Source organism: Cibotium barometz, chromosome 47 (assembly GCF_041138505.1).
Source record: "Cibotium barometz isolate CiBa-2024 chromosome 47, ASM4113850v1, whole genome shotgun sequence".
Classification (NCBI taxonomy): Eukaryota; Viridiplantae; Streptophyta; class Polypodiopsida; order Cyatheales; family Cibotiaceae; genus Cibotium; species Cibotium barometz.
In genome coordinates, this window is record NC_141092.1 from 16255591 (window position 1) to 16327679 (window position 72089).

The 72089-nt window shown below is 39.9% G+C and overlaps 1 protein-coding gene and 1 pseudogene across 5 annotated transcripts; both read right to left on the minus strand.

The window, feature by feature from the left end:
* Nucleotides 1-16403: 16403 nt before the first annotated feature.
* On the minus strand, nucleotides 16404-33049 carry LOC147611415 (ethylene-responsive transcription factor-like protein At4g13040). 5 transcript variants are annotated; one of them, XM_086784512.1, is made up of 8 exons: nucleotides 32820-33049; nucleotides 31847-32042; nucleotides 31686-31740; nucleotides 26804-26943; nucleotides 24279-24354; nucleotides 17428-17608; nucleotides 17199-17320; nucleotides 16404-16907 (listed from the first exon to the last, which is right to left on the minus strand). In XM_086784512.1, the coding sequence occupies exons 3-8, from the start codon at nucleotides 31723-31725 to the stop codon at nucleotides 16831-16833; spliced, it is 636 nt and encodes a 211-aa protein (XP_086640638.1). In that variant the 5' UTR covers nucleotides 31726-31740; nucleotides 31847-32042; nucleotides 32820-33049; the 3' UTR covers nucleotides 16404-16830. The 5 variants fall into 5 exon arrangements, with proteins under 5 accessions (XP_086640638.1, XP_086640636.1, XP_086640633.1 ...); XM_086784510.1 differs by having other exon boundaries at nucleotides 31686-31752; nucleotides 31847-32003; nucleotides 32820-33046; XM_086784507.1 differs by having other exon boundaries at nucleotides 31686-31752; nucleotides 32820-33046.
* A 5555-nt stretch (nucleotides 33050-38604) lies between these two features.
* On the minus strand, nucleotides 38605-39380 carry LOC147611416 (uncharacterized; annotated as a pseudogene).
* Between the last annotated feature and the right edge of the window lie 32709 nt (nucleotides 39381-72089).

A 72089-nucleotide genomic window follows, 5' to 3' on the forward strand; every position in this document is an offset into this window, starting at 1 on the left:
GCTGCACTTTACCAAGTGCGTATTTAATGAGGCACGAGTGACCTAGTTGCGCAAGACGTTAGAGTGTGAGCATATGAATGGGGGAGAATTAATGGATGAGTTTCTCATAAGGATCAAAGATCTCAGAGAGCAACTTGCATATAATAATTAAGGCTTATTTCAAATATCTACTGTTCTCACATCTTTTACCAGATTCACACCAAAGATTTGTATCCACACTTTTTTTTATGATCAAGGGTAACCCCACCATTCCCTTATGTTTGATGAGTTGATTGCAATGATTTTGAAATAAGATAAATCCCAACAAAACCAAACTGGTATCCGTGTGGGAGATCACACATTTGCTACCAGAGCGACTACAAGAAGGCCCATTAAAAAAGGTAAAGGTAAAGCCTTTTCTCAGGGCGGCTATAAGCCAAAGTCAAAATCCCATTCTTCTAGCAAGGATGCCAAAAATGGGAGTGATGATAAGACTAAGAAGAAATGCAAATGCAACTATTGTTGGAAGCCAAGACATTATATCAATGAATGTAGAAAGGCTAAAGAAGGAGAATAAGAAAGAGTCAGGCATTGCTGTGGTGGTTGATGCATTAGCACCAAGTGCTGAAAAGGAGGAGTCAGTGAACTATGCATAAGATGATTGGGGATTCTTTGTGCACTGTTATGAGCTTTTTTTCCATGATGTATGCATCTCAGTAGTGACAGATCATCATGTCTAGGATTTTAATGGTGGTGCTAGAAATTCTCTCTTAGCGTGATTTGTTTTCCTCCCTTGAGTCTATTGTGCTAGCTGAGGCACATTCACATGTGCAAAAAACTCCTTATATCCAATGAAAGGAGTTGGAAAGATTGTGCTCGTCGCTACTACAAATGGTGGAACAATTATTCCCTCAAAAGTCTTACTTATTTCAGGCATTAAAAAGAACTTCCAATTAGTCTCTCTACCATTGCTAGGGAAGGCCTAGTGGTCATCAGGTTTGTTGATAACACATGTAGAGTTCAAGACTGAAGTGATGGAGACATCATAGTGGTATCCAGTACTCTAATCCATGGACTTTACATGCTTGACAGGTGTGAGAGAAAATCACATAATATTTGTTCAATTATTGCCACGTGTGCTATGAGTGACATGAAACTATGGCATGCCCACTTTGGTCACTTGAATTTTGGCAGTTTATTATGCCTAAAAAGACAAGAGATGGTGTCATAGTTACCAAATATTGGGGCCCCTGTCAAACATATATGTGAGAGATGCATTTTGGGCAAAGATGCAATGGACATCATTTCTTAAAGATAGAGCAATAAGGGCTATCCATAAATTTCTACTTACACATAGTGATGTATGTGGTCCTATGTGAGGACACTACATCGATTGGGAGCTATCTCTACTTTTTCCTTTGTTTCCATGCTAAAAATGTGTACATGTAATGTTGGCACACTTCATATAGATCGAGGGAGGGGGGGACATATGTCAAACGAGTTTCATATATATATGGATGAAAGAGGCATAAAACATCAATGTATGGTACCTTACACAACCGCCCCGAGTGAAATGGTGTGGTAGAGAGGAAGAATAGATCTCTCATAGAGATGGCACGTTCCATGGATTTGCCACATGTTTTTTGGTTGGAGGTAGTTATGTGTGCCACTTATGTGCTAAATAGATGCCCACCAAAGTGTTGCAAACAATTACCCCTTATGAAGCTTGGATTGATAAGCAGCCCTTTGTGGCTCATTTTCATGTTCTGGGTTATCTTGCTTATGCCCTTGTGCCTGAGCAGTGACAACATAATAAGCTAGATGATAAGAAGGTAAAATGTATTTTTGTGGAGTATATCTAAGAAAAGAAAAGGATATAGACTTTGTCATTCGGCCACAAAGCAAAGGGTATAGACTTTGCCATTTGGCCACAAAGCAAATTTTGGTGAGTAGAGATGTTGTGTTTGTTGAGAACACAATTCAACCCATGCTTTTATGCAAAAAAACAAAAAATTATATGCTCACACATCTTTGATACACTCCTGTCTTTGCACACTTCTACCTTTGTGCAATGCATGATACACTCCTACCTTTTTACAATGCATGATAGCCACATGTGGAGAGAAAAAAAATCTTTGATACACTCCTATCCTTGCACACTCCTATCCTTGATACACTCCTATCCTTGCACACTCCTACCTTTGTACAATGCATGATAGCCATATGTGGAGGTGCTAAAAATCAGCCCATACCATTTGGAAATGATCTCAAATTTTAGCCCATAGATTGGCCTATTAATGTGGCAAAAATTATGAATATTGGAGTGGATGGCAACCATAAAGGCACCCCCAAGAGTAATGCAAAAATGGTTGGTGCAAACATTGTAGGATAGAAAATTAGCTACTCCTTTGTCTAGCAGGACACATGCATGTTCTCATCATGCATCTTATTCTTTCATGGATCGTGCTCTCATTGCCAGTATTTGCAATGAAGAGGAACCTATTTCCTTTGAGGAAGCACAAGAAGTAAATGAAAATGATCATTGGATATAAGCCATGTAGGATGACTTAATCCTAAAAAATGACACTTTTTTGTATTTGGCACAGATCTGTCTTAAGGTATAAGGGCCATTGGTATGAAGTGGGTTTATAATCTTAAGCATAAAGCTGATGTAAGGAAAGGCTTGTTTGCAAGGGGTTATGCTCATGTTAGAGGTATATATTTTATCATATTTTTTATGCTTAATAATCATAGAAAAATATGCTTGATTAATGTGTGTAGAAATCGGTTTAATGGAATGTGCAAATGTGCACAAGGTTATTATATGTGAATGTGCACAAGGTTATTATATGTGCAAATGTGCACAAGGTTATTGTATGTGCAAGTGTGGACAAAGTTATTTCATATGTAAAGCCCATTAGCATTTATATTTGGGCAAAGGTTTTGATATGTATAAACCTTAGGAACTTTCATATGGTTAGCTCCTTGGGCTATTTTTATTAGCTCCTTAGGCTATTTTTATGAATACAATGCTCTAAATACTCAAGTCGTGGAAGTGAAGCTACACGCTTGAGGGGGGAGATTGCACCCAATCTTATCTTGTGGGCTACCTTCTATCTCTATCTCTTGCTGTAAATTTATTTCATGTTTACCTTTACTCAATTTTTATTCAATCGAATCATGTGGTATTTGATGAGAGTTATTTGAATTAAATCAATTCTTACAAAGTTTCTTTTAGAACTCTATTTTCTTAGAAAATTAGATTTGTGAGAGTGGTATTAGAGCTAGACCTAGGAAGATGGAGACAAGAATTGAAAGATTAAAAGCTTAATTCAAAGGTTTTTGAAGAGTTGCATCTATTATCCAAGGGACAAGGACCAAAGGATAAGGGGGGCCCCCCAAGTGGCGAACCACTCTATAGAAAACCATGAAACTACCTTCTTCTTAAAAAGTCCTCTCTATGATCTACCCGTATGAATTGAATAAGCTTCTGAAGGGGTAATTAGCCTCATAATCCAATTGCTAAACCATTGCAACAGGAGGAAACCTATAATGGATGGTGCATAATCTCCCATAAATTAATTCTGGAGAGAGAAGCTTTAATCGCTTCTGCAGGCTCAATTTACTTTTGGGGATTTTAAAAAAAAGCTTCAATTCTTCTCCCTTTTCTCTTCCAATGGGGGCGGCAGCGCTAATTCCCTCTTCTTTCACTGTTGAGCGACTACTAATTTGTTGCTGCGAAGAGAGAAGAAGGCGTCGTTTTGCCTTAAAAGCTTTATAAGCTTTGCAAAGCTTAATAATAAACACACACACACATATTTCTCCTCTTCCAGGCAGTAGGTAGCACAATTTTGCTTTTTAATTTCTCTCTCCTTTTTTTCTTCCCCACACGATGGCAGCAGCACAATTCTTATCCTCCTTCACATAATGCTTTAAAGTAAAATAAGCTTGCAAAAGCTTATGTAATCTTTAAAATTTTACTTTATAAAAGCTTATCCTTAAAAACCCTTCAAGGACCTCAAGAGAGCAAAAAGGTTTGCACAAAGAGAAAATTTTGATTTTTTTTAACTGCAGAAAATTTCAAAAAAGATTCCAAAGAAAGAAAAGAGACTTTATAAGCTGATTATAATTATAAGATTATAAAAGTTTTCAACTCTCAAAACCTATTTATACATAAGTTTTTAAACCTTATAGCTTTTAGCTCAAGACCCCTCAACCTTGTCCTTAGTTTTATTAAATTGGTTGTTTTTTTCTTTATTTAGAAATCTTGACCCAAGTTATTTAGAGATTAAAGCATAGCATAAAATAAAGTTTGATTTAAATTTATATTTCTTGTTCAATCTCTTTGTGTGTTATGAAAACATTTAAGATAACTCTACCTAGAATTTTCGATATGATACTTTTGTTCACAAGGTTATTTGTCAAGAATTTGAGACAAGTTCTACTATCTTGGCCGGGAATCAATCTCGACAAATGGCCAATCAACCTTCGATCTGACCACTCCTCTTGGCCTTTAGAGAAACGTATGGACCGCACATCTACCTTCTAGTGGAGTAACTCATCGACCACAAGCCTCCTCCTTAGTCCTTCCTTGAGGGATGGACATCTATTACCCTATGGGCGCGTGGAATCATTTGGGATTTGACTACGAAAGTTGTGGAGTTTGACATCACGGTGGTGAACCATAACGCCTTTCCAGATGCTTTATCTAAATTGCACATTCTCTTTTCCTTTGACATGATATATCTGAAATTCGTATCCACATCCCTAGCTATTTTTGGTAGCACTTCCGATAATAGCTATTACTAACCTTATGAACAACTTTTCCCGTCATCTTTTTAGATTGTATGAGCAGGGCTCTTGGCACCCTTGGCCCTAGGTGAAATATGTAAACAAGTTTAAATTTATCTAACTTATTTTACAAATTCTAGAATATATCTTTTCATTTCTTCATCAATCCAAATTGTTAAAGTTGATGCTAGTTTTTCATTATAATCATGTTTATAATTGTGCTTAAATTTTGGAAGTATTGAAAGACTCAACTCTCTAAAAACCTAGAAAAATGAGACAAAAATTAGTTGTAAGACACCACACCATCTAAACTCACGAAGTTCTCATGTCAAAATTTTTATATTTATAGCATTATGACTCGACCATCACCTCACGATCCTTATCCGCCTTCGGAGCTCTTGCGACTCATGGTAGAATGTAGCCGTCTAGTGTATTTGTTCGAACGAAGTCGTGCTATATTTCAACATTTACTACGGATCTTTGCACACCGGCAACAAGATGAATGTTCAGAGATTTGGACGCATGATCATGAAGAGCGTTTTGTTTTCATACCCATTGGCAACACTACAGTTTTTACTCCAAACTTTTTACTCCAAACATACATTTTTGTCGCCTCCTCCTAGAACAGATCAACATCATTCGTGGTGGATATAGTATAGATGATGATTCATCTCAATATCTGATGAAGAGTTTATTGTTCGACTCCATTACCTAAGAACCAAATTACCCCCCGAGAAAATAATTGTACCCAACCACACCCACATCTTAGAGAATTGTAAAATTATTGTTCGACTTTTATATATATATTCATTTTCTTGTTATCCATCTCAAATTTTATTTTTGGTATCAAACAACTTTTCATCTTAGGGTTGGTATCCCCTTATCTTTAAACCCATAATCAATTTCTTATTCTTATGATGACTAGTGTTACTTCAATTGTTGTTTTTAATTATTAGTGCTACCTTTACTCCAATAATTTATTTTAACTTTATACTCTTTATGCATATAAAGGCATAAAAACTCACATGTTTTTGGAGTGTTAAATTTTCTAGACAATTTCAACAACATTAAAACAATAAGATATGTATTCTCTACCGATTTTTCTCATCAAATTTTTTTGTTATTTCTTTAGTTTCAACTATGGCAAATCTATCGTGCAACGTCCTAGAAATCATGAGTGATAAAAAAAGAAATAACAAAAGATAACAAAAATAGGACAATAGACAACCATAACTCATGACAGCGTTGGGATTAATTGATGTGTTCAATTAATTGTTTAACTAACATGGATTACGTCTATGAGTATAGCTACCCACACCATACGAGGGTACCAATTGAGGTGTCGTATGGTATGAGAAGTGCAAGGGTACCGAATGAGGTGCACACTATACGAGGGTTTTGATTGAGGTGTTGTATGGATGGTGGATTGAGCGGTGGCATGAAGATTAAGATCATTTTGTTAATCATGTATTAGAATTTTATGGCATTTTGTGTATATAATTTGTGATTTGATGATGAGTGCGAGGATCACCAATTTAGGTGTTGCATGACTTTTATTATTGCAGTCCATGTTCACCCGAGCCTCTGAGCCATGCTTGGTCAATGAACCTTTGAGTCTGTTTGTGGTATTCCATGTCCATATAAGAACCTCTAAGCCATGCCTAATCAACCTCTGAGCCATGTTCAAACCTCTGAGTTTACCTTGTAGTTTATGATATCAATAGTTACGAGCATGTTGTTGTTGTTGTAGCATCTTCTTCTACATAACTGAGGACAGTTGCTTCCTCAAACGGGAGGACTGTTTTACAGGTATATATATTTATCATATTTTTTATTCTTAATAATTATAGAAAAATATGCTTGATTTAATGTGTGCAGAAATCGGCTTAATGGAATGTGTGAATGTGCACAAGGTTATTAAATGTGCGAATGTGCACAAGGTTATTATATGTGTGAATGTGCACAAGGTTATTATATGTGCAAATGTGCACAAGGTTATTGTACGTGCAAGTGTGCACAAAGTTATTTCATGTGTAAAGGCCCATTAGCATTTATATTTGGGCAAAGGTTTTGATATGTATAAACCTTTTGAAACTTTCATATGGTTAATAATATGTAAAGCAATACCCAAAAGTGGGAAAAGCAAGCCAAAATTGTACGCACATCTATTATTAGCTCCTTGGGCTATGTTTATGAATACAATTCTCTAAATACTCAAGTCGTGGAAGTGGAGCTACACGCTTGAGGCGATTGCACCCAATCTTGTCTTGTGGGGTACGTTCTATCTCTATCTCTTGCTATAAATTTATTTCATGTTTACCTTTACTCAATTTTTATTCAATTGAATCATGTGGTATTTGATGGGTTATTTGAATTAAATCAATTCTTGCAAAGCTTCTTTAAAACTCTATTTTCTTAAAAAAGTAGATCCGTGAAACAGCTCAAGAGAAGGGCGTAAATTATGATAAGACCTTTGCCTCACCATCTTGTATGACTACAAGCCAATGTATAATTGCATTGGGAGAGTGCATCATGGATGGAATGTACATCAGTTAGATATCAAGATTGCCTTCTTGAATGAAGATTTGCATGAGGAGGTTTCTGCATCTCAACCGTGTGGTTTTGTTCATAAGGAACATGAGTCAAAAGTATGTAGATTAAGAAAAGATTTATTTGGACTCAAGTAGGCTTCCACATCATGTTATGATAAATACATACTTGGTTTTTGGAACAATCCACAACTGAGAGTACCCTCTATGTAAAGGGAGTAGTAAGAGTTGTTTTTTGTTCATTGTTTTATACGTTGATGACATGCTGCTCACAGGACCTAATGAGGAGAAGATCTGAGTCCTTAAGATTGAATTACAATTGTCATTTGAGATGACATATTTGGGCTTATTGCATCAGTAATTTGGGCATATAGTTTATGTAGCGTGATAATGGTATTGTGATGTTGCAATCAAAATAAATACAAAGACTGCTTACATAGTTTGGTCTTGAAGTCTGTAATCCCGTTGCTACACCAATAGACACCAATAGTAGAGATAGGTGCTAACCTCAGTCTTCAAGATGTAAGAGAATCATTTGATGCATCAGTTTATCAATAGGCTATTGTGTGCCTCATCCATCTATGCAATACGAGGCCAGGTATTTAGTTTGGGGTTTCCCAGTTGAACAAGTTTATGCATAGTCTTGGAAGTAAGCATCGGCAGGCTACCAACAAGCGAGTATTCCAATACTCATAGGGCACTTAGCTCCTTATGCTATTCTATGCTAAGGGGGGTGATATTCAATTGCCATCATGCTTTCAGTGATTTCGATTGGGCTGGATGTTATGACATGTGAATGTCCACTAGTGGTTTTTGCTTTTTTCTTGAGCTAGATGTTATGACATGCAAGTGTCCACTAATGGATTTGTCTCACCTTGAGCTGACGTGTAAGTGTTCAATGCCTTTTTCTTTCATCTTGGTGATTCATGTATATCATGGCTCAACAAGAAGTAGTCGACAGTGACCACTTCAAGCTATGAAGTTGAGTACACGGTAGCTTTTACATCAATGCAATTGTGGAGTGTATATGGCTCAAATGCCTTTTGGCAGATCTTGGTGTTGGAATAGTCCCCCACCTCCATCTTCATTGACAGCTAAAGCACATTGGTAGTTTGCAAAGGAACCCATTGCTTCATGCTCTCGCACAAAGCACATCAAGTACATTATGATTATGCCAAGGAGAGGCTCATTTGCAGGAGAGATTAGGGTGGCTTATGTCTTCACACACGACAATAATGTGGCAGATATGTTAATATATGTTCTCTCACGAGAGAGGCTCATTGCAGGAGAGATTAAGGTGGCTTATGTCTTCACACACGACAATAATGTGGCAGATATGTTAATATATGTTCTCTCACGAGAGAAGTCGAAGCTTTTCATAAGATTTGGGCTTATTACCATTTGGGGGATTAATTAGCCACATGATCCCTGTACATGTTCACATCATCACTAAATGGGAGATTTGGAGCCATTTATATGGTAGTGAAGTGTGGATGTAGGGTAATAATGGACCAAGGCACTTTTTTCCTCCTTCAAAGGTTTTTTTCCCTTGAGCTTGTGTACACACACTTATGAGCGCGCGTGTGTGTGTGTGTAAGTGACCTTATCAAGTCACTTTACTTGTACTTCACATATTCTTATCAAACTACTTTGAGTGTGTGTGTAAGTGAACTTATCATGTCACTTCATTTGTACTTCACTCATTCTTATCAAACTACTTTGAGTGTGTGTGTGTGTAAGTGAACTTATCATGTCACTTCATTTGTACTTCACTCATTCTCATCAAAGTACTTTGAGTGTTATGCTTCTCTCTGTATCTACTTCTTGCTTGCTACATCTATGTGTGTGTCGCTACCTTTGTCTCCACTCCAACATTAAATACGATAGAGTGGTTAGCAAAATAGTTTCCCAATCGTGCGTGTAAGGCCTTTAGAAGAGGATCAATGCGATGAACGTCTCTCTTCTCCATAATCCATCACCAAAGGTCTTTGATTCTTGCGTCTTGAAGGGATGCCCGCCAATGGTTTAACTATGTTCTCATTGGCAAGCTTGATCTCCACCACTCATTAGCAATTCAAGCAAGTCTGAATAGAATCAGATAGTGGAGACTACATAAATTACAAAAAATACAAGTTTTTTTTAGTTTGAGTTTATTAGTTTTTCATATGTTTCTTTCTTTTTGTTGGGGGACGAGGGTGGGTTGATTCACGTGTAGCTATATTCACACCTCTTGGACTCACGTCTAGTGGCTCACATGAATTTGGAGTACCTTGGCTCATGCAAATCTGTGGGCTCACGTGATTGATTTTTGTATGAAATGGTTCACATCTTACGTCTCATGTCTCACATCTAGTGACCTAGACTCACGGTTTCACGTTTCACGTCTCACGTCTCATGTTTCACGGCTAGCTACTATCACATCTCATGGCTAGCTAGGGTTACTGATTTTTTATGAAATGATTCAGGCAGGGCTAGTGTGAGCTAGACTCACATCTCACATCTCATGTCTCACATCTAGTGAGACTCGTGGTTCAAGGTTTACATCTCATGCCCCCACGACACGTCTAGCTAAACTCACAATTTTTTTATGAAATAGGTCCACAATTTATATATTTATTAAAATAGGTCCATAACCTATTTTTTATGAAATAGGTCCATAATTTATTTATTTATTAATAAAATACACACTTAGGCACATATCCCAAGTGGTGTGTGGGGCCCCATGCCTAATTCACGGTAAGGGAAGGAGTAATGCCCATTATTGAGAAGGATAAGGATGTTTAATGGAGTTCAATACTGGTACACATTATATGACACAAAAATATTAATAGGACATGGGTAGTGTGTCCTTACAAGTCTTCAAGGCAAGTTTAATTGGCTAGTACAATGTTAGGTTCAACAACCCTTAGACTCACGCTCACACCTCACAAGTTTAATTGGCTAGTATAGTGTGTTGGTACCCTTAGTTCTAGGTGGTGAGGCTCACGTCCCATATATTTTATAGCTCCTAGGTTTGTTATAACTCACAATTCACAGTGGCTCACGGGTCTTTTATAGTTCACATCATAGATTTGTTGCACGTGATTGTGGACTCACACCTCTTACACATGAGAGGTGTTTTTGCTTGTTTTTCAAGGTTTCTTAGACTTGTGTGTGGATGATTAAGGTTCTTAACCCTAATTAATGGTGTTTATGCAAGTGATTGAGTGTTTTTTTATTGAGTTTGGTTAATTTAAGATGCTTTAACGCTATCGATTTCAATAATGCACGAACAAAAAATATGAAATGTATAAACAAAAATCACAAATTCCACACTCTAATCTAATCCACATAATTGTGGCTTGTATCTTATGTTTTCAAAGTGGATTTTTTGAGTGTATTACACTCAAAAAATCACAATTGCTCAGATTTTTTGAGTGTATTACACTCCTAATCACAATTGCTCAGCTTTTTCTTGGCTTAATTGCAAACAATCTAAGCTTCTTGGGCTAAAATCTAATGCAAATCACCAATAAGATGAGGGTTTCCCTTCCAATCTTGCAAATAGAATATCTTACCTAATACAAAAGAAGATTTAAAAAAAACACAACAAATCTAACACTTCCAAAGCTCTTAAACTGAATGATCTCTTACTCAACACTAGTCGATATTGGGTAAAACCAATAGCCACAAATGGATGGAAATCAAAGCTTAAAGCCCTAGGATTTTCCCTATTTTGTTGATGGTGCCAATACAAGAGCTTACCTTAGCCTATGTTGAAACAAGTATCATTTAGTATTGTAGATCCACAAATACAACTTCCTTTATAATGGCATGTCGTTTGTAGCCTCTCTTTTTTGTCACACCAAGGAGACACCATATCTATGGGTGTGAAGGTAGAGCTCTCTTTGCCTAGCAGTGACTTCCCTATTTAGCATTGAGGAGAAGGGGTAAGGTTGCTTCATAAAGTCATGTGCCATCTTACAAAGCATAGGCTTCCGTTATTACGTGTGTAGGTAAGTACGTGATGCGGGTAAGATGGTAAAGCACTTATGGTAGGACACGCAAACATAACCATGTGAATCGATGAAATATTTTGTGGGGGAAAGCACAAGAGAGTAAATGAAATAGTTTAAGCTTTAATTTTTTTGAGTGATTTATTTGTATATAATTCTTGTGAAGATATGGGTGAATACCTTCTCTTATGGGAATTCTTGGGAATTCATGTGGGAGATTATTTTATATACAACATGAGGTTATTTTCTTTCATGGGAAAATATTGTTGTATCATTACAAAAAATAAATTGAAAAAATGTAGGTTTTTTTTTTCAATATTTTATTAATATGAAAACTAGATTGGAAAAAATACTATTATGTGGGAGAATATTGTGGAACATCATTTTTCTCAGTGGAAAATTTATGCATTATTTTTCCATGTGGGAGAGCATTGTGGAATATCAAATTTTCATGCACAAAAATTTTAGTTTACCATATTGAAAATCCATGTTGAAAATTATTATGCATATGGGTGTTAAATATTGGACACCTTTCCCTTGTGGGAAATTGTTCTTTTACCATATGGGAAACATATGTGGGAAAACAATTAATTATGGGAGAAAATTGTCCCATAATATTATTATTATTCCACATGATAACATTCTCTCTTATGGAAAATTGTTGCTTTACCATTGAAAAGCCATTATGTCAATGGAAAAACAATGAAAATGTATGTAGTTCATTTTTTCTTGTTAAAAATTATTATTTTACCATATAAGATAATTAAAAGTGAAAATAAATCTCATGTGGAGGAAATTGATGTTTTATTTGATGGAAAATGCATGTGATAAAACACTCGTATGTGGGAATTAAATGAGAAAAGCATGTAGGATAACACGCTCATGTGGAGTTAAATGTAGGAGAATAGTCTCCATAATATCCTTAGTCTCCATAATATCCTTTTGCATGAGAATATTATCTCTTGTGGAAAATTACACCTTTACAATATTGGAAAATCGTGTGAAAAAGTAGTATGTATATGTAACATATTATTTTTCCTTGTGAAAAAATATTGTTTTTAACATTTAAGAAATAATTAGTGAAAACACTCTCACATGGACATTAAAGTAGAGAGAAAATTCTCCCTATGAAAATTATGTTTTTATCCTATGGATTAAAAAACATGTGAAACTATTCTCATGTAAAAGTTAAATGCGGGATAACAAAATGGGAGATCACTTTAATCTCTCTTTAGGAATCAAAATTAGAGTAATTCTAGAACTACCACCACCCCAAGACTTGAAGGGATGTCAAAATTTTATGGACCATGTAGAATACTATTGTTAATTAATCTTAGCAATTGCAATGATCCATACGATTATATAGATTTGATTCCTAGTAGAGTCTTGAAGGAGTGTGAGGAGTCATTTGAAAAGCTAAAGAAATCCTTGGTGAATGCAACTATTTTGCAATCACCCAACTAAGAAATAGAATTCCAAATGTACATAGATGCCGCAAAGTATGTAATTGGATACATTCTTATACAAGCATTCATACATTATCAAGGGTGAGCATAATCTAGACTATCCTGTCTACTTCCATTCAAGGCAATTGAATAGTGTTGTGAGTAGAACTACTCTACCACAGATAGGGAGGAACTGGTAATGGTTATACATTGACGAAATTTTGACATTACTATCATTATATATTTCTTTATCTTCTACATGGATCCCCAAGCACTAGTTTACCTTGTGAATAAATCATATCCTAACAAAAGGATTTCAAGATGGATATTATTGCTCTAGGAGCATGATTTCAAGATTGTGATAAGAAAAGGCAAACACCACTATATAGCATACCATAGCTAAGCCCGCTACAAGAGTAAATAATGAGCTTATTGATGCACCTTTCTTCACAATCAACAAAAGGAAGCATAAAGACTCTCCCTCATACAAGCATAAAGAGTGTCACTCATACAAGCTTGATTGTGTGTTAGAATGAACAATTGATATCTAGAAAACATTTGGCCAATGAAATGTCTGGTCACAAGTCATCAACATGTCAATGCCACAAAGTTAATTCTAAAGGAAACTCCTTATGAATTAATTGTAATTAATTGCAAGCACTTAATACATCTATTGTAGAGAGATACAACACTCTAAGTTTTGTATGGAATGATGAGATAGAGCCATTATTAATGGCTATTCATTAGGGAACTACATGTAGACACTTTGCAACATAGGTCACATCATTAAAAGTGGTGCAAGAAATCTTATGGTGGCTCACTCTGATTAAGGATGCAAAATATACTATAAATCATAGAGATTATTTTCATGTGGGGTGGAAAAAGATGTTGCTTAAGCTAGTAACTACACAACCATTTCAAAAACAAGGAAAAGATTTTGTTGGTCCAATCAAACCAAAAGGTAAACAAGCAAGTATATCATAGGGCAAATCTGATAATGCAAGGGAAACATCTAGATTTCTTTATGAAATTGTGATATTCTAGTTTGGTTGTCCTTAATTTGAGCTTGAGTGGCAATGGTACACACTTTATCAAGAAGGTGATCAAAGAGTTGTTAACAAAGTTCATGGTAGTGCACCAAAAATCGACCCCTTACTATCTCCGAGGCAATGGATAAGCATAAGCAACAAATAAAACCTTACACAAGATCTTGACAGGCCAGTATATCAAATTCCATGCACAGACGCCATTCTATGTTATGGGCATATCACATTGTGGTGAAGATTGGTACAAGCCAAAAACTATTTAGGTTATTTTTTGTTTTTCACACAATTATATGCCAATTGAAATTTTTTTCTTAGCAAGAGGATTACAATACAAGAAAAAGTGGATGCTAGAAAATCTATAGCAAACAATCCGAAAACTTGGGGAAAGTCAAATGAAGCCTACATTACGGTTACTCGTGCAATGATGGTGGAGAAGGATAAAAGAAAGATAGTTTGATTGCAATTGACATAAGGATTTGAAAGAAGGAAACTTAGAATTGCTATACACCTCTCGCAAGCACGCACAAGGACAAGCTTTAAGTATAGAGGCTTAGGACCTCATCCAATTAAGCACATCAACCCTTTGGACACAATGGATGGAGAGGAGCTTCCAACTAACATCAATGGAAGCATCCTAAAAAGATAATATGCTCAAGAAGAGCTAGTCATCAAGGGATAGTGACAGTAGTAAATACACTATGCGCAAATCTTATCATGGTAGAATTAGAAGAGTGCCATATCTTCTCAAGAGCCAAGATTAGATCCAGTTCACCAAGACCCAACAATAGTGCATGTGTATGAAGTTGAATCTAGCTCAGAGACAATTTGAAGATTGACACGCCAATCGATCGGTTGCAAGTATCAATACACAATGTGCTGCCATAGGTTCCAAGGAATGAATTGAGGGGTTGCAATGGATCCAAATTTCAAACTCCAAATAAGTTAGTCCCAATGGGTTTCAACTACTGTACACTTCATAAAGGAAATCAAGACACCTGTTCAGAAAAGTATTGATACAAAACAAAAAGAAAGAGGAATTCGAAAGAGGTAACCCCAAAGGTCAAAAGGTCAAGCAACGATGGATATCAAATAGTTGTTAGATAGAAAGGCCAATTGATGGGTCAAAATGTTTCCAATCTTGGGTACCAATAGGAAAGAACGTTCCAAGTACTCAAACAAATGAAGCTCCAAGGCCACCTACTGACCCCAAAAAGGTAGGCAAATCAAAGAGCACAACATTACATAATGACTTGAGAACTCCAAGAGAAATGTGGGGTGGTGCAATTAAAGCAAAGGAAAGAGGTCCAAATGTCTTTCAAGAACACAAAATTCCAAGAGGACCACAAAATCTCAACCCCCTAAGTGTGGTGGAAACAAATGATCCATGCATCCCCAAACATAGTCCTCGAGATTAGTTGTTACCAAGGGTAACAACTAATGAAGGCATTATTAGATACAAGATCCAAGCTTACAAGATGTGCCACTAGAATTTTCACCATAAAGAAATGAAGGCGGTCCTTAAAGATAACGTATGGAGGTACCAAAAGGAAAGGGGACTCCAACTTTTACCTTGTTACTAGGTAGTACTCAAGGCACCCAAGGATCCTAGTGATAATCTTACCCAATATTCGAAACCCATTACCAATGTGTGATGAAAGGGGTTCTTGAGCATTGAGGTTGATCATAATGGCACATGAAGGCGTAGTAGGATTGACCCCTCTTGTAGGCAGGAAACAATCAAGCAGGTGGGCGAGCTACTAAGAAAAGGCACCAAGAGATGACTCCTCACTTGGTTCAGCCGCGCGGGAGCCGGGCCAAAAGGGAAAGGTTGTACCGATCCAGTTTACTGCAGCGTTCTGCATAGGGTTCCATAAAGGCATGCCTTGGTTAGGTATACCAATCACCACAAGGATGGATAAGATGCACTTAAAGAGAAGAAAGGACATGGGAAACATAAAGTTGATGAAGTCACACAAATCTCCTAACACCAAGGATCTTAAAAGACTGACATAGAGAAAAGGGGAGGCCAATAATCTCTCTGCAATACAAGTGACAAGACAAAGTTATGATTTTTGGGAAGAAATAGAGGAGATATAAGACAAGGAATGGAGTAAGTTGTGAACCTACCTTCTTAAATACACCCTCTCCTGCTTTTACATACAAAAGCAGACAGCAGGTGCCATCTTCACACTTAGGCCAGACATCCACCCACCTCCATTTTGTTGAGCTTCTATGGACAAGATGCTGCCCATCTGGTCTGGCACCCCCAACCCAGACAAGCAGATAGAAAGAGGTAAATGAGCCAACAGAGCCTCTCCCACTGCAACATTATTATCAACAGTGCCACCTTTGGCTGCTGTGTCAAGGCACAATGGGTAAACCTGTGTAAAGGCTACCCTGGCATAATACTACGCATACTAGCTTCGGTCCCCCCAATCCTCTCCAAGGCCCAGCATCTTGACCAATGATCTTGTGAGAATAGTCAAAAACATCAACCAAAAAAAAAAACTGCAACCGATGGAAACTCACAAATTCATTAATAAAAAATGTGAAAATTTTCACTCAGTCCAATGCTTGGGACCTGCATTACACAGCATCTCAAATTCTTAAGCTATATAATCAAATTAAGAGTTCACACAACTTCACAATTCTGAACTAAGAAAGGCTGGCCACCCTTCCTTACACAAATAATAAAAAAAACCCAATGATGTAAAAGAGAGAGAGAGAGAGAGATCCTGTCTTATCACACCCAAGGACATTCTGCCATTTATACAGCCTGCAGAGCAGCTACTTTACATGCTGTTTTTGAATCCCGGGCCACTGCACCCCTATGATCTTGGCAATCTTTTGTTGGCACAGAGGCTTCCCAAATCCATGGCTTACTTTTACCCAATCCCGGGCATCTCTACCAATAATTGAAATTAAATCTTTGATACAAGTTTACCTAATTTTGTGCATAGAAAACAGCTTCAGCAGCTCAATATTAAGAGAAAATTATGCCACCACCTCATTGCAGGCGAATGTGTCATGGCGACGGACTGCTGGCTCCAAAACCTGTTGCCTGCTTCCGTTTTATGCGTGTATCTATTTTCTTCTGCCTCTCTGCAGAAGCATTAATAGCCGTGTTTTACAATCCATATGGCATCTAAAACTCAACACTTTTCACCCAAAAAAAAAGGTGTTTTCAAATAAAGTTTGTAGGTAAGGGTGTTTGGTTTCCTGGCAAGATGTTGCAGCATTGTGCTAAGGCATCTTATAAATGATATAATATAAAAGTGTGTATGTGCATATTTCAAAGTGCACTTGCACTTCAAGTTTACGTTAAAAAATAGATTAGAAAATTGTGCCTTTTCAAAAAAATAATCCGCCGTTTTGAGCTCAAAATTTCCTTACTCTTATTTGCAATGGCACTTCTTGTCAAAGCCAGAAAATCCTCCCACTGTATTCCCTGCAACTCCAGCTTCTCTGCCTCAGAGAGCTCAAAGTTTGGCTCCCTTCCGCACATATATGCAGCACTATCATAACAAACTTGCATCAATAGAGATGTCCATTATACTAGAGCATCAACTGAAGAGTTTCCCCTCCTTTTACAGTTTACCATACATAAAAGAAAAGGGGTTACCGATCATAGAGATGCGCGGCTTCTTCCATGGAGGCAACAGTGCCCAAGTGTATTTGCTTCTTCTCCACCTTGATTGCAGCTTGCCACTTCATGTTCTTGAAGTATACACCACGCAACATGCACGCCTCTTGGTTTTCAAATTGCCTCCTCCTCTGCCTTTTCCTCCTTTTCAGTTCACGTTCTGCTAGGCAGATACTTTAATCCCCTCTCTCTCTCTCTCTCTCTCTCTCTCTCTCTCTCTGCCTGCCTGGGGGGGATGTGCGCGTGTGCGTGTGTGTTGTATGTATAAATAATAAAATAAAAAAGCATTCTGATGAAGCAGTGGCCAATATGTGCCAGCAACTCTGGGTCCTCACCCAGCAAAAAATGTCATGTGGCACACTGCCAAATAATTTAGTTGGGCTGAGCAACCAATAGAGAGAAGGTTATAGAAAACTTGGCTATTTCACATAGGACCATCATGCTGCAGCACTAGCCATGTGTCCCAAAACCTGTCCCAAGTTTCATAAATATCAGGGACATATTGGTTCTAAGGAATGGTTGAAGACTTGTTATGCTACTTGACACCTTATAAATGTCTTAAATTGGAAGACTTGTTATGCTACTTGACACCTTATAAATGTCTTAAATTGGAAGACAAGACAAGACAAGACACTCATCATCATCCTTAAGAGGGTTGTTTGGAGATGCCGAACAAGAAATGACAGCCAGCTTCTGCTTTCTTAAAGTTGGCCAGTAATAATGGCATTCCACACACAAACCACTTCGTATCTGCCCTTGCACTTGAACTACTGTCTAGACAAATTTTTTGTATTGCAAGGAGTGGTACTGAAATTACATGCCATCACTTCCCTCCCTAGGGAATGCATAGATACAAACCCAATGCCTCCTCATTGGAACCCAAGAGGCAGGCAAACTAGAGTTGGATTGTGCATGCTTGGTAACAGCAGCAATCCCATCACTATCATCAAGAACAGCATAAAATTTGTGACGTCCCCTTTATTTACCACATTACTTTAAGGACAAGTATGTAATAGGAATCAAGATGGATATAGCAATGATGAGGTGGCCAATCACTAGAAAATCACCAAGCAAGAGACCCTAGGTTAATTTGTATGCCCGAAGGTAAAGGCCCAAAAGCAAGTTTAACCTTAGAATTCAATTTGGCCACCTCACCCACCTTTATATTGGCCATTTCTCCTCTAATTGCCACCTCACCTGTTGAGATATCGAGCTCATCTAGTGAGGCGGTGGACACTGATGACCTGCCTGGGGGATAGGCCCCACACTTACACCACTGGCATGGTTGGTGAGATCATGGGTGATATGCGGCCAGTGGGATGACAGGCTGTGTAACAGCCATTCTAGAGACTAGCATAGTTATAGCGCTAGCTCATTTAGTTGGGTTCACACTATAGAGAACCCTAGTATGTATTTGGTTGAGTACCTTTTCATATTGTGTGTACTCTTATCTTTGTATATGGTGTGTTGAGTGTTGTGTGAAGAAGAAGAAGATTTTCAGCCTCTCACCTTGTGTGTTCTCTTTTAGGGTTTTGTGAGTGTGTGTGTGCTTGCAAGAGCTCAAGCTCTCTTCTCCCCTGCATCTTTTCATGGTATCAGAGCCTAGTTCATGCTAAGGGCTGAGCTGCAAGAAAGAGAAGCACAGGAAGCGGTACGAGGGTAAGAGCTTCATCTACTCTTCCCTATTTGTGTTGGCGACTACACCCTTGTCGGGAGCTCTACGGGAGGCACCGGCAAACGATCTCTAATTGAGGAGCTTTCTTCGTGAGAGTAAAGCTAAGGACAACTATACTGTCCTATTGGACAATATTTTACCGGTCGAAAACGCGTTTCGGACGTGCTACGACCTCCGTTTTTCAGAAAGCAGGCGATTTCGAGCACTACGGGTAAGTCATCGATTCTCTGCAGAACTCTGTTTTAAGAACTGCAAGAAGACAGATTGGTTGTGCAGACATTGTGTGTACTGCAAGGAGGTCAACAGTTGCCATTGGGTATATGTATGCACATTGAGGTCACTGGTTGTGACATTCGAGTGTAGTACAGTACCGCTGCAAGCAGGACAAAGCAGAGTGCTATTTCTGGTAAATTTGTGTATCTGACAAGATGTCAAATGATGGCATAAACCAGATTGTTGCTGAGAAGCTTGATAAGAACAACTTCCATGCTTGGAGGTTCAGGTTGATAAATTTCCTGATGGAAAAGGATTACTGGGACTATATAGAAGGTGAGCATGAAGAGGCACCGGAGATACCGGAGATCAATCCGACTGCTGCAGATGTGAAAGAGTTCAAGGATTGGAACCAAGGAGCTAGAAAAGTTATGTATTGGCTCTCTATCAGTATACAGGACACCATGATTGGGCACATACAGGATGCCAAGTCCCCCAAGGAGGCGTGGGACACCTTGGTAAAACTCTATGAAACGAATACCAAGGCAGGAAAGATACAGTTGAAGAATAAACTTCATACTGTGGAGAAACAGAGTATGTCTGTGAATGACTATGCATTGAAGATCAAGGGTATTGTGGAATCCCTTGCATCTATTGGCGTTTCAGTAGATGATGATGATAAGGTGGAAGTCTGTCTACGTGGTCTCGGGCCACAATACAAGGCGTTCAAGACGTCTATTCAGACTCGGGAAAACATTCCCAATTTCACAGATTTGGTATCTATGTTGATTATAGAAGAGAAGAGCTTGGGTGAAGACCAACAGTCTTCACAAAACAAAAACAGTTTAGAGCAACAGGCCTTCTACACAAGTTCAGGAAGATGACGAGGTAGAGGAGGCCGTGGACGCGGTCAAGGAGGTAGCCGAACAGGTAATCAGAATTATGGCCAGCAGCAACAACAACAACAGTCCCAGAATTCACAACAACAACAACACGCAGGTGGAAGAGGCCAATTCAGAGGCAAGGGGAGTCAAAGAGGTCGTGGAAATTGGTAAAGGTAGCATAATGATACACGTGGATGCTTTTATTACGGTAAGCCTGGCCATGTGCAAGCAGATTGTTATAAGAAGCAGGCTGACATGCAAAATGGGAAATTGCAGCAAAACAACTATGCATCCTCGAGCAGAAACAATGAGGATAATGAAAGGTTGTTTGTTATGCAGCATGTCATTAATGCCATGTCTGAAAATGTTGAAGCAGCACATAAAGATGATGTATGGTACGTTGATTCAGGTGCTTCGAACCACATGACAAGTCATGGGGAGTGATTCAAGGAGATAAAAAACCTTGAAAGACCAGGTTTTGTGGAAACAGGGGATGACACTGCTCATCCAATTGCCCATGTTGGAGATGTGCCATTGTCTATGCAGGATGGCAAAGTGAAGTACCTTGCAGATGTACTTCATGTTCCGAACATAATAAAGAATCTTGTTTTAGTTGGCCAGATGATTGAGCAGGGTTTGCAGGTTCGGTTTAATCCTGATGGTTGTTATGTTGAAGATTTTAAAGACAAGTGCAGGTTGGTTACAAAAGGCAACAGAGTGGGCAGAATGTTTACATTGAATGTAAACATGCCTGAAGTGAGTGCTGCGATGTTTGCAAATGGTTCAGGAATTGTTGCAGACACAGACATTTGGCATAAAAGAATTGGACATGTAAATGTGCAGAGAATGAAGTCTATGCAGACTAAAGAAATTGTGACAGGGCTGCCAAAGTTTAAAGTTGAAGGTATACAGAAAATATGTGAGGCATGCCAATTTGGAAAGCAAACAAAGCATGTATTTCCACGTGACAGAAATGTGAGCAGAAATGCACTAGATGTTGTGCATTCAGATGTATGGGGTCCTACGAAGACCATGTCTATGGGAGGCTGCAAGTATTATGTGACATTTATTGATGACCACACAAGGAAAGTGTGGGTATACTTCATGAAGGAGAAGGGTGAGATGTTCACTCATTTTCAGAATTTCAGAGTTATGGTTGAAAAGCAAACAGGGAAATATGTAAAGTGTCTAAGGTCAGATGGAGGACAAGAGTACTTCTCCAATGAGTTCTCTGAATTTTTGAGGAAGAATGGTATTCGGAGACCGTTTACATGCAGATACACTCCACAGCAAAATGGAGTTGCTGAGCGAAAAAACAAGCACATTGCTGAGATTGCACGAGCATTGATGGGAGAGAAGAATATGTCGCATAGCTATTGGGCTGAGGCTGTATCTACAGCAGTTTACATCATGAACAGGACTCCAACTGCAGCCATACATAATGTAACTCTAGAGGAGAGGTTTATTGGCAAAAAACCTGATTTGTCTCATCTGAAGTCTTTGGATGCATTGCATATGTGCATGTGCCAAATGAGCTGAGAACTAAACTGGATCCAAAAGCTGAAAAATGTGTGTTTATTGGATATTCCCTTGAGCAAAAGGGATACAGGTGTTATAACCCTACTACACGTGAGTTGAGGGTAAGCAGGGATGTTGTTTTTGATGAGATGAGCAGCTGGTATGCTGCTGAAAAAGAAGCTGTTGGGGCTGATGTGAGTGGAAATGTGGTTGCACAAAATGCAAGTCAGCAATCACAGTCTTTGAGTGGACCTGGAGAGTCCTCATCTAGTGGTTCAGTTGATAGACCATGGAGTGGCAGGCTGCGTCATAATACCAATCCTGCAAATGTGATTAGTACATCACATAAAGGCAAAGAGAAACTGATTGAGCCCCTTAGTATGCCGGACATTTCTGCAGGGCATTCTCATGTTGATGGAGAGTCTAGTGGCTCAGAGATGAGCCTTGATGAGAATCTTGGGATACCAGCTATGAGAACACCTGGTGTAAAGAAGGCTATGGAAGCCATGAATGCAAAGCTGCAAAGATCTGGGAGAGTAAAGAATCCTGTGCAGAGGTTTACCTATGATGGTTATGTGGCACATCACTATACATACATGGCAAAAGTTGTGCAGATTGTAGAGCCCACATGCATTGATGAGACTATTGGAAATGTGTGTTGGGAGAAAGCTATGGATGAGGAGATGGATACACTATATGGAAATGAGACTTGGGATTTAGTGCAATTGCCTGAAGGCAAGAAAGCCATAAGTGGGTGTACAAAGTAAAACATAACAATGATGGAAGCATAAGCAGGTACAAGGCTAGATTGGTAGCCAAAGGATATGCGCAGACATATGGCATTGATTATGATAAAACTTTCACCCCAGTTGCCAAGATGGCAACAATGAGAGTTGTGATAGCAGTGGCTGCATCAAAGCAATGGTCTTTACATCAGATGGATGTAAAGAATGCATTCTTACATGGGGATTTGCAAGAAGAGGTGTATATGTTGCAACCACCTGGTTATGAGAATGTGAGTCACCCCGAGCATGTGTGCAGGTTGAAAAAAGCCTTGTATGGCTTAAAACAAGCACCAAGAGCATAGTCATCTATGTAGATGACCTGATCATTACGGGGGACCATGATGCAGAGATCTTTGATGTAAAGATCTTGCTTAGACAGAAGTTTGAGATGAAGGATCTGGGGGAGCTCAGATATTTCTTGGGCATTGAGGTGATTAGGTCACCACATGGTATTGGATTACTGCAGAGACAGTATGGCTTGGACATGTTGTCCAAGTATGGTATGACAGGCTGTAAGCCTATCTCAATGCCATTGGATCACAATGGCAAGTTGAGTGTGCAGATTCAGGAGAGATTTTGGAGGATCCTACTATGTATAGGCGCATAGTAAGAAGCTTGATCTACATGACAATCACCGGGCCAGATTTGAGCTATGCTGTTGGGTTGGTGAGTCACTTTATGTAGGTTCCTCGGAAGCCGCATTTGGATGCATTGAGACGCATACTGAGGTATGTGAGGTCTACTTTGCATTGTGGACTATTTTATGAAACTGGGACAGAGATATGTGTACATGGGTACACAGATGCTGATTGGGCTGGTAGTATCTCAGATAGAAGATCTACTAGTGGCTTCATGTTTTCTTTGGAAAGGAATGCTGTGACTTGGAGCAGCAAGAAGCAACCTACGGTTGCTCTATCCAGTACAGAGGCCGAGTACAGAGGTGCTGCTATGGCAACATGTGAGGTAGCTTGGTTGAGAAAGCTACTTGCAGATTTGGGTCTATCAGTGAATAGACAAGTTGTCATTTTCTGTGACAACATTAGCAGTATACAGTTGGCCAAGAACCCAATTTTTCATGCTCGCACGAAGCATATAGAGGTCCACTACCATTTTGTCAAAGAGAAGGTTTTGGCAGGAGACATTGATCTTGTTTATGTCAGCACACAAGATCAGGTCGCTGACATCTTCACCAAAGCATTGGGTACAGAGAAGCTCCGCAGATTCAGGGCTTCGCTTGGTGTACATGAGATGGAGTTGAGCTCGAGGGGGAGTGTTAAGATATCGAGCTCATCTAGTGAGGCGGACACTGATGACCCGCCTCGGGGATAGGCCCCACACTTACACCACTGGCATAGTTAGTGAGATCATGGGTGATATGCGACCAGTGGGATGACAGGCTGTGTGACAGCCATTCTAGAGACTGGCATAGTTATAGCACCAGCTCATTTAGTTGGGTTCACACTATAGAGAACCCTAGTATGTATTTGGTTGAGTACCTTTTCATATTGTGTGTACTCTTATCTTTGTATATGGTGTGTTGAGTGTTGTGTGAAGAAGAAGAAGATTTTCAGCCTCTCACCTTGTGTGTTCTCTTTTAGGGTTTTGTGAGTGTGTGTGCTTGCAAGAGCTCAAGCTCTCTTCTCCCCTGCATCTTTTCATCACCCACTAGTATGGAAGGAATCCCATAAATGCAGGTGATGTAACATCTATTAGTTTGTTATATTATGATTAAAAAAGAAAAAGGGCACAAGATACCTTGCACAGAGTTTTTGATATCCTTTGAGGAGCTACTCCCAGAAAATACAGATGAGCCAACCTGGGGTTCCAATACCTGCAACAACAAGGAGAAAAAAACCTTCAAAACTCAAGGTTTCTAGCTTATTCTTGTTCTCTTTTTCACACACACGATACTGTAGTGTAACACCAATAACGAGTCATAGATCATAATGCACTAAATTGTACCAACCAAAAAAAAAAACCATAATGTCTAAAAAGGAACTCCCTACCTAATGCTATACGGGGGTCCATAACCACTACGGATCACGATATGTATCAGTTGTGTGGCATGGGGGAAATTGAGACACAAGATTCAATGACTTTATCCATTAGGGCTCCTACAGGGCTCAGGGATGAAGTTGCTATTAGAGAGAGACATATTATGTATATGAGGCCTCAACCTCGAACAGCAGTGGCTTTTGTCATACAAAAGGCATCAGGACATGCCATGTGTCTGATTCTCAGACTCACATTCTGGAGATATTTAGGGACAAAGGTGTTCTTTTCACACAGCACTCTTCACATAACTGGTTACCTTTGAGAGGCATTTTACAAACGAAGTATTCGGTACGCACTTGATCAATTTTTTTAACTTTTCTTTTTCATGCCATTGTGCATAATAGAGACAGTTCTGCTGTATCAACTTGGTTTCATAGACCCATATGGTCTAGACACTTCTGCTCTATCACATTGGTTTCGCAGATCCATGTGGTCTTTTGTAGATGTTAAGCATTAATATAACTCTCTCTCTCTCTTTCTCACACACACACACACACACACACACACACACACACTACAAACACGCTATAACATGCATAGCAAAAGTCTTCTCCCGTGCTTAATGTTATACATTGGTGCAATTAACTTCAATTGAAGAGAGAGGCAAGGAGAGGAAGACACCGCACACCCAATTGGGTCCCAACTAAACTACAATGTATTTGCTTGTATTATTAGACATGTGAATGAAGTATAAACGTGGACCAAGATGATCCACTTAAGAGCCCCCACCTTTCAGTGTATTTCTTGCTGGGTTATCGACAATGTGGACACTTTCTCCTTGGGGGGTCAGCAACTTCTACTGGTGAGCTCTACGCTGGATCTGCTTGTGCTTCCATGTGTGAGAGAGGGAGGAGTAAGGGGTCTAATTTTAGGAACAATTTTCCCTCTTTTGTTGATCAAGCAGGTCATGGGAGGGTGTCGGGCTGCAAATGCAAGTCGTGAGCATGGTCGACTGCATTATTGGAGTCGTAACCTTGAAATCTTTCAAACTAACCTTATGGGTACCCAATCCTGGCCATCCAAAAATACGCTGCCCAGGCCCAAACAAGTCACCCACCAACAGTACCCAATCTGCCCGCCCCTTTGCTGGCTGCTGCCCACAGTGCACACCGTACCTGACCTGTTCCACCTGAATCAGCCCACCTCTGCACAGTATGGTGCTCACGCTGCCAGGAATCTGCATATGAGCTGAGATTTGTCCATGGACCATCTCTCCCAATTTCAGTACATCCTCGATTTCCCCTACCTCGACCTCTCATGACGACATGAGATCGACCAGATCATCCGGTTAGATCTACTCGGACTACACATACATCATACATGGGTATCGCCATCAGAGATTGGTAAGAAGTGTGAGTTCTACAGAGATCACTTCTTGAGACTCTCTGAGCATGGATTCATGGAGATCTCAAGAAACATACAAATACACATGTCACATACTATGCCTATCACAATTGGCCACCTCAGGGTATCCTCCTACTGCCTCAAAGTAGAGACTGGCAGAGCCGAGAATATCCCACAGGAGGAGAGGATATGCACAATATGCACCACGGGGTAGAGGATGAGGAGGAGATTCCACTACCAGCCATACCCACAATCCAACTCCGCAGCCCGAGAAGTTCTTAGCTAGAAAGCTCGATCCATCTACGAGTCAGACGCCCCTGACCCAAAGCATCCGTTCGGGAGGTTCTTTATGCTCCCATCACAGAGGCCCGACCCTCTTTCTGCCCTGAGATTGGTACTAGATCATAGGATAATCATTTGCTATCTGGATGTATACACATTGGTATTTTTTCCATTTTTTCATTTCTTTTTCAGTTCTTCCATGGCTCAGTATATCCATGGTACCATTGTATTATTTATGGTCTCTTAGACCCTTAGGGTGTTCCGTAGACGTTATATAACTTTATTTTTCTATTTCTTTCTCTTGTCCACATGAGAAGGAAAACTGGTGGCACTAATTGTTGGTATGCTTGAACAACACATTGCATGATATCCAATGTACTTTCTCTTGACAACTCCCCCATGCAATTGTATACCATGGATATTTAAGAAGTCTCATCAATGATTCCTTAGTAAGCTTTTGCCCAGTTATATGATTGGAATAGAAAACTTATATGATTGGAATAAAAATATACTCAATAACTTAAATGCTACTCAAACGTGAGCATGGAAATTTAACATTAATATATTCACCACATAGCCATAATTGAAATATCACTAACCGGCTTCAACTCAGCATAATACTCTGGTGGCTCTGTGATGCCCCTTTGAAGATCTGATTCCTCTGCAACCTGTTCTTTGGGTTCTGGTGCCTGTTGTTGTCCATGTAACCTTGGGATCTGACTCAGAACCTTATGCCTTTCTGTAAAAGAGCCAAGTTTTGTTTATGAAGTCAAAAACCTTTACTAAAAGAACGGAAAACTATTAACTATATAAATATAAAGCAATATTATGAGCTGGCTATATCTCTTGTTACATTACCGGTATTTACGAGATTCTTATAAGGACAGATATGTTGTAGGAAAACACTTATGTTGGTGTTATGTGTGAACAGGAACCAACTAGGGTCACTTTTTACTTCACATGTCTGGAGGATTTTCCCCCTAGCTATCAGGTGTGAAAGGACACCATTTTTTATTATCTTTCATACCTTTGGTTTTGCACACCTTATCATAATACAAGAAATGTATGCACAACTCTCTTCGAATTGTGTGCGCCTCTCTCTCTCTCTCTCTCTCTCTCTCTCTCTCTCTCCCCCTTGAACATTAGGGTTTTCTTAACCCAACAGTGGAATCACAGCCCAAGGTTCAGCGTACCTTGTCTGAGCCCTGCACATGCGAGCTTGTACCTATCTGTACATCCTTGCATTACATCCACGCAGTCGATGTGCCTGGTGTCCATACTGTTCGTACCACCCATACTGCACGTCAACACATAATGTGCTTGCACAAGTACCTCTGCTGCTGTACCAACAGTACCGACTGTACTCACCAGCGCTTGTTGCAACTGTACATGTTGTACCTTCATACTTCAATAATTTGGGGGTTATCACAAAATCAAAGTAGGGCTTGTGGGGTTTTGTCAATCATATGCCATAGTGAGAGAGGAAAGGACAGCCCTTCAGGAAGTCAGAATAGTCCCTAGATGGCTGGTTCATACTTTGCAGGAGAGTAAACTTTCAGCTCCTCTCAGTAGGAGGACACGGGCTGGTTCTAGAAATGCTTTGGAACCACATCATGCTGATGTTGCTTGGATGCATAGTCTATATGATGCAAAAGAGCCGATACTCATTTGAAGAGGCTCAAGAAAATCAGCATTGGATGAGAGCCATGCAAGATGAAATGGAAGCCATTCAAAAAAATGGTACTTCACCTGTTGGTAAAAAGGCAATTGGCACAAAGAGGGTTTACAAGGTTAACAGAAAAGCAAATAGATCTATTGACAGGTTCAAAGCCAAGCTTGTAGCAAAGGACTACTCCCAACAGAAAGGGATTGATTATGATGAGATCTTTGCTCCCACTTCTCGGATGACTACCATTAGATGTGTTATCGCATTAGTTGCCCATCATGGCTTGAAAGTACATTAGTTAGACTTAAAACAACCTTTCTTACAATGGGATTTCCATGAGGAAGTTTATGTGAGTCAGCCCATTGGTTTTGTGGTGCCTAGTCAAGAAGACAAAGTGTGCAAATTGCCAAAGGCACTGTATGGTCTCAAACAAGCTCCTTGATCTTGGTATAAGAAAATTCATGCATACTTGGTTAGCCAAGGCTTTCAAAATAGTTCGACAAAGAATTCCCTCTATGTCAAGAAGGATAGGGAGGATTTCATTGTGATCATCCTTTATGTGGATGACATGTTGCTTACAAGGACAAGTGGAGACAAAATTGCAATCTTCATTTGAGATGTCAGATCTCGTGCCATTGCATTTTTACCTGGGTATTCAGTTTATACAGCACAATGATGGCATTGTTTTGTTGCAGTCAAGACATATCAAGGGGCTGCTCCAAAGATTCAATTTTGAGGATTGCAAGCCCATTTCTCTTGCGGTAGAACTTGATATTATGCTAAGCATGCATGATGCATGTGAGCCTTTTGATGTCACTCTTTACAGTCAAGATGTTGATTCCTCATTCACTTGTGTAACACGAGGCCATATATTTAGTTTGGTGTGTCCCAATTAAGCAAGTTTATGCACAGCCTAGGAACAAAGCATTTCAGCAAGTTATCAAGCATGTTTTTAGATACGTAAAAGGCACTCAATCTATTGGATTGGTCAATGCAAGGGGATTGATTTTAGGCTACATGCCTACAATGATTCTGATTGGACTAGTGACTATGATACCAAATAGTCCACAAGTGGAAATTGCTTTTTCCTCAGAAGTTCATGCATTTCGTGGGTGGCTGAGTAAAAAGAAACAACCTGCTATGGCCACATCATTTGCTGAGTACAAGACATCATTCACAACTACAATTGAGTGTGTATGGTTGAGGAAATTGATGGCAAATCTCTCTGGGAGTCAACAAACATCCACTCCCATCCTCACATATGGTCAGAGTGCTATGGCTGTAGAATGAAACCCCATTTTCCATGCTAGAATCAAGCACATAGAGATTCACTATCATTATGTCAGAAAGCGGTTACATGTAGGGAGATCAACTTGATTTATTGTCAAGCACATAGAGATTCACTATCATTCTGTCAATAAGCAGTTACATGTAGGGAGATCAACTTGATTTATTGTCCTGCACACGACAACACTGCAGATCTATTTACAAAGGCACAGCCTACATAGAAGTTTGAAGCTTTCCACAAAGCTTTAAGCTTACTACCATTTGGAGAGTGATCAACTACTCTTGTATATATTCACACTACCACTATGCCAGGGCGGGGGGGGGGGGGGGGGGGGGGGGGGGGATTTTTAGGAAAACAATTATGGTAGTGTTACATGTGAACAGGAGCCAAGTAGGGGCACTTTTCACCATCACATGTGTGAAGGGTTTTCCCCCCTTAGCTATCAAGTGTGAAAGGACACCGGTAGTGTTACATGTGAACGGGAGCCAACTAGGGGCACTTTTTACCTTCACACGTGAGGAAGGTTTTCCCCCCTTAGCCATCAAGTGTGAAAGGACACCACTTTTTATTAGCTTTTGTACCTTTGGTTTTGCCTACTTTATCATAATACCAGAAACGTAAGCATGACTCTCTTGGAACTATGTGCGCCTATCTCTCACTCTCTGCTCTCTACTATACAAATTAGGGTTCGCATAACCCAACATATGTATAATAGGGAATCTAGAGATCTATAACAGTCCCTGCCATGTGGCCAATTTGGCTTCTAAGATTAAACTCCCTCTTGGGTCTTTACCTTATGACATACAACTTAATGTATAGAGCCCCTCCCTTGGGAGACTCTCCTTGAATCAGCCACCTCACCCACTGGTATAGTCTTCTAGATACTTATTAATGTTTAGGGCCCCACCCCAAAAATTGGTATAGCCTTCTAGATACGTGTCCATAAAGAAAATTAGAGGAGAAATGCCCAAGGGAGAGACTTTAGGAATTAAAGGGGGTGTAGCCTTAGAAGCTTAATTGTCCACATGCCTGCCATCACCTTTTAGGCCTTCACCTTTCGACATACAGATTATGCCTAGAGCCTCTCTCTTGGGCATTTCTCCTCTAATTGACCACCTCACCCGCTGGTATAGCCCTCAAGATTCCCTATTACGTAACCATCCTCAAAGAAGTTCCGTAAATACAGGTGTTGTAACATCATCTCTATCTGTTAACATTACAAACCCCCAAAAAGGTTAAAGAGTGTTTGGAAGATGCACACCCGCCCACCCCCCTCCTCCGCCAATGCCAGTGTTTGGAAGATGCACACACCCCCCCCCTCCTCCCCCAATGCCAGTGTTTGGAAGATGCACACCTCCCCCACCCACCCCCTCCCCTCCTCCCCCAATCCCAGTGTATAAGAGTCTATCTATATTGTAGGGTAACTTCGGTGAGTCTCCCTTCCCCATCAAGTTGCTCACACAAGCACATTTATCTGGGAGGTGTCACATCTTGGCGTTCCAATCTGGACCCCATATTATCAAGGTTGCCAATCCCCAACCACCCAGCCCCAGCCTAGCCCCTTATGAATTGCTTTTTTTAAAGTATATCAACTTGGTTAGAAGATCATCCTTTAGCTCACACCTACTCTAGAGCCAATTGTAACTCTCTCTCATATACCCATTGGTACTCGGAGGTAGTCCATTGGTTTGATGCACATGGCCTCCAGATGGGCCGTCTCCCCCTTTACAGTATAGTCTGGACTCTCAATTCTTGGACCTCTCACGACAGGAGATCAACTGAATCATCCAGCTGGATCTACTGCAGCTTTACATACCTCAGACATTGGCGTCTCCTTCCTCCGAAACTTGGCATGTCTCTTCAGACAAATGTGATGCATTACAGACATCAGAGATGTTTGGGCCTATACTTGCTAGAGCGACACCGTCACAGAAAGGCCTTGATGAGGACACATGCAGGGAACAAGGGTCAGCAAGACAGTATGCAGACATCTATTAGAGACTTATTTTACCCCCATCAGATGAATACCAATCCCGCCAGCGCTAGCAAGAGCAGACGGATTATGGATGACACCTCTGATCTTGCCAAGAGAGTCCAACCCAAGCCCGAGATGTGCTGGCACAGTGCACACATGGAGTCATCAGAGAGCAGGCACGGTCCCTAGTCAGACGCCCCCAACCCCATAGATCCAGGCCCTATTCCTGTCAACCTAAGTTTTGGGACATGCCCCAACGCCATAAAGAGGCACCAACACAGGACGTGCACATCGAGACAACATGTACCCTGTTGCAGAGGAAGATAATGTGTGATTGGTTCCGCCTGTTTCATTGTACATGCAGGGCTGTGTAGTGCACGGGCCCTGTTTCTTTTGGTAGATAAGCTTCTATTCTATGACTTCCAGTCTACATATGAATCATACATACTACTATTTGGTCTCATAGACCCTTATGGTCTCTCTCTCTCTCTCTCTCTCTCTCTCTCTCTCACACACACACACACACACAGATCAACAGCATGATCTCCATACCTAGAAGGCCAAGGTGACGCCGCTTCCGAATGCTCACCATATCTTATCGCACTGCCTAAAACGACCACTTCCACAATACTCCAAAAACATCAATCTCATCTGTTGCAGATCATAGACCAGTCCTTCGGCATTCAATGATAAGATAAGATAGGATGAATTACCTTCTCTTTAACTTGCCAATTGTCCACTCCTATATCTTTTACAGTCCAATATTATCAAAACAGAACATTCATTCAGATGCTGCTCTTGTGTCACCACAAGTTGTGATCAAGATGCCCAAGACTTTCCGGTCATGTAAGGTGATTCGCCTGGTCAAAACTGCAGGAAGTACGGTAGCTTTGTCAGCCCAAAGTGGACCTACAACAACGAACAGAAGCAAGTCAGCTTTACCATATCCAAGTCAAAGAGAAGGGTAAGGAAAAGGCATGCAAGACATGTGACCCAGACTCTTGCCATCCATAGCCAAGTGCAGGGCTAGAGCACACAGATCTCAGGCTAAGGTGGCAGCTCAACAAGTCTATATTAGACGCTTTTGTAGATAGGTTTTACCAGTAGAAAACAACACACTGTAGTTGATGAAGAGAGCCACATAGGCCTAGCTTTGTAAGGAAAAGGAGGTTGGCGGCTAGCCAAAACGGCCAAACCGTGTCCGAGTGAGATCTTCAGCGATACGGGAAGCTGCCCACCGTGTAAAATGGGGAGCGGGAAGGGAGAGGAGATCGCCCACAAAAGAGAGTTGCCTGTGATGGGCGAATTAAGCTAGGTTATGGGCGGAATAGGGCTGCTCAGTGGAGGAGAGGAAGCTAAGCTGTGCGCCCAATTGCCCAAAAATGGCGGCAGGGGTGGTGGGTGAATTGTGGGGTGATGGGTGCGGGTGGGTAGGGAATAATAGATCTTCTGAGGCGAAAGACCTGTGTGTGTGTGTGTGTGTGAGAGAGAGAGAGAGAGAGAGAGAGAGAGGGGGGGGGGGGGGGGGGGGGGAGAGGGGTCACAGTGGAGAATGTTTGCCACCTTCTAGGGTGATCCAGAAGAGAGAGAGAGAGAAAGACCTTATCATGTGTGTGTGAGAGAGAGATTGGGGGGCGGGAGGAGTATGTTTGCCACCTTCGAAGGTGAGCCAGAAGAGAGAGAGACCTTATCATGTGGGCTGTTGCTTGGTGGTGAATCTGATCTATCTCCACAGCACGGCTAGATTCTGCTTGCTCTTCGTCAACCTCCAAGGGGCTCTCTCTCTCTCTCTTTCTCTCTTGCGCTCTCTCTTCCTCTTCTTGCTTTTAGTGCCACCCACTTGCAACCTCCTCGCAAGCAGCTAGGTCTGCCCACCACCTGCTCCTATGTTTTCTGATCCAACGCCCTTTTTTACCACCTCGTTATCCACCTACACTCACGCCCTTGGAAAATTTCCTACCTCTCTCTACCCCCTCTCTCTCTCTCTCTAGATTCTCACAACCTTTTTTCATTGGCCTTTAAACCTGTCCTCCCAGACCTATAATCCAAGATCCTTGAACCTTAGTAAAAACCACTTGTGAAAATCTAGGGGCACACTCAGGATCACACGCCGTTGACCCTAGAGAAGGGGATCTTGCCAAGTGTTTGTTGGAGATCAGCGCAATTTGGAAGGCACCATAGTGACCATACCATGCACTTTTGTCACATCTCATCACACCCCTTAACTCTACACTCCATATTCTTAAAGAAGCATGGCTTCTAAGTTTTAGGCTACAGCATGCTCCTCTTCTGAGAAGCCAGGTGAGTGGGTAGCCAGGACTAAAATTTGAAGGCTTCAGTGGGCTTCACAACCCATATCAAAAGAAACCCACCTTTGAAAATAGGATTTCAAAAGCAGGCTGCCCAAAAGAAACTTTACTGTGAGTAACGGGTTCACTTGAATTGTGGTGGACTACCAACATTGCTCATCCATTCTCACCAACCCCACCCATGGTCAAATATATGACAAAAGTCCATGTACCATGGTTGTGGTAAACCACCTTATCATCAACCTTCCTTAAAGAAATATGAACTCTAGCCTAGATCATGTCCTATGATCTGGACCCTCCTCCCTTTTCATACCACCTCCCTTTTGGACTATCTCCCAAGTGTTGCAACCACCCTATAAGCAAGAGATGGAATGAGGATTAACACTTAAAAACTTGAAGTTCCCAAAGCCTTCTCCATCTCGACTATAAAGCCTTGATGCTACTCACATGGTGATTCATGAAGTTATTAAAGGGGCCCACCATCACTTGGCAAATACCAAAAGCACTTCTAACATGTTTAAAAACATGCATGCATGGCAAACCTACCCCATAACTTGCAACTTGGCCTTGACATCGGGGTCCTCCAAGAATAACATGCATTCCTGGGAGTGATACTATGTCATTCACATTATCATTTCTTCATTACAATAGTATGTAGTAGGGGATGCTCTATGTATCACAAGGGCCACACTTTTAAAAAAACCATTTAGTGGATGTGTGCGCGCGCGCACGCTTTTAAGAAGATTTATCACCCCTACCATCAATCAGTGAACTATGTCAGTCACATTATCATTTCTTCATTACAATAGTATGTAGGGGATGCTCTATGTATCACAAGGACCACACTTTAAAAAAAAAACCATTTAGTGGATGTGTGTGTGTGTGTGTGTGTGTGTGTGTGTTTTTACTTTTAAGAAGATTTATCACCCCTACCATCAGTCAAATATATTGGCACTAAATAGATGATATCACCTCTTATAAATGTAGAGTCTGTAAGTATACGTAATTTAAAAATGGTCTTCTAATGCACTTAAATGATAAGGGTCACTATCTAGTACCTCAAAAGCTCTTTTGAAATTCTTTGATACCTCCTTAAACTTATTCCTTTAACACAAGTGAGCTTACATTGAAATGTCATTGGGCTTTTCTAGCATGAATCATGTTACATGTCATTTACATTATCATTTCTTTATGACAATTGTATGTAGGGGATGCTCTATTTATCATTAGGGCCACACCTTAAAGAAAAACTCTAGATCATTTGCATATGGAGGGCAATATAAAATAGGATTTTAAGCATGGTATCTATGTAAAAAAATACCATTTGTTGTATAAGTGTACGTGTGTGTGCACGTGTGTGTGTATGTGTGCACGCGAGCATGTGCATGCACGCACGTGTGTGTGTGCGTGCACGCGCGTGCGTGTGTGTGTGCGTGTACATACATGGAACATCCACGTGCGTGCGTGCGTGCGTGCGTGCGTGCGTGCGCGTGCGTGTGTGTGTGTGTGTACATACATGGAACATGAATTTTTTGTTTCATATGGGAATGCCACCATGCACACGTGGATGTGAACATTAATAAGCATGTGCACATATGCATGTACATCCACACATATACTCACATACACTCGTGCATGCATATAAACACATGTGGATAGGGGCACTCTTGGGTTCGCACATCTGTGGCTGTGCAGACATATGCATGCACACCCATACATAATTCATACACTTCCATGTGCGTACAAACACCGTCATACATGTAAGCATATGCACATAGACACATGTACACATGTGATGGACGTGTGCACGTGCATGTGTGTGTGTATGTGTGTGTGTGTGTGTGTGTGTGTGTGTGTGTGTGTGTGTGTGTGTGTGTGTGTGAAAAAGTCAAGATGAGTGTCAAGATCACTATTCATGTTGCTTGTTCAATGTATAATTTTATACCACACAAACTTATGATAAGGATTGTTATCCTGAAATGTGATGTTGTTTCCGATTTTCTTCATGGTGTTATACTTGTGGTATGCTTTTGGTCATTGAGTAATTTGATGAATATGAATATAAATATATTTGAGGTGTTAAAAAAGTCTTACAAGTTGTCTAACTCAAAAAGGATGTGTTGTCTACAAAGGTTTACTTTGCATGGATATGTATGTCCTCTCATGTGCACTCATAGCCATTACAAGAATGTATTCATGTATGTGCACTTACTCGATAGCATGCACAAGTGTCTTGGTTTTTCTCATAGGGTGGGCCATTAAAAGGGACAGAAAAAGAAGTTTACTGGGCTCTTTACGTTGAAAAGAAAGCTACATTAATTCTTCACATAGAGATGTTATATATAAAAATAAAACAAATATTGTAAATGCTATCATATTGTGTTGTAAAAAATTTAGCATACACAAAAATGCCTTGATTATGTTTCCTTAAGGCTTGACATTTTATTGAGATTATTAGTCTACACTCTCAAAACATTAGTTTTGAGAGTCTTTACATTATCTTGCACAGAACTTGAATTTTGTGGATTATATTGTATATTAAGTATTGGCATGTTGTCGTATTTCCTCTTCACTCTAAAAACATTAGTTTTGAAGCTTTTACAACCACAAAATTAGCATTTCATATCCTTCAAACCCCCCTTTACTTGCCTTTGATTTAGCCCACTTGTTTTATAGTGATAAAGGCATTTCAACAACCGTGTCACATGGTAGCCACTTCCTCTTTGCATCACAAATAAAGAACATCACTTCAAATTTTTGAAACATTATGAGTTATGGTGTCCATCAATGATGTGGCACTTAAAGAAAGTGTGGACCTCTCTTTTCAATAACAATTAAGTTTTGATGGAGAACCTCCATAATAATATTTACGTTAGTTTTGAAAAAAACAATGCTACAAATTATGTTCGCTTAGTACTTTTGGGGACCACATTTTTAAAGATGTAATGCTTTCTAAAGTGTTTTTATAATTCTCCATGTAATCAAAAGACCAATGAATTTTGTGTCTACATGTAGCCCAACAATTCATATCTATTATCCTCTCTCTCTCTCTCTCTCTCTCTCTCTCTCTCTCTCTCTCTCTCTCTCTCTCTAACACACACGCACACACACACACACACACACACACACACACAAGACTCTTAGAAAAGACCACAACAATATATTAAATCATGGTTATACATTGATAGTACAATTTATAACATTAGCTATAAAACCTTGGCCCATATTCACAAGTACCTAGACTAATATAACCCTAAAATTAACAATTGACCATTTGCTTGTTACGTTAATATGATACATAAACCATGAATCCAAGGCTTGCCAGTCAGTTCTTATTGCGAATCTCTTGCCAGTTACTCTTCTTTACCTGAGAATGTGCACTTCTCCTCCCAAGAGTAAGTAAACTCCAACAAGCAAGGGCCATTACAAACGGAGTTGTGCACCTCCTCTTTATAGATCAAATATAAGAATCCTCTCAACATTAATGCAAGTACATAGTTAAAGAGCATTAGAGCCTCTAACTTATGTGTGGTTTGAGATCGTAACTGATAGGTGACATACACATAACTTGCCTTGTTACTTGAGGTTCTCCATCCAAGAAAGTCTATATTTTCTCCACTAAGAAGTTATTTGGAAAATCTTCGGTTGAAGTTGATATAACCAAGCCCATCAATTTTGATACTAAGGGGGATCAAATAACGCTCAATTTTGATATTAAGTGGGATCAAAAAGTGCCCATTACCTTTGAGATTATCATGGGCTTGTAGTAGGGAGGCTTCTTTTAACGTGGGCTATCTCTTGTTATAGGTTGTTCATCTAATATGTATCATTTTTGTAGTTATTATAAAATAACATATCATAATGTCTTTGTCATTTTGCACCTTTGACTTCCTTTTCATATTCTTCTCAAAACCTTCCACTTATGGCCACAAGTTCTTTGTCTTGTTATTTCTTGTTGATGTGTGAGCCGTGACTCCCTTGGCCTTTCCCTTCCAACTTCCAAGACTTATCTCCACAATTGGCTAATCAAATCCATTTATGTGTGGATCTTTTAATAATTGCGAACTATTAATTGCTATGGTTAGTTACTAAACTAGTATTGTTATCCCTCTTGGTTTCACAAGGATGCTATGCTTCTTTGTGCGTAATGGTAGAGAGCGCATGATAAGGGCTATGCAAACTATTAACTGCTATGGTTAACATTACATATTCTTTGGCATCATGGATACATCTGATTTCTACTGTAGGTGCCAATGCCAGTGTTGAGGAAAATGCCACTGTGGAGGAGGCTGTTAATATAGACACAGCTGTGGATGTCACTGTGGAAAATGCCAGTGTTCAAGAGAATGTCAATGTCAATGTGGAGGAGGATAATGGCCATCGTGGTGCCAATGCCAATATTGAGGACAATGTCGCTATGGAACAAGACAATGCCAGTGTGGAGGAGGCTGTTAACATGGACACAAAATAGGACAATGTGAGTTTAAGAAATGACACTGTGGAACACGACAATGCCAATATGGAGGAGGATGTTAACATGGACATAGAACAGGACAATGGTCTTGCAGTAATCCCATGTCAGGTTATATGTACGCCCTTGTGTGTGAAGACTCGATGCATATTGCTCGATGTCAATGGTCTGCTAGTGAAAAGGTATAGAATAACATATAATCGGGGATTTTTATAAGATTATATGGCTCAACTAAAATTGGATCTTGTTTTGTCTATGCTATTTTTTCTTGCTTAATCCTTGGTTCTGTGTCTTATGCACTGTGTTGTGATGTATAGTACATGTGCTATATAGCACAACCAGACGGTGAACTTAGAGTGAGAGGGGCATTGTGTTGTGCTGTACAGTACAAGAATTGTGCTATATAGCACAACTAGACATGGTGAACTTAGGGTGAGAGGGGCAATTTGTTGTGTTGTATAGTACAGGAATTGTGCTATATAGCATAACCCTACTTTGCAAAGGTTTTGCTAATGACAACCTCCACAAATCAGATTTAAGAAATGACCTGCATACAAATCAGATTTAACAAATCAGGTTTAAGAAATGAGAACCTGCATACATATTTGATTGCACACGAGACTCTCTCAACAATGTTTTTGCAAGGTTTCAAAGAAAGGTTACTATATAAAAAGGATACATAGAAAAGCTTTCAAGCAGCCTCATACGGCATGGCATTGTAAATGGACTCGTGAAGTTGAGGGGATAAATAATACATCTTAGAGGTAGTATCCACAAGGGGCATGTCAAACTTGATTGACCTAACTAGGTGAGAATATGTGTGGCTCACACCCTTGTCATTGAGCAGTTTGTAGTGATTGGGATTCTCCATTTGCTGCTTATAATAAAGACCTGTGACAACATATGTGCCTCTAGCGCACTTGTTTTTCCAAGTGTCCTTAAGAACCTTCTATGTCTTCCACCTTGCTTTTACACATTTCAGCACATAGAAATCTACTCCTTCTACGTTATTAGCCTCTGCGTTGACTGCATAGTTGTCTCCCTCGACAAGAAGTTGGCCAAGCATATCCAATGATCCCTCAAACATGGGTCTCTCATCTTCAAACTCAGCCACCCTATCTATTATATTGATTGGTTCTTGCATATCTTCCATGTCCAATTGGCCCTTTTGTTATAGGCTTGAGAACAATATGTGACCATTCCTAGACATACGACTTGTTAGAGCATGATCTCCAATGACCAACTATACATGCATTGCAAAAACAAGCCAAATTTCTTGTTTTCAACTGTGTCGGGTCTAGTTTGCAAAACCCACACAGAATGTAGGGATTGTGTCCCCTTGAGTGTTGCACATCCCCATGCATTAGACCTATCCACATCATCTGCACTTACGAACCAAAACTTTCGGTGAATCTGGGGACCATTACTAGTACTGCAGGCATCTGAGCTACTTGTACCATGAGACATAGTTTCCGTTAAGAAAGCTACAACATCAGCAGCATTTTGAAGAACTACACCATCAGACTTGAGTTGTTCGTGCGTTAATTTCCCTTCACTACTGCACCAATACCATCATGTTCTCCCTTGCCACCATGGCCTGAAGCAAAAAAATTCCAAGTCATCTCCACATCTATCACTTTGTAAAAGCGACCAACAAAATAGAATGGTCGGGCAGCTTTAAACTGTGAAGCTACACCATCAGACCACACCAGTGCTTTCGAAATTTCAAGCCCTGGTCTTCAAGCAATCGATTATAAAGTTGGAAGCAATGTTGCACAAAGAGAGTATCATGCTTCTTATCATCAGAGATAGAGAAATGCATCTCCTTGATTATGCTTTGGTCATTGCTTGTACTATGCCTATATGTAATGTGAATAAGGATTGTGCATTGATCTGAGTGCCAAGGCATGGACTGTATTTCATTTTGTTGTTTGAATGAGTAGTTCTCAACAAAATCTATTCAGATACTATGACATCTGTAGAGAAATTCTTGAGACACTCCCTGTACTGATCAGCTTGCCATCTGTACCTGAAGTTATGCTTAATGAACTTTGATGCGTGGTGTTTCAGCATCACTAATAACTCTTTGATAACAACCTACTTCATGGACAACACTTTTCGTTGTCTAGTTACATCATGTCTATTTTGAACTTGAATATCCTCAAAGACCTGAATAATGAATGTCTTTGTTGTCTCCTTTTCTTCATGTGGACACAAAAGTAGCTTTTTAACAGTGCATTTATTGCATTGCCCCATGAAACATCTAAACTGATGGTATGTGGAATCCTCCTTCTTTTTGCATAGACAAGATTCCCACAGTGCTGTAATTCTAGAAATGACGTGCTCGAGTGCAACACATTCTCTATGCCAAGTTTCTAGCATCATTATACCAATAGGGCTCCAAGAGGCATGATCACACAGGTACTTATGGAACCAAGAGGCTCCAAGAGGCATGATCACACAGGTACTTATGGAACCAAGAGGCCCATCCTGATCACAGAGAAGCCCATCCTATTGGAACCAAGAGGCCCATCCAAATCACAAAAGCCCATCCTAATGGAACCAAGAGGCCCATCCAAATCACAAAGAAGCTTATTAGGGATGCTCTCTGCCTACCCGTTGGCACCAAACCCACACCCTTCTCCAAAAAGCTAGATTTCTCCCAACAAGGTCAACAATAATGGAGATGAGTACGTGATTTAATCCATGAACAAGCATTGTTATAGTGCTACGCTTCAAAAACAATTCATCCGAGGATCGTGGAGTCTTCAACACCTGTAATGAGCTACTACTGATTGCAAAGACCAACAGAGAGAGACTTTTTGATTCGTCCTCTGTATATGGGAGAATTTGCTCATTATTGATGATGTGAGGACTTGTTTAACGATATCTACCCTGTCATTTTTCCCGTAAGGTTTTAGCTCTGTCAAAATGTGCTTAACTAGGTGCTTTGCACTTTTTTGTTTCCTTAATTCAATGTCTTCCTCATTGTTTATGACCTGCGATTGGTTCTATAACCAATGCCTTTTTCGATACTCCCTCTTCGTAAAGCTTCATACTTTCTAATTGCATCCTATTCATCTTCAATGAGAAGCTGATTTCTTCTTGAAGAATGGGAACATGCTTGAAATGAAATGTGCCTGTGAAGATTTGCTTGCAACCATCAAATGCGTAACAAAACATCCTTCCTGATTTGAAGGCTCTATACTATCTTCTCTGCCTTCTTCCATTAAACAAAACCAAGGATAGATATGGAAATAGCCTCAAGCAGATATGGAAATACCCTGTTAATCTCTCTGTGTGTGTGTGTGTGTGTGTGTGTGTGTGTGAGAGAGAGAGAGAGAGAGAGAGAGAGAGAGAGAGAGAGAGAGATGGACAGAGGTTCTCTATACGGCTCTCCTTGTGTGATGACGAGGAGATGGGCAAAGAGAGATAGGTACAAAGAGGGAGGGGGAAGCAACAAAGGCTTCCGAAGAAAGAGGAAACCTACGTAGCAACCCCACTACATGGGAGTTTCAAATCCGAGATGGGAAGAGAGAGATAGGTACAAAGAGGGAGGGGGAAGCAACAAAGGCTTCTGAAGAAAGAGGAAACCCACGTAGCAATCCCACTACATGGGAGTTTCAAATTTGAGATGGGCAGAGAGAGATAGGTACAAAGAGGGAGGGGGAAGCAACAAAGGCTTCTAAAGAAAGAGGAAACCCACGTAGCAACCCCACTACGTGGGAGTTTCAAATCCATTATACATATAATTTAATTTAATTCTTTTTTGTGACTTTTGAAACATAAACCAACCCTTGAAATATAGCTAGTGTCCATGGACACAGCTATATGAGCCACCATACCATGCGTTCACCCGAATTTGAGAAACTCATGGTTGATAGTGTTGTTTTGGGTTGAGAACTTGTGAATTTATGTGTTTATTTTTATGTTTTTGGTGTTGGAAATTGCACGAAGGAGGATGGCATGCCAATGGCTAATTCCATTTGGAAAGCTTGATGCTTGTCAATATTTTGTAATTTTTATGTTTTGTGTCTATATATATGTTGACAAAACAATAATAAAAATCATCATTAATCTTTAGTGTTTATTATTTTTCAAATCTGAGAAATGTCTCTCAAGAATTACTTCTCCAACTTCTAATCTACACGTCTATACCCATAGAAGTATCACTTCTACATCTATAGAAGCCACTTCCATGACTCATAGGAGCCACTCTATGACTACAATCATTTTTAATCCATTTTTAGCTGATGAAAAGCTACCATGTGTAAGACAAGGTTACTCGTAGAAGTCACACTTCTTCGATCATTTTTAAATCCATTTTTAGCCAATCAAAAGTAACCACATGTCAAATAAGATTGCCCATAGAAGTCACACTCCTCCGATCTCATTGAAGTTGTAAAAGTCCCACTTCTATGATTGTATGCTAAGTATGACTTCTACAAAGTATAACTTTTCTAATCGTAAAAATCATAACTTCTTCAACACTGAAAAACTATAATTATCTGATGTGAAAATTAATTTTATAAAGATTGGACAATTACTTCTACAAGTACAACACTGAAAATTTATAATTATCTGATGTGAAAATTAATTTTGTAAAAATTGGACAATTACTTGTACGAGTACAACAATTGGCATCTCATTAGTTGAGCAAAGATTCTATTATGTTATCAAGTACTAAAATGAGCACTGAAATCCTTCACTGCTGTCAAGAGTCTAGAAATATTGAGGACATGCTAATCATGAGCTAAGAAGAGAGTGTTGATTTAGGAGGAGTAATCCAGTTTTACACTAGCTACTACTACATGGACATAATTTTCTCATATGGTGAGAATCACATCATAGAGAAAATGTGGATAAGGGAAACACTGATGCACTCAACCTAGTCATAGGTTAGATAGAGCTGACTGATAGAACTCATGTGCCAATTATGTCAATTGTGTGGGAGTAATTGATGCATTTAACCACAAGTGATGGGCCGTTTTCTTTCACTCTGGAGCAATCTCAACAAAACAGACATGTCTCCACATAGCAATGGGTGGTAAGTGTTTTAACAACATCAGTAATCCATTGTTCTCTTAATTTTTTAGTTGTGGTGATGTTTATTTATTTTTAGATTCAAATTGCTTACATGACAAAGCAAAAAATCCATGGTTATAAATTGGATCGACTTTCCTTCGCATTCTTTCCTTTGCATTTGAGTTAGGAACCACTGGATTTCATTTAGCAGAGGGGAGAAGAAGTCGTGGTTCTTACAATTTTGCAATGAAACCCAATTGTACAAATGTCTTAGACTCTCAACGCTTATAGAAAACTCAAGCACATGGGTGGTGGTTTGGAGGATTAGTAAACCCATATCAAAAATCATAGTTTTTTATGATAGATCTTATCGAGTTTATTTGTTATGAGGGAAACTGGGTTCTTGATATGTCTGTAGGCATAGACACCACTATTGTCAGTGCTTTGAAAAAGGGTTGTAATGTAGTTATTGTGGAACTTGGTCATTGCAATAAATAAATTACCAGATGAGTACCAAGAGGTTGGAATGAAAACAATGGATATATATTCTTGTTTTTGGATGCTTTTGGAGAGCCCAACCTCCAATCTGTGGTGATGTCAAAGGAAAAATTATGGACCTTGTATATGCTAAAAAGAAGAAGTCATAAAAGAGAGGAAGAAAGAACAACCATAACCACTATGGAAAACATTATCAAAGGAGTTCCTATAGAATTATAGGGGTTTTATTTTCATTTGGGCAGTTGTTTTATGTATGTTAGTGATACACACATGACAAACATTTTGTACTGCTTCTATTTTAGATATTTTGGATAATTAATTATTTGCAAGAAGTTTCTTTTGTTTAGTCTCACGAAATAAAGTACTATGTTTTAAACTTTAAGTTAAAGTTGAGTAAGATAATTTTCAAGCTAAGTGCCCTCTACTAAGATAAGTTTCAAGCTAAGTGCCCTCTACTAAGATAAGTTTCAAGCTAAGTGTCCTCTAGTTTACTTAATGATAAATTTTAAACACTTTTTCTTGGTAGTTTTGTCATCATGTGAAAAGTAATTGCCTTATTAGGGTCTTTTACAATGACTTATCTTTAAAACCAATTAGTTCAAAAAATAGTGATGAGGAAAAAGGTCAACATTTTACTTGTTTAAAGGGAAAACAAAAGAGTATATGTTTGACTTAATACGTACACCAAGTATCAATTTGAGTTTTAAAACTCTTTATAGGGGTAATGGCTTTGTAAAATACATACAATGTTATCCTATGCCATGTAATAAACAAGATCAATTTCCCCCTCTATTACTTTTACCCTCGTGAAGTAATAGTGCATTTTAATGTGCACATAAACTGGATTCCTAGGTAGGTGAATCATGTTATATTTTACCTTTATAGAAATTGTGGGTTGCATTTTACTTTGAGCAAAATATTATACCAAGTCAAATAGTTCTTTATTTGTATGAGCAACCAGTCGATGGGCATAATTATTTACATATAGATATAAAATTTTTGAAACTCCAAACAAATTTCATAAGTGATATTACCTTTGGCATACCTCTCATAAGTGATAGTACCTTTGGCATACCTCAATACACTATATTCTAATGGTTCTATGATAACTCTTGCATACATTGATAAATAACATAAATAACTCATAGTTGATATCAAGGCTTTAAAAGGTCAATATAAGACTTTTAACCAATTGTTGTCTATAAGTAAGATCAACAAATTTTGCTTCATTATTGGGTTGTAGTTTTGAGTTTCCTTCCCTTAAAGTTGGTAAGGCTTGACATGTTGCACTATCAATGTCCACTTCTTTTGTGTCATACATATGTTATTAGTAATTTTAGATATATTTATGAAAATTTTTTATATTGAATGTGAGAATAAATTTCAAAGTTAAAAATTTTCCCATATTGTTTTCTCTCATGATAACATCATCCATATAAAAAACTATAATTAAATTATTACAAGTGCTCTCTTATCTCTCTTTAAGCTCTAGAGATTTCTTTTTTTCATGGAATTGTGGGCTCACATCTCCCAACCCAAGAGATGGTTGGTTTAGTTTTTGAAAGGTAGAACTAACCATAGTTTATTCTTATGCTTTAAATAAAGCATATATAAGGTACGGCCAATTTTGAATAACGCCTAATCAAGACCATATATTATTCTATTGATGTTGTTTGAGACAGATGCTTTTATTTTTGGTGAGACTATGTTACTACATAGTAGTTCATGCATGTATTCACTCATTTGTCTCATTGATACCAATTTCTAATATTTTCTATGTAGCGTATTGCTCTTCTCCTTTCCTTTGGATCAACTAGTTCTGTTGGATTGTTCATGTCTTTTGAGGAATGTCGAATGTTTTCTCTATTCATTCCTTAAAATTGTATAAGAATTGTCAAGTTTTAGTAAATTTTTAATAAACAATTAGCACAGTATTATGATAACTCATTAGAGTACTAACCAAGAAATGGGTTTGCATATCTAACTAAGATAAGGTGTTAGAACCGATAGAATTCCTCCTCTCATCTTTCTAACTAAGATAAGGTGTTAGAACCGATAGAATTCCTCCTCTCATATTGTTGCTCTCATCTTTCTCTTGAATCGTTCTCTGTAGGTATTAAACATTATACCTCTTCTATAATCAATTCAGGGAGTTGTAAACCTAAGAGGTATCTACTAAACTCATGATTACTAATGTTACTGGCCATGTTACACAATGCAAGTGATGCCAGCTAACTTTTTACTTTCCCCATATAAAGTTTTTTGTGCCACTTTCTTTTTGTCCACATGAATATTTTATTATTCTGTTCTTTTTTCTAGCATCGGAGCTACTTTTTGTATTCTTAATACAAACATTCATTCTATCCATATAAACTTTTTGCTTTTGTGATAAAAAATGTTATTTTTTACTTTTCATTATAATGTTTTAGGTTTTATGGCCTATGCTTTTTTTTAAATTATAAATTCTTAGTGCATTTGAAAGTCACGATGGTAGATTACATGTAATAATTATATTACAAAGTTTTATTGCATTTGAAAGTTTACTATAGATCACATGGTTTGAAAACTTTTTTTAATTGCAAAGTAAAGAAAATTAGAAATTTGAGAAATACTTAGTAAATTATCAATCACATCAATCCACAATCTCTAAGATGTGGGGGTTAATACACTATGTGCAGGTGTGCTTAAATTTACTCCTAAACTTCTTACCATCTAACTTAAAATAGAAATTAGTAGGAGGGTCACTCAACATCAAGGAAATATCTTATCGCGAAGGAAGGCTAATGGCCAGTGGCCTTCCACAGTTATTATAATTATTGCATACTCCAAATAGTGTTTAATTCCATCATTATAGAATCATCGTATATATCTTGGTCTATACTGAGCCATTTTCCTTTCACAAGTCTCCACCTCCTAGACAAATCACATACATAATATTTGTTGAGTAATAAAGTACTATTTATCTCATATAATAAAAAGTTAAAAAATTATACTTACTATTCTTACTTAAAAATAGAGGTTACAACCACACGAATAAAGTTATTATTGGAATTTAACATAAGATGTTGAAACTTGACAAGCAACTACGTTATCTTGATAGGTTATCTTTGTATCCCATTGCTTACCCAAGAGATGTTACATCTAGTCTCTTCAGTTGGACTCTTGAAGTTACACAATCTTTGTTTTCTTCAAATCTTTACAAATTATAAATAAGTGAACAAAATAGCCAAAGGGAATATACCAACTAAGGTAAATGTCTTTGGAGCCTCTATTTAGTTTCATTGAAGCTTGCACATCATATGTTGATAGATTAAGCAAATCCTTAAAGTTGTATAGCAACAACCATGAAAAGATAAACATCATGGAAGATTACCAAAAAAAGTAGAACCTATGGGCTAAAAAAAAACCTAGAGACTGCTTATTACATTCTTTTAAAAATATCCTACAAACATCATGGAAGATTAACCTCCCAATCTAAAGTTTAAGCTTAATTAAAAACCTAAAGAGTGCTTATTACGTACTCCAAAAAAGTCCTAAAAACGTCATGAAAGTTTAACCTCCAAATCTAAAGTCTAAACTTAATTAAAGACCTAAATATTACCTACTCTGGAAAACTTTCGAGTACCAAAACTTCAAAATATAAAGCTTAAACCAACAACATAATACACATTACCAGTAACTTGGAACCTAAAAAACTAATCAAATAATGACATAAACATCAACAAGGTGTAATAAGAAAATACATGTAAATTTATACATATATACACATATATAATAATCATTTACCCCCCCCCCATTTTCTCTTTTTTTCCTTTATTATTTTAAAAAACTCTCTATTTTGGCATCTATATATATAAAAGGAAAACAATTTAGATCTTGTTTCCCATGTTTAAATTTTTCCTGCATATAATAGACTTTGCAATAAAAATAAGACTAAGAATCAAAGAATAAGTAAAATTTATTAATATATAGCTCTTTAAAGAAGATGTTGATAGACTAAGCAAATCCTTAAAGTTGTAGCAACAACCATGCAAAGATAAACATCATGGAAGATTACCAAAAAAAGTAGAACCTATGGGCTTAAAAAAACCTAGAGACTACTTATTACCTTCTCTTAAAAATATCCTACAAACATCATGGAAGATTAACCTCCCAATCTAAAGTTTAGGCTTAATTAAAAACCTAAAGAGTGCTTATTACGTACTCCAAAAAAGTCCTAAAAATATCATGAAAGTTTAACCTCCAAATCTAAAGTCTAAACTTAATTAAAGACCTAAATATTACCTACTCTAGAAAACTTCCGAGTACCAAAACTCTTGAGTACCAAAACTTCAAAATATAAAGCTTAAACCAACAACATAATACACATTATCAGTAACTTGGAACCTAAAAATAATCATTTACCCCCCCCCCCAATTTTCTCTTTTTTTCCTTTATTATTTTAAAAAACTCTCTATTTTGGCATCTATATATATAAAAGGAAAACAATTTAGATCTTGTTTCCCATGTTTAAATTTTTTCCTGCATATAATAGACTTTGCAATAAAAATAAGACTAAGAATCAAAGAATAAGTAAAATTTATTAATATATAGCTCTTTAAAGAAGATGTTGATAGATTAAGCAAATCCTTAAAGTTGTAGCAACAACCATGCAAAGATAAACATCATGGAAGATTACCAAAAAGAAAAGTAGAACCCATGGGCTAAAAAAAACCTAGAGACTGCTTATTAACTTCTCTTAAAAATATCCTACAAACATCATGGAAGATTAAGCTCCCAATCTAAAGTTTAAGCTCCCAATCTAAAGTTTAAGCTTAATTAAAAACCTAAAGAGTTCTTATTATGTACTCCAAAAAAGTCCTAAAAATGTCATGAAAGTTTAACCTCCAAATACTAAAGTCTAGACTTAATTAAAGACCTAAATATTACCTACTTTGGAAAACTTCCGAGTACCAAAACTCTTGAGCACCAAAACTTCAAAATATAAAGCTTAAACCAACAACATAATACACATTATCAGTAACTTGGAACCTAAAAAACTAATCAAATAATGACATAAACATCAACAAGGTGTAATAAAAAAATACATTTTCTCTTTTTTTCCTTTATTATTTTAAAAAACTCTCTATTTTTCCTTACTTTGTTTTAATTATTTTCTCAATTCACAAATTTAAAACGTTATATATATATATATATATATATATATATATATATATAAGTTATTTAAAATAAAAATAATAGATCTAAACTAAACCATCGTGTATCTTATTATTTTATGGATCATGCTCTCATTGCCAATATATGTAATAAAGAGAAACATGTTTTCTTTGAGGAAGCATATAAAAATGATCATTGGATATAGGCCATGTAGGATGAGTATGACACTCAGTATTTAGCACATTTACCTTATAGTAAAAAAGCCGTTGGTACAGAGTGTGTTCATAAGGTTAAGTGTAAAGTTGGATGGTAGTGTTGGTGGCCGTTATAAAAGGCCAGGTTTTTTACAAAGGGTTATGCTCAGCAGAAGGGCTAGGTTATGATGAGACCTTTAACCTCACTTCTTATATACTATAAACATGTCTATGCATGTGTATTATTGCATTGGTAGAGCATCATGGTTGGAATGTACATCACTTTGGCACATCATGTATATTATTGCATTGGTAGAGCATCATGGTTGAATGTACATCACTTTGGCACATTAATCAGATATGAAAACTGCTCATGTATATTATTGCATTGGTAGAGCATCATGGTTGAATGTACATCACTTTGGCACATTAATCAGATATGAAAACTGCCTTCTTCAATGGTGATTTGCATGAGGAGGTTTATGTATCTCAACCTTGTGGTTTTTTTAAGAAGGGACATGAGTTTAAAGTATGCAGGTTAAGAAAAGCTTTATATAGACTTCAACAAGCTCCCAAAGCATGGTATGAGAAGATAAACGTACACTTGGTTGTAAATGGTTTTTATAATAGTTCAACTGAGAGTATCCTATTTATGAGGAGTAAAGATTATTTTTTAATCATTGTTTTATATGTTGATGACATGTGCTCATAGGCCTTAATGACATGTGCTCATAGGCCTTAATGAGAATAAGATTTCAGCCTTCAAGGTTGAATTATATGTGACATTTGAGATGACAGATTTTCGTTCGTTGCATTATTTTTTGGGCATATAGTTTATACAATGTGATAATGGTATTGTGATGGTGTAGTTACAATCAAATTATATATAAAGGGTGCTTACATGGTTTGGTCTTGAAGATTGTAAGCCTATAATAGGCTACACCAATATAGATAGGTGCTAGGTTTAGTCTCCAGGATGTAGGTGAACCATTTGATGCATCACTTTAGCAAGCTATTGAGCGTCTCATCTACCTATGTACTATGAGGCTAGACATTAAGTTTGTAGTCTCCCAGTTGACAAAGTTTATACATAGTCCCAGAAGTAAGCATTGGTAGGTTTCCAAATGAGTATTCAAATACTTACAGGGCACTTAGTCCCTCAGCCTATTATTCTATGCAAAGATAGGTGATATTTATCTACGTGATTTCAATTGGATCGGATGTTAACTAGTGGCTTTTGCTTTTATCTTGATGATTCATGTATATCATGACTTAGCAAGAAGTAACTAACACTGGCCACTTCGAGTTGTGAAGCTAAGTAGAGGGTAGTTCTTATAGTGGCTGTGGAGTGTGTATAGCTCAGACACCTTTGATAGATCTCGGTGTTGTGTAGTAGACCCCACCTCCATCTTCACTAATGATAGCCATAGTGCATTAGGTGTTGCAACATGGAACCTAGTGTTTCATGCTTGCACAAAGCACATTGAGGTACATTATCATTATATTTGGGAGAGGCTCATTGTAGGAGAGATTAGCCTAGGTTATGTCTCTACACATGACAATGTGGCAGATATGTTCACAAAGGCTCTCTCATGAGAGAGGTTTGAAACTTTTTGCAAAGATTTGGGCACATTTGAGGTACATTATCATTATATTTGGGAGAGGCTCATTGTAGGAGAGATTAGCCTAGCTTATGTCTCTACACATGACAATGTGGCAGATATGTTCACAAAGGCTCTCTCATGAGAGAGGTTTGAAACTTTTTGCAAAGATTTGGGCTTATCGCCATTTGGGGTTTGATCACCACATGATCCCTATATATGTTCACATCATCACTACATGGGGGATTTGTAGCCATTTATATGGTAGTGATGGTGTGGATGTAGGCTACCAATGGGTCGAGGAACTTTTTTCCACTTTAGGATGTTTTTTCCCTCGAGCATATGTACACACTTATCATGTCACTTCACTTGTACTTTACTCATTCTCACCATCAATCTACTTTGAGTATTGTGCTTCTATCTATCTCTCTTTCTTACTGCACCTATGTGTGTGTTATTACCTTGATCTCCACTCCAACAAGCAAGTGACATGACTTGAGATTATGAAGAATAGCAAGATCTGGTTCTTTTGATGCTTTACAATGTCTCATGCCTCTTTCTTTTCTAGCCCCTTTTTTTGCACATGCATGGTGTTATGTGATAAACGGAGAGCCACATCTTCTTTACAATGACTCATGCCTCTCTTCTAGCCCTTTTTTTTGCACATGCATGGAAGGGTGTGTATATGTGATAAAGAGAGACCCAAATCTACTTTCTTATAATAATTCAATCTATTAAAATGGCATCTCTTGTGCATTTTACTTGCTTATCTTCTTTTATGTACATCCATGTGTATGTAAAGTGAGAAAGTTAAGAGTGCATGCGCGCTTTGTGATGGAAGGAAGGGTGTGTGTTTGGGTCCTAATGTGATAAATCCTTAGATGCACTCACTTATGGTCTACATGCTTATCTTATTTTATGACTAGAAAGGAAGAGCGTGTATGTGTGAATAGAAAGCATGATCATGGCATTGAATGGTAACTCATGCTTACAAAGATAATGACCTTCAGTATCACATTTTGCAATGATAATGTTATGCATTTTATCTTGGGGATGGAAACATTATATCCCATACCCTTTTAATGGGTACGGGATGTAATCTTTACAGACATCAAGATGGTAAACACCTGTATGGCTCCTTCATTTGTGTGTGAGAGAAGCACTAAGAGTAAGACATGTATGGTACTTGATAATAAGCCATACACACATGTATAATAAGCCATACATGGTAAACACATGTATGGATCCTTAATTTGTGTGTGAAAGAAGCACTAAGAGTAAAAGAGGAAATCTTGCAAGGAAGACAAAAGGGATTTAGAGAGAGCGGGAGAGAGAGAGTCTCTATGTATGCTATTTAATAAAGTCATCTTTCAAGCACATATGTAAATGTTTACTAACACCATATTCATGAGGAAATTGTTGTTATGAAGTAGGGCATGGTTCAAGCTTTTTTAGGGAAGGGTTTAAGCTTTTCTAGGGCCAGAAAGAGACTAGCCTCCCCATCCTCTTCACCACCATAAACCTTGGCCTCCCCAAAACCCTCTTTTGCATGACAATTGATACCCCCACACTGCCACTAACCACACCAAGCCACTCGACACTTCAAAGCACTGAAATGATTATAAGCACCCAACCAGTACATCAACATCAACATCAGTAATAAGGCAACACTACTACGGAGCCACTGACAAGAAGACCACTAGTAGTAAGAAGAAGACCACTAGTAGTAAGAAGAAGCCACTCCGGAATTTTGGCAACAAAGATAATCACAATGTGACACCCCCCATCCCATATTCTTGATAACCCAGTAAGTGCAAGTAATCACTTCACCCTCCCTTTACTACTTATTTTGGCTCCCTTTACTTCTTGATAGAGCTGGTACAATTGGTTTGTTTACTAGTACCCTTCTAAAAGTCAAAATGCATCTTCCAGTCTAAAACCCTTTTCAACCATTCCCTCACCACACCACGTCACATACACCTCACACTTACATGGCACTGCCCACATAACAACCATGCACTTGCCAAAAACCTGAGGTGTAATCCATTACGTACAAGGAACCTGCATGCACCCTCATGGTGGTGGTGGTGGTGGTGGCAGCAGGCAACACCATATCCACTTCATCAGCCCTCCATCGGGATCCTAGAAAGCGGCCTCTTGATCTTCCATCCAAACTATTTTCCAAAATGGACTCCTACTCCCTTAACACTAAAATGCTCTACACAATCCAAGGTTTCCTTCTCCATGCCCAAGGAAGTCAAAACCCCCTTGGTAGCCTTTTTAGGTTGCCTACCTATCAACTGAATGCCATGTATTCCAATTACTTGAAGTAGCCCCTTTCCTTGACAAGGTTGGCCTCATGGCCTTTTGTAAAACAACCCACCATGGGGCCTAGATCTCCCTCTTACCCTCCATTACATTGACTCCTACCATAATACGGACAATTAAAGGGAGGTTGAGATGCCGAATGGTTCACTCCGCCGAATCCCACTTACTAAGGATCTCGTGCATAGATCCCTACATCTTTCGTCCCCCCATGCATCCAAATTCTCTAGTGGGAAGGGAGCCATGATAGAGGTTTGACATCTAGTCACTAAACATGATGACCTCAATTCCAATGGGGCTAAATTTTATGACATAGTCATCCCAAAATGGTTGCCACTAGCTCATGTGCGCACCTTCCTCACTCACTAAAAGGCCTAGGATGACACGCTGCAAATAATAGGTGTCCCTCACTATCCTCACCAAGCTGCTTTCTCACCAACCAACAAATTGTGTAGAAGCCTTCATCATTGTTGAGCTCTAAAGTTCTTGCAAGAACCTGACGTGCAAGGTACATTATGTAGAAGCCTTCATCACCGTTAGATTTACCACCATAGAGATGTGCACCAGTGGTAATCTCTCTCTCTCTCTCTCTCTCTCTCTCTCTCTCTCTCTCTCTCTCTCTCTCTCTCAGTTGGGTAGTTTTTCTCACTACATATTTTAGCTACCAGATGAATATTGTTGTTATGGCTCACCCAAACCCCCCTTGAAACACATCCAACAAAAGATTACCTGGTGAACCGCAACTTTTGTGAGGATCTTTCCAATGGCCAAGCTCATAACCCTTGAGGTCTCCAAGCTCTAGAACTCCTTGAGAAGTAATTCCACTGTGCCCCACACTGGCATTGCACTATGTGTACTCGTCCCTCCTCTCACCTCACTTCACTCACCAAAACTCACTAACATGCATTAGAGAGAGATTATCAAGAGGATTAGCAAGAGCAAGACTCTATTACACAATGGGAGAGTTGTTTATATTATGAGAGATATTCACTTATATACATGGCCATAAGTGTTCACACTCACTCAAACTATGGCTGGCCGGGCACTTTAGGCTCATAAGAGGCCTAATGCTGTTACAAATGCCACTCTCATAAGAGGCCTAATGCTATTACAATGACCACTCTCATAATACATCCATGAAGTACATCACTTGAGACTTCATACAAATGCCACTCTCATAAGAGGCCTAATGCTGTTACAAATGCCACTCTCATAAGAGGCCTAATGCTATTACAATGACCACTCTCATAATACATCCATGAAGTACATCACTTGAGACTTCATCCTAACTTGTTACCACATGCTCTTGAAGAAAATCACTATAAGTATTCCATAAGACCATTACGAGCGCTGGTCCAAGTTGTAGATTTGGAAACCATTGCTTCATATCTTGAATGTATGACCTTTTGGTGTATCTACCTTGACTCCTTGACCTTTGGGTGGGGAAAATTGGTAAGCTTTGTTGATGGTTTATGATGTTAAGTGAAGTTCAATGGTCGTTGTTCCTTTGGAAGGAATAAGAAAGGCTAGTTAGTAAATGAAAAGGTTAGATATTAGCGAGAATTTCTAACGGGTGGTGGTGGTGGGGTTTTTGCGAATGATTGTATTTTTATATTTTTGTGAGCTTTTTTTCAAATAAATATTTTTTGCTCACTTTGTTTTTTTGGAAATCATATAAGCAGAGTTACATGAGATTTGTGTTAGTTGGAAAACTAAGATTAATGATGGGGGAGAAGAGAAGGAAGGATCCAGAGGAACTTTCATAAACAAAATCATCAGAACAAGATTGTGATTCTCAGTTCCTCATCTGATTCATTGAAGCGACATTCATCGTTTGAAGAAATTGGCCCTCGATGATGTCCCTTTTTGTGGCAGGATTCTTGTCAAATGTTGTTGAGTAGGACATGTTCTTGCATGCTTCTTCCCATGTGCTTTTTATGCTTTTATGTATATTTAAGTGTTTGATGAAGTAGATATACATGAAATGAGTCAAATAGACTCGTATATTGAGCTGCTCTTGTTGAAGTAGCCACTTGTTAGTGAGGCATGAAAGAATTATGACGACTTGCGAAAGACTAATATACATATCATTACCTAGAATTAGATATCAATGTGTTTTGAAGATTTATGTTTTCGTTTGGAGAGGCTTGAAATTTGAAGGAAAATTGCAGGTGATGGGTTGTACCATTGACTAGGCTTTTGCCTACCATGGCCCCCCCATCTAGATATGTACTTGGAAGGTTCGCGATGATGAGGCTCTGGAGCATATGTCCTCCAGTGCATGAGTATGGATATGTACTCATGGAGCAACCACTACATTAACTTAGCCAAAAGAATAGTAAGCTATAAGCTTAACAAAAATGTATTGGCTAGTAAAAGAGAGTTTCTTATGATATTTTACCATTTTGAGGTAGGTAATACTGTGACTCCCTTTTGTTTTTTTTGTTTTTTTTGTTACCACCTTGCGAGTTACAGGTTCTTGTGGCTACTCTCCTTTCTGAGAGAATGGGTTCTTATGTCTACCACGTAGCTTCTGCACTCCTGCTTCTCATCCAGAGGGGTGACAAGAGTATTGAGAGTTTGTCTTTGATGCACTCATAAGTCTCCGTTGATGTGGGTATTGATTCTTGAATTTGTGGCTCAATTGTTGTCAAAGTGGTAGGTAAGGCTTCTGGTTGGTTGCCACTAGGGTTGACTGAACAACAAGCTCTTGTGTAGGTGATATATGCACGAGATGGGTTGAGTGGCTTGCTTTATTGTGTTTTTTGGGTCTCCATTATTGTCCAACTTTAGGTGAATTGTTAGGGTTGAAGTCGGTGGTGAGGTTGTCTTCACTTTGTTCGATTTTAGCAACCATATGAAGGTATTACCATCATAATACCCTTGTTCCTGAAGCACCTGCACAGGCACACATCTTTGATGAACATTATGACTTGGTGGGGCTGATGCTTCAAGTGCTAAGGTTTCTTTCTTTGTGCAGGCTTAGGGGATTTTTTCATGCACTTGGAAATCCAAGCTTTGGTATTACCTTGGTAGTACCCTTGAGCTTGCAGTAAGATTTTTGGTACCCACATTGTTAATCCCATTTTGGATTAACAAGTATGCTTCTCCAATTGAGGACATTAATAAGTGTCATGAAATGGCACTATAAAAGTTGTACATTATGAGATATTAGCTACCCAAGGCCTAGTTAAGTAAGTTTTGGGTGTCCAAGTGTGAATAAGGGCCAAATGTTTATGTCATTTTCTCATAATGAAAGGACATAATCCCCCTTTGTGCTATTGAGAGCTCTTCTTTGTGTCTTGAGAGAGAGCATTCTAGCATTTGTGCCTCTTCTATGCTTGTATGATTCATGCTTGTGTGGGAGAGTGAGAGAGAGTGATTGCCTTATGCGACGGTGTGAGCGACTCTACGATGACAGCATGGAGATGGAGCTTGAAGGTTTAGAGCTTAACAGCTTGAAGGCCTCAAGGGGCTCAAGATCGAAACATTGGTAAGTGCCCTACGAGAGTTAGTTGTGTTCTATTGCTCATCCTTTAGGTGAATTCATTAAGTTTCCTCTTGGAGGTGTGGTAGCCTATCCATCGTCTAAGGTGTCTTCTGGCTTACATGCATGTCATGTTCGAAGACATGGTGGACACAAGGTTCTGGCACTCACACTCAGCATTCAGATGCACCCTCAAAAAGCATCAGTCACGCCAAAATTTCTATTGACATGAGTTCGGTGACCAGGTCTTTAGACCTCGGTAACAGGTTCTGAGGGACAGAATCTACATCAGGAGAAGGGGGGGGATGTTAATCCCATTTTGGATTAACAAGTATGCTCCTCCAATTGAGGACATTAATAAGTGTCATGAAACGGCACTATAAAAGTTATACATTATGAGATATTAGCCACCCAAGGCTTAGTTAAGTAAATTTTGGGCACCCAAGTGTGAATAAGGGCCAAATGTAAATAAGGTATTTTCTCATAAATGAAAGGACACAATCCCCCTTTGTGCTATTGAGAGCCCTTCTTTGTGTCTTGAGAGAGAGCATTCCAACATTTGTGCCTCTTCTATGCTTGTATGATTCATGCTTGTGTGGGAGAGTGAGAGAGAGTGATTGCCTTATGTGATGGTGTGAGTGAATCTATGGTGGCAGCGTGGAGGTGGAGCTTGGAGGTTTAGAGCTTAACAAGTGAGCTCGAAGGCCTCAAGGGACTCAAGATCGAAACATTGGTAAGTGGCCTACAAGACAGTTGTGTTCTATTGCTCATCCTTTAGATGAATGCATTCAGTTCCCTCTTGGAGGTGTGGTAGCCCATAACACACACTTGTTGACTTGTTGGAGTTCTTTGAGGAACTCGCATAGGCTTGTTAACCTATGATGGACATTGAGACGTACTATGTTTTACGTCATTAATTTAAATATTCTGAGTCATGGGCCAGGCTTGTCGTCGGCACCATATGTTGATGAAGGGATTGGGTGATCGTCGATGAGAGGCGCACCTTGAATATTAGTAGGATAAGGGTTAGGATCGGTCGGCCATGTATGGGCGTCCAAGTGTGAACGGCCAAGTCACCTATAAGAGTCAAATGTAACCCTAAAATCCTTATTCTCATGTGTTGTGAATACAAGAGTGCTCTTGCCTTATCTCCTTGGTTTTCTCCTCCTGCGTGTGTGTGGGAGAGAGAGAGAGAGAGAGAGAGAGAGAGAGAGCGATCGAGCACTGTGTAGCGGCACGACGGTGGCGGCGAGGCGGTAGAGCGGCGACGGCGGCTCCTCCTTCACGGCTGCGACGCGGGAATCCTTCAAGGCGGTAGTTAAGCGGTGAGTGACACACCTTTTGCATTCTGTTTGAGCTTGCCTTCCTGGTTGTATGCTTGCAGCCATTCGTGGCTCGCATACGGTGTTCGGCAAGTCCCCAGCTACGACCTGTGCGCGGCAAAAGCGCACATTTTTGGCGCCGCTCTGCCCGGGGAGTTGCCCTGCACCAAGCTCCAGTTTGTAGCTCTAGCTGCTGCGTGAAGTTTAATTTACATTGTAGGAAAGGTGTCTGTGTTGCTGTTGAGGTGTTTCTATGGTTTTCAATCTCTGTTTCTGCAATTTGTCTTCTACATTTCTGTTTCTTTTGTTATTTTTTCGCTCCGCGTGTGGACGTATGCTCTGCTATCTGGTTTTTGCGTGCGAGGGGGGATTTCTGAATCCCAAGACCTATGCTGTGTGCGAACCGCGCCGCGGCCAAGGCTGAAACCTAGAAAGAAATCCCAGAAAACTTATCTCAAAAAATAAAAAATAAAAAATAATAATTTAAAAAAATAAAAAAAATAAAAAAATTTAAATTTTATTTCTAAAGAAGAAACCAAACGTGTGAAGAGGAAAGATTTTTTAATTGGAAAAAAATTTTGAAAAGAAAAAACCCCCAATTGACCCAGGCCCCCGGTCTCGGTCTCGGTCTCTTGATATATATATATAGGAGAGTGAGCCTCCATAGCTTTCTTTCAAGTGAGAGCTTATGGGAAGTCGTGCCCTATATGTAGCCCACTCCCCAAGGAGTAAAGTGAGCATGTGGGATAAAGCCCTCACCCTTTCCTCCACAAGCAAATAGGCTTTTGCCCCTTCCCCCAAGGGAAACGGACTGTTTTTGAGGGCTACATGAGCTCTAGATAGGCGAACACGGTGCTGTAAAGCACACTAGGACCCTTTGAACGATACGCTCGTTTCGAGCTATCACACGTCCTAGTCCAAGTTCGACCGTAAGTAAGGGGGTCAAAAACGAGTTAAAAACGGGTTAAAAACAATACAAAAACAAGTAAAAACGGGGTGCAAAATACCCAAGAAACCACTTGTGTGGGCTTCAAGGGTAGTTACCAATGCACGTAGGGTACCCACGTCACATGCATCTACGCTCTGGTCGGGTACTAGAGCTTGAGCCACTAGAAAGGGTTTCAGTTTACGCAGGCTCACACCATCCCTCCACGTTGGCATCTTGGCCTTCGGCTGGAACCCAAGGGAGTGCAACCCAAGATCCACGAAAATGTGGATAGTGACTCGTCCTCTGACTCAGAAGCCATGGAAGGACACCCTACCAAGAACCGTGAGGAGACAAGCCAAAACATGCCAGTGTGGGCCCCACAACCCGGATCTAGCATGTTTAGTCGTCTAATAGAGACCTTTGTAGAGCTACACGCTCTGAACATGTGACAAGCGAAGTAAATGAAGAAGGAGGGGTAGCGGATTCGCCATTCACATCTTATGTAGACCCTACCCTCCCAAAGAGTGTCCATGTGGATATTCTACCCACTTCGTTTAATGAGGGCCCTACTGAGCTACCACCTTCCGATGCTCTTCCTAAAGTGGAGGTCCCTAGAAGCCAATCCATAGGAAGTGACATTGCGTCCACTTCAAGAGAACCGTTTGGCACACCAAGTCTGGATGGGATATTTCTTAATAAAAATTGGGAATATGATCTACACACAGAGACTCTAACTAACCTATACACGGGCTACACATACCATGTAGGTTGGTTAGAAGTCCTACGATCTACATCTAGCACCACTAATCTAGAGGAGCAACAACACATGATATGTGAGGTTATTCATAGAATTATCCAATTTGAGAGGCAAAATAGGGGAGTGAACCTAGTTTCCACTGGCCCTATGAGATTTTTGGATACGGGCAAGGCCAAACAACCAACCCTATCACAATTGGAGACTCCCTCGGTGAGTCCCATACACCCTTCGTATGCTGTTTCGCCTGGAGTCTCAATGCAGGTTGAGCCCACGAGCAGTAACTTTAGTTTTCCAACCTTGGCTCAACTTTCCATTAAGGAACCCACAATGCCTACCCCAATGATGAGCATAATGGAAAGTGCACCTGTTACCGCTGTAGTTAGTACGACGCCGCTACCTAGCGGAACAGTACATACAACAGTGCATGCCGGTGCCTATCAACCATATGTACCTATCGCTACTCATGCTCATGTAGCTCCTACACCTCTTAGTATGCCAATGGCGTATGCTCCACGACCGCCTTATCACCACCCTTATCCAAGAGGAGCTAGGCCTAGTCACATATCATATCCTACGTCATTTGCCAACATGCTCAAACCAATGCCAACCCCTATCAGCCAGGCCATCCCAGAAGTGCCTCCACCAGCTATGCCTGCTCACCTAGGTGATCTCGTAGCGTTTGCTCAGACGATCAGGCGATCTATTGCGGAAAACATGCGGGGCATGCCTGAGAGAGAACCTAGAAGCAAGGCAGTACAAGTGGCTAAGCTCACTCAAAACTTTAGTGGTAACGAGGACGTTAGGAAGCACATTGAAGTCTTTGAACACGTGTGTGATTCCTTGGAAGAGCACAATGAGCTGCATAAGTGTAAAGCCTTAGGCTTAACTTTGAGTGGGAAGGCCGGAGATTGGTATCGAAACTTAAGGGTTGAAGAGCGCACTCACTACCCCACTCTCAAGAGATTGTTCTTGAAAGAATACATACGTGAGGGTGTGCTTTGGGGAGTAGCATCTCAACTCCAAAAAGCTAAACACGAGGAAGGGGAGTCAGCGAGAGACTTTATAAGTCGATTGAAGCATCTAAATTCTCGCTGCACTCCCGATGAGCGCTTCAATAATAACCAACTGCTCGATAGATTCATCCGAGGATTGCGCCACGAGGACATTTAGTCACTGCCAATGCAATCTAGTTAGAAGACAACTTGATGATTGCAGGTAAAAAGGTGTCTTCAGAAACAAAATCCGTTAGTTCGCAAGTATCTGGGCACGAGCCAATGACAGTAAAACCTATTGCCAAGGAGCCCAAGATATCTAAATGTCTGTGACCGACCTTACTAAGGCTCTCCAAGAATACTTTAGGGGTAATCGAGCTCCTCAGAATAGCCATATGTACCCAAGAAGAGAGCAACAATGGTGTTCGGTGTGCTTAGGACCACATAGCACGAGTGAATGTCCCACATTCAGAGTCAAATTCAATGGGAATTGCAATGCATGTGGTAAGTACGGCCATCAATCTAAGGATTGCCTAGTACTTAAGCGAATGTTGGCAAATCAGGCACCACTAGCCTGATTTGCCAATCAGGCTAGTACTTACGCGAATGTTGGCAAATCAGGCACCACTAGTCTGGTCAAACACATCTCAAGTACCCGCGCTAATGCCTGCACAACCTGTCGAGCAACCCTCACAGCACATAGTTTCAAGGAATCCGAATGTAGTCCAGTCTGTGCCGTTACCACCGCCAGTGCTAGGACCACAACCTCCACATCCAAGGATTATCCCAATAAACCAGATGGGTTGTGAGTCACATAGTGCGTGTGGGGATTATGAAGAGGAGATAGACCCCACTGCTCCATATACGGGATTGATACGTTTGAAATGATTCCCCAGTACTACATGGAGGATCATTTCGGGCAAGTCAAGCCTGTTATCAAGCGGCTGCTCTCGCCACAAGAGGGCAAAACCTTAATACCTTGGCGAGGAGACCACCTCTTCAATGCTATGATTGTGGTGGACCGCATCATGTAGCGGAGTGCCCTAATAGGCTACAGAAGATTGCTACTCAAATGCAACCAAATCAAGGGAGCACATCGGGAATGCCGGTACTTACATGTAATCGTTGTGGCATAGATCATTTGATCGCTCAATGTCCACATAATCCTAATGCACCCAAGATTACGCCATTGAATTTGGTTGAGGTCACCAACCAAGCACGAGGAACCACACCCGTTGTACCCGCGAATGTAGTTACACGGTCAATGCTTCAAAATCAAAACTACATTCTTGAAGAGAGGGATACTGTATCAATCGCTCAAGCAAAGAAAAAGAAAACACGGCGGAAGAGATCGCTTAATGCCACGAGGTCCAAGCCTAGTTCAAAGACTAACATAGGGACAAGAGACGACCCCGTGTATATGAATGATCCTGAAGATGATTCCGATTCAATAGAAACCATGGGGACCAAAGCCACTACCTTAAGGGAGGAACCCACTCGGGCGCTCAATGAAGGAGAATCAAGCGAGTACATAAATAAGGGAAAACAGAAGGAAACTTCACAACCAAGTCAGTTAATGCCCTCTCGACCACCCAAACTGACTGAGACTCCCCAAGACAAGCTACGTGGGCCAAAAACCCTTAAGAAAAAGATTGGAACTTACCCAAACCCAGTTGAGGAGATTGAACAAGTGCAACACTTAAGGGGTTTGGTGGAAGAAACACAAAGAGAACTGGAACCAAACCCAAGAAAAGTCAAAATTCCAGATACAGTGTTTCCTATGCAAGTTCAGCCTCACAGGAACCATAAACCGTTAGCTATACCTAGTATCATTCGGGAAGAAAGTGAGGATAGGACATCAGGAAGTGGGCAAACACCCTTTTTGCTTGAAAGAATGTTTAGTGAGGGAATGCCTGGCCCCATTGAAGAGGAAGTGATTCCATCTTCACCATCCCTAGTCAAGGGGCGATGTCTCGAAAAGTACCATTGAATGTGTCCAAGCTAATGGATTTCATGTCCTCTGAAATCAGAACCACGATCATATCCAAATTATACGGAGATCCTGAGCTATTCTTAGCTCTTCGGGCATTTCTCAATGGAGAACTTAAGGCGGGGCTACCACAATTTGCAAATATGGATAGACCCGACACGCTTCAAGATGAAGGGGAACATTGGGATCTACAACCCAACCTAGATGAAAACTCGGTCGTGGAAATACCTGTTAACAAGTTGGGATAGTACTTTGAAGGGGACGAATCTAATGCAACCCTCCCCATTACTACCAAGGGATTAACTCTAAAGGGAATCCTTGATGGTGGTGCTGGAGTGAGCATTGTGACTAAAAACTGTTGGGAATCTATGGGGAGACCTCACCTCGAAGTCACAAACATAGTGGTTAAGATGGCAAATGGAACTATTGGCTAAACCTATTGGAATGTTAAGGGACCTTAAGATCAAGGTTTTGGGATACAAGGTAAGACATACCTTCATTGTAATGGATTTCTCTAAGCATCCTATGTCATATCAAATGATCTTAGGACGTCCTTTCATGAGGGAAGCACAAATGGTGCATGACTGGTCGAAAAACCATGTCTACCTACAATTCCAGGACTCTGTCATTCGAGTTGATCTTGAGAATGGTCGTGCACATCCTTTAGGAAGCAAGGTTATCATTGATAATCGATCGGATACACTATTCACTCCGCCCCATTAAGATATTGCTATACATGCAAAAAAGAGACTGATGATGGGAAAGATTCTCCTTATATGGATGTTCTACCGGGTATGACTGAGTCGGATAACGTGGATTGGGTACACCTAGCGGCAACCATAGACACATGGGAAAATAGAGGCACAAGTTGGGTAACACCTGAGGGGCAAGATATGCCACCGTTAGTGCTAATAAACATGATAGGTGTTATGCACTTGACTCCTGATGGCGAGAAAGCGACAAACTCCACTGACACTGAAAGTAGCGAAGACTCTGACCCATGTAACTCTGAGTATGAATCTCAGGAAGAAACTGACTCTGAGCCTGATGGGGGGGATGAATCAAATATTCACCCAAATGTGGAAGCAAGGTGCTCAAGGCCTAGGACAGTGGCCTCCTGCAGTTCATCCGAAAGTAAAGATCGACCAAGTGAGTCCGAATCTGATAGAAACAAAAATCAAAAACTTGGTAAGAAGAAAACGAGACATAAGCGCCAACGCTATCGAGCTAATGTATGCACTGCAATAAACAAGGAAAGATCCATTGCAGAATGGCTTAGTTATGTAGGAGCCATTGACGCTCATCGAAAGATAGCGGATAATTGGGGACAATACCTCCAAAGTGTCATGTGGTGTATTCCGCAACCTCATGACGTCACCCAATTAGAAATTGAAGAGAAACCAAAACTAAGTCGTATTGCAAGAAGGCGGCAAAACCAAGAGTTGGCTCAGCAACAAAAGGAAGCGGAATTGAAAGAAAAAAGCCTGGCACAACAAGAACCAATAGACTTACACCCCGCACCCGAGCATTTCAAATCATTTACCACAGGGGAACGTAAAGTGGTCTACACAAAAGCCCAACGAACGCCTACCAATGGGAGTAGCGGTGTCTACGATGGCCCTGCGATAGTTAAGGAGATAGACTTAGCAGATCCGGGTGAGGAGTCTAAACCAGTTTTTATTGCTCAAGACCTCACCAAGGCGGAAGAAGCTGCACTTACGAAGCTTCTTAAAGAATTCAAGGACATATTTGCTTGGACATATCATGATATGAAGAGTGTTCCACCCTCGGTGGTGCAACACACGATTCCAATGATTAGCACTGCTAAACCAGTCCAGCAACGTCCCTACCCAATGAATCCTAAGTACGCAAAGATTGTACAAGAGGAAATTGAAAAGCTTGCTCAAGACCTCACCAAGGCGGAAGAAGCTGCACTTACGAAGCTTCTTAAAGAATTCAAGGACATATTTGCTTGGACATATCATGATATGAAGAGTGTTCCACCCTCGGTGGTGCAACACACGATTCCAATGATTAGCACTGCTAAACCAGTCCAGCAACATCCCTACCCAATGAATCCTAAGTACGCAAAGATTGTACAAGAGGAAATTGAAAAGCTTGTAAAATGTGGATTCATATACCCTATTGAGCACTCAGAATGGGTTTCTCCGATAGTCATCGTACCAAAGAAGAATGGGAAACTCAAAGTGTGCGTTGATCTCAAAAAGGTTAATGCAGCCACCAGAAGGGATCATTACCCCTTGCCATATTCGGAACATGTGCTTGAAAGAGTGGCAGGCAAGGAGGCATATAGCTTTTTAGATGGGTACTCGGGTTACAATCAGATCACAATTGCAGTCGAGGACCAAGCTAAAACAGCATTTATCATGGAGTTTGGAGTGCTTGCCTTTCGCGTCATGGCTTTTGGCTTGACCAATGCACCTGCAACATTCCAACGATTGATAAACACGACCTTTAAGGAATATCTAAGGGACTTCTGTGAAGCTTTCTTAGATGATCTTTGTGTTCATTCCTCTTGGGACGAGCACTTGATGTGTTTACGAAAAATATTTGAAAGGTGTAGATTATATCGCATCTCCTTGAATCCTTTCAAATGCCAATTCTGGGTTAAACACGGAGTTATCTTAGGGCATATAGTGTTCAAAAATGGGATTTCCACGGACGAGAGTAAAATTAAGGTCATTCTGGAATTGCCACCACCCACCAACTACAAGGGAGTCCAACGCTTTATGGGCCACGTTGGTTATTATCAAAGATTTATTCTATTCTTCGCCAAGATAGCTCGACCATTGTATAAGCTTCTCATCGAGTTTATTTGGACCGAAGAATGTGACCGTGCCTATGAGCTATTAAAGAAGGCCTTGGCGAGTGCTCCAATCTTGAGAATGCCTAACTGGGATTTAATCTTCCATGTGCATATTGATGCATCAAACTTTGCTATTGGGTGTGTGTTAACTCAACCAGGCGAACACAAATTAGACTACCCCATTAGCTTTGCCAGTCGCCAGTTGAACGATGCTGAGATGAACTACACCACTACGGAGCGAGAAGGGTTGGCAATGATATATGCAGTAAGGAAATTTCGTTATTACATCCTTGCCACCAAGTTTGTTTTCTATGTGGATCATCAAGCATTGTTGTATCTGGTAAACAAACCATGCTCCACAGGAAGAATCACACGATGGCTATTGATTCTTCTTGAGTTTGATTTCACTGTTGTTGTGAGACCTGGCAAAAAACATGTTATGGCTAATCATTTGTCTCGCATACCTAATGGTGAGGCTCCTACGGGGGTTGACGATGACTTATCAGACACTCCTTTGTTCATGGTGGAGACAATGCCTGAATGGAGTGAGAAGATTGTTAACTTTTTGGTTAATGGTTTTCCACCCAAGGAGCTTCGTAAAGATCTACCTCGAAAGCTAATCAAAGAATGCGAACCCTATTGCCTGATAGCCGGGACTCTTTATAAAAGAGGAAAGGATGACGTTCTTAGGCGTTGTGCCCGAGAGAATGAGTATCTATACATTTTGCAAGAGGCACATATGGGCGTAGCCGGTGGTCACTTCTCAGGAGACTTAACTGCGCGAAAGATCTTATAATCAGGGTATTGGTGGCCCACTATGTTCCAAGATGCATCACTCTTTGTGAAGGGTTGCGATGAATGCCAACGATACAAGAAACCCCAGAGGAAAGATCAGATGCCCCTACATCCAATCAAAGTAAACCAACCATTTGAAAAGTGGGGTTTAGACTTTGTAGGTCCAATTAGCCCAGCGGCTCGAAACACACAATCTCGCTATATTATTATGGCCACTGACTATATGACCAAATGGGCTGAAGCGAAAGTGACACATAAGGCAGATGCGAGGACAACAGCCAAGTTCCTCTTTGAAAATATAATCACACGCTTTGGTTGTCCTTTTGAACTTGTGAGCGACAATGGGACGCATTTTATAAATGAAGTGGTTAAGGAGCTCACAACAAATTTCATGATATCCCATCATAAATCTACTCCTTACTATCCGCAAGCGAATGGCCAAGCTGAGAGTACCAACAAGACCTTAATCTCTGTTTTGACAAAGACAGTTGAAGCTCATCGCACGGATTGGGATCTAAAGCTTACAACAGCTTTATGGGCCTATCGTACTACGTACAAAGTGGCTATTAATTGCACACCATTCAAAATGGTATATAGCCAAGAAGCAGTCATGCCATGGGAATTTGTCATTCCTAGTCTTCGTGTTGCTACTCAAGAGGGTTGGGATGGTAATCCCTTAGTAGAGCGTCTATATATCCTTGAGCGGCTAAACGAAGAAAGACAATTGGCTGTGTACAATGCCCTTGTGGAGAAGGATAGAAGGAAAAAATGGTTTGATCGCCACCTAAAGGACAAGGCCATCAAGGTTGGGGATAAAGTCCTAATGTATGGAGTGCGAAACGAAAAGAAGAAGCCCAAATATGCTGGTAAGGGACCATATAGAGTATGTGAAATTACCCCGCAAGGTACCATCAGAGTGGAGACTCTCGACGGAGTTGAAACCATTGGATTCCTTAATGGGAGTAAATTCAAAAGGTATTATGACCCCCTGAGCCAAGAGGAGTTACATGCAATCCATCAAAAGAAGGCAGCTAAAGAACAAGCTGAGCTTAAAAAGATACAAGCGAGAGTCGAAGCCAAAGAACGTCAACAGCGTGCTAGGCGACAACGAGAAGCCAACTTGGGAATTACGCAAGTATTTTTCGAGGAAGCAGAGGAGGATGCATTGGAATCTGACCCACCTCTAAGATACCCAATTGAGTTACAGAGTCCTTACGGGGAGGTGCTATATAATGTATTATTAGATACAGGAGATCAACACAATTTGCTATCATATGGCGTGTGGTGTCAACTGGGAAAACCACCTTTATCCAAGAGTTCTATCCAAGTTCAAGGAATCAACAAGAAGCAAACCCCTGTCTCAGGAATTCTGCACACTCCGGTTGCTTATGACAAGGGAACCATAATTCAAAGCTTTTTGGTTATGCCTGCTGGTACAATGGAAGGGACTGTAAACTTAGGGCGCAAATGGATGATGGCCACCAAATGCAATATCGATTGGGCAACCAGACGAGTCACGATGCAAGAACTAACACTAGGTCTGACCGCTCAAAATCCCGCACCTAAGTCATCCACTCAAATGCTAGATAATGAAAAATCACAAAGTCCAGTGGCAAAACCATCTTTGATTGTTTTCCATCCCTCTAACGCTTCAATGCCAAGAGTGGAAACATGCAGGGTGGTCTCTAAAGCTCCGCTTACTATGCCAAAAAACACATACAAATGGGTTCCAAAAGCTTCGTTAATAGCTACTTTCCCTGTGCTCAATCTCGTTCAGCCACCAAGAAGCCTCGTAAAAAGAAAACAGCTACCCACCCGAGAAAGGAAAATGTAACATCGCGATGGATCCCTAAAAAATTATTAGTAGCCCAAGGGTACAACGAGAATAGTATCATCGGAAACCATTTCCTCCATTCGTCAATGTACACTACCATCTCTGCAATTGGATGTGGCCACAAGGGTCATAAAAAGCTATCTGCCCACATCACAACCTATGACCCGTTGGACAAATTGGTTCCAAGAGGCTGCAACATCATTGCAAATAATATGATCTACCCAAGGAAAGGGGGAGCATGTACTCACGCTCGACATTCTAATGCTTCCTCCTTAACCTTCTCCCCTGACCATGTAATTGCCAAATTCAAGGGGATGTATATATATAGCTTCATACATTTTTTTAAAAAAAAACAAAGAAAAGAAAAACAAAAAATAGTAAAAAGAGCAAGAGCACAAAAAGAGGATAAATATCCGTATACAATCAAGAACTAGATTGACCTGTCTTACAAACCTACTGATGCTATATCTGTGTTTGCAGATATGGCAGATGCACGATCATCATACACTTCATCCACTCCCGCCTTTGATGAGAGGTATCATCTGTACCTTTCTCAGATATTTCACATGTGCTATCCTGTAATTGAAACTGAATGGGATCATATAGATGTACTAGCCAGAGAGGAAAATGTTGAGAGGAATTAGAATGGCTAATTCGCCTATTGACCATGATTGACCCCTACTCCGTAGAGGAAATATCTCCAATAGCCCAATGCTTTCCTTTTCCACAAGATGACTATCCTCGCATGGTTACATTCTTGATGAGTTTATGTGGATGGGAAAATGAAAAGGAAATATCTGACAATGATGAATGGATGGATGAAACTCATGGCACTACTGAGGTTGACTTTATTTATTTGGATGATGCGGATAGAGGCTTAGCCTTAGGGTTAGAGCCAGGACTCTACAACATCCTCTTACCATATCCTCAGTAGTAGTGTGGTGACTGGTAGGTAGGTTAGTGTTTTCAAGTTTTTTCTAGTTTGGATTCCTTAAACGAGTCTTTAATTTTTCACACTGATGTGCCTCTCGAGGTATAGTGCTTGTTAATTGATTGTACAGGTTGAAAAGTTTGAGGTGGGTTCGCTTTCAAGTCCTGAGATAGCCGCAACGCTCATACATAAATATCTCATCAAATTGCGGGCATTTCTCTCATCGAATCAAGGAGATCTCCAAAATACAGGTGTAATTCTTCCATACCCACTCTCTTTCGTTTTTTCTGTTCAATTAATTGCATGAACCATAATGCATGACCACATGGAAATTGTCAATGTACTACTTAGTTTTTGAAGTTGCTTGACGTGCTAGTGTAAATCATTAATGAGCTTAACCTTATTGGATATATTCCTAAGAATGCATGACATCTTTAGTTAACCTTGGAATATGATTGTCTTAGGTCTAGGGTCAAACCATCTTAATGTTTGACACGTGGCCATGTGTGTGTTGACCTCTAGGACATAGCTTTTACCCCTTTGTCGAAAGGATGCAAGACAAATTATAGTTCAGGAGCGAAGATCAAAAGAAATTATTTATTAAAAAAAAGAGCCTACAATAAATGGCAATACAAGTCTATGATGTGCTTTAATGTTGGCCTATCGCCTTATTGATACTTGGTAGGCGAGGAGTATTCTACTCCACACCGATGCCTTGGTTGATAGGGGGTAGCCTTGCCTAAAGTGAGCTAATAGATTCTTGGATAATGCCTTGTGTTAAACATGGTACCAGGATCGATGTTAGTTTTGCCTTAGGAAGGTCACCATTGTGTATAAAAATTATCACGTGCATAAAGAAATAAAGGCAAAAGGCTCCTGTAACTCTGATGTTTCTTGTGTCCCTAGGCTCATGGTATTAACTTGTTCTTAGAGTAGACACAGTGTGGTCATCTGTTTATTTATCAAGCTTGGTTATTTTCCTTGACTTAGGCCAGTTATAAACCTTGATTAACCTTTGACACCTTGCTAACTCTTGATTTACTTTCAATAATCTTAAACTCCTATTAATTTGCTACACTAGCTCATTCATGTGACCCTTAAACTAAGCTCTCATACAACATCCATTGTGGTCTAACATGCTTGAATTTATACACTTTATATCTTTTGAATTCCAGCATACTTTCACTCTCCTTCCCTGTTTTGCAGACGGTCAACAACAACCCTCTCGAGCTTACCATACCATAGCTTCCGACGAGGACGGAATCTACATCAGGAAGGGGGGCATGTTAACCTATGATGGACATTGAGACGTACTATGTTTTACGTCATTAATTTAAATATTCTGAGTCATGGGCCGGGCTTGTCGGCACCATATGTTAAGGATGAAGGGATTGGGTGATCGTCGATGAGAGGCGCACCTTGAATATTAGTAGGATAAGGGTTAGGATCGGCCGGCCATGTATGGGCGCCCAAGTGTGAACGGCCAAGTCACCTATAAGAGTCAAATGTAACCCTAAAATCCTTATTCTCATGTGTTGTGAATACAAGAGTGCTCTTGCCTTATCTCCTTGGTTTTCTCCTCCTGCGTGTGTGTGTGTGTGAGAGAGAGAGAGAGAGAGAGCGATCGAGCACTGTGTAGCGGCACGGCGGTGGCGGCGAGGCGGTAGAGCGGCGACGGCGGCTCCTCCTTCACGACTGCGACGCGAGAATCCTTCAAGGCGACAGTTAAGCGCACACCTTTTGCATTCTGTTTGAGCTTGCCTTCCTGGTTGTATGCTTGCAGCCATTCGTGGCTCGCATACGGTGTTCGGCAAGTCCCCAGCTATGACCTGTGCGGCAAAAGCGCACAAGGCTTTTGCGGACAAGGTTGTGGAGTACTTTTATTCTTCCTTGGCCATTGAGTTTTGTATTGAGAAAGAGCCTTTGATTGTCGAGGAACCCAGATTGGAATGGCACCTTTGTAGTAGCCTTGAGCTACATAGCTTCTTTTCCACCCACATTTTGATACCATTAAGATACCTTGATCTTGACTGTCTTGGTGGAGTTTTCTTTGTCGATGAAGTGGAAGGTTTTGGGCTATCCTTCACATTGATTGGTGTTGAGACTCATGGGCATTGCTGCAATGAGGCTTGAGTCTCTTGTTGAGTGGTTGTTGATGATGAGGCTTTTGGAGCATGCAGCCACCTCCTTTGGTGAGATTGATCGATGAAGATGTGTTGGCTCTGGAGCTTTTCTCTTGAGTACCTTTTTAGAGATAGATGGTTGCACTGGGGGGGTCTTCGTTAGGAATAGCTTTTGATTGCGAGGTTTTGGCATTGGACTTTGTTGGTCAAGATGGAGTTAAAAGGGTAGAAGCTTTATCGGTCGGGTCATTGATGTAGATGGTAGGTCATGTAGAGGGACTTCCGAGGAAGACTTGTAAGTTTTTGCATTCAGCATCATAGAAATCCATTAGGGTTGGATCCTCTTCCTAGCAGTATGGTATTATTATGTCATTGACCATCATGATGACCCTATCGCTCGCTAGCAAAGCATAGTGGTGCTTGGGGGCAGCAATAGTCCATTTATGCCCCAAGATCAAATATACTTCCAACACATACTCAACCACAAAAAACTTGCAAGTAAGGGGGTTAGTTTCAATACACAATGTATATTCAAAGTACCCCAAACATCCCATGTTTAAGTCTTGTGTAAATTGAATTCTTTCAGGATGAGTCGTGAGTGTTGGTTGACACTAACAAATCCCATAACTCGAGGGTCATGAGATTTTGCTCTCATTGTGGATAAAGCTATGCTTGGATCATGGTGATTTTATTTGAAAGTTCTAATCCAACCATAACCCTTGGGATATTCTGAGTAAGATATGTTGGAAGTTCCAACTCCTCCAAGGTCTCTCCCTCCCGTAATAGCAATTCCACAATGCCTGTAGGTGTGTTCAAGGTGACTGTTTGCATGATTCATAAATTGAATACAACAAGTCACGTACCCAAGTTCCACCAAGGATGACATCATACTCAAGGGAATCTAGGGTAACATGGAATCTAAATTCCACATTTCCACCGATTGTTTGAGTAGCATAGCTAAAGTAACATGGAACTTCAATGTTTTGTCCATTGGCACCTCTTACAAGACCATTGTCTTTAGGGATGATTTGAGGTTGTCCCAATGACACCCAAGTGTCTATTGTCATGATGTTATGACTAGCTCGAGAGCTAATCAATGCGCGTTTGCACTTAACATCATTTCCCGTAGGGAAATCTAACCATACCATGATAGAATCTTCAAGAGAAACCATGGATGTTTCAGTTTCAGTTTCAGCTTCAAATCCCGTTTTTGTCTCATATTCCCATTCACTTTCATTCTCTGCTTGGCTTTCAGCTTCTTCAATAGTACCCAATTTGTACAATGGCACACTCGATCCTTTACCAACTTTAAGTGAGGTCTGTTTGGAAACTTGTGAATCCTTATAGTCCTATTCTATGTAGCTCTTTATGTCTTGGTATAACTCATGTT

What these genes read in the sequence shown, in the direction of transcription:
- LOC147611415 (XM_086784512.1), bottom strand. Translation starts at nt 31,725, where the DNA reads ATGGTGAGCATTCGGAAGCGGCGTCACCTTGGCCTTCTAG. An exon ending in ATTATGCTGAGTTGAAGCCG is followed by an intron (nt 24,355 to 26,803) that starts GTTAGTGATATT and finishes TTGTTGTTGCAG; the next exon opens with GTATTGGAACCCCAGGTTGG. An exon ending in TATCAAAAACTCTGTGCAAG is followed by an intron (nt 17,609 to 24,278) that starts GTATCTTGTGCC and finishes TCTGCCTAGCAG; the next exon opens with AACGTGAACTGAAAAGGAGG.